The sequence below is a fragment of the Erythrolamprus reginae genome, chromosome 2, assembly GCF_031021105.1.
Source record: "Erythrolamprus reginae isolate rEryReg1 chromosome 2, rEryReg1.hap1, whole genome shotgun sequence".
Classification (NCBI taxonomy): Eukaryota; Metazoa; Chordata; class Lepidosauria; order Squamata; family Dipsadidae; genus Erythrolamprus; species Erythrolamprus reginae.
In genome coordinates, this window is record NC_091951.1 from 226,387,201 (window position 1) to 226,459,289 (window position 72,089).

Genomic DNA, 72,089 nt, shown 5'->3' on the forward strand with positions numbered 1-72,089 from the left:
TCGTCACTAATTTTATTATCCCTAGTGTTGCAACCTCTATTCTGCCTACTGCAAAATATACATTTCCCCAGCAGTACCATGGTCTCATTTATTGTCTTTCATGATACAGCATTTCAGTTGCAGTAATATCTCCTGCTTCAAAATTGTTGCATCTTTCCATTTAAATTTGGAATAGTAGAGAGCAATTTGGTCCAGTGGTTAAGGTACCAGGCCATGAGTTCAGATTCCGCTTTAGGCATGAAAGCAAGTTGGGTGACTTTGGCCCAGTCATCTCTCTCGTCAGGCACAAATAGCCAGCAACAGGAGTTGAGGTTCAAAGCATCAGAAGTTTATTATATGCTACCGTTGCATAAGAATCAGTAAGGCTCCAATCCTATAGACATATATTGGATATGAATAAGTAAGATCCATCTAACTGAATATATCTCCAGAAAAAACTTAGTATTGTACATAGGTCAATTAAAATGTTATTTTCATCTATTGGTATTCTGTTGCTTCAATATTCCTTAATTTCCCCTTTTAAAAGCTACAATTTGTACTTGTTTATTTTATTTTTCACACAGTGGGGGAAATCTCTCTTGCTGCCATTCTTTTCCAGAGCTCCCCTCCCATCAGGTTATTCTGGGGAGTTCCATTGCCTTTTGGAGAACATACTAAGTGAATAGCAGGAGCTATGGAGAGGGAAATTATCTCTCTCTCAGGTTCTATGGAACAAAACTTACTGGATTTCATTCTATAATTTAGAATGAATTATACCATAATATATAATTATAATTATATATTTTAATTGTGGTATAATATAATTATACCATAATTATAATTTAGAATGAATTATACTTTCTGATACCATTAATGTTTTTTTCTTCCGAGATCATTTTAGAGAATATGTGCAAGCAGCAGTATTTATTAGAACAGGTAGACCTTGCCTAACTACCACAATTGGAACAGGAATCTCAATCATTGAGCAAAGTGACCTCTTTGTTCAACAACCACAATTTCTGAATTCCCACTTCTCTTAGGTGGTTAAGCAGACGGGAATCCCAGGGAAGAAATGTGGGGTGGGAAAAACTCTCGTAGGCCCAGCAGCACGAGTCTCTCTCTCCAACTCCGGGCTGAGAATCCTCCTTGCTGAAATCCAAACCAGAGTTTTAATCCCTGAGTAGACACACACACACACCCTTCATAAGCACCCAGATTGTAATCCTATGGCTGAAAGGAAGGGCAATAGCGATAACTTTAGGTACAGGCTCCAAGTTCCTTTGTTTGTTACCTTCATAATGCTGAAAGGCTGTTATGATTGCGAAGAACTCAACAAGCTACCACTCCAAGGCATGTGTGTTAATTAAATAATTTATAACAGAACAGGTCATATAAAATCGTAAAATCTTTAAAAAAAATAAGGATTACCTGTCTCAATTAATTTAATAAAAGTAAAACATTGCTCCCTCAAAACCAGAAAAATAACGAAGAAATGTTGACTCAAGCAAGTTCAAAATACTGCAGTATCCTCTTGTTAATTATCATCCACCCAGCATAGGTTTTGCCACACAACCCCTTTCTCCCCAATAAATTAAGTGTAACCCTAAGTGCCAAAAAGTTATTTAACAGACATCCTGTTCTACATCAAATGCATTGCAATCTGATGTATTGCAGGGATCCATTGCCCATTTAAATGTGTTTTCTTAATGGACAATTGTGATTGATTTGGCCAATCTGCAACTACTCTGATTTTCTTCCATTTTGGTATATACATCTTTGTATATATGAATGAATATGGTTGTATGTATGTTTTTTCTTGTCTAATATATATAGTGATACCTCGTCTTACATAGAAACATAGAAGACTGACGGCAGAAAAAGACCTTATGGCCCATCTAGTGTGCCCTTATACTATTTTCTGTATTTTATCTTAGGATGGATATATGTTTATCCCAGGCATGTTTAAATTCAGTTACTGTGGATTTATCTACCACGTCTACTGGAACTTAATTGGTTCCGGGACGAGGTTTGTAAGGTGAAAAGTTTGTAAGACGAAACAATGTTTCCCATAGGAAACCATGGAAAAGCGAATAATGCGTACAAGCCCAAAACTCACCCCTTTTGCCAGCCAAAGTACAGTACCTGTTTTTGCACTACTGAGATTCCCCTGAGGCTCCTCTCCATGGAAAACCCCATCTCTGGACTTGTGTGTTTTTGTGATGCTGCAGGGGAATCCCAGGTCCCCTCGCTGGGAAACTCCACCTCCGGACTTCCGTTGCCAGCAAAGCACCCGTTTTTGCACTGCTAGGATTCCCCTGCAGCATCGCAAAAACACGGAAGTCTGGAGGTGGTGTTTCCTATGGAGGGGAGCCTCAGGGGAATCCCAGCAGTGCAAAAATGGGCGCTTTGCTGGCAACAGAAGTCCAGAGGCGGGGCGTCCCATTGGTGGCGGCTTGGGTTTCTAGGTGAAAATAATTTGGAAGAAGAGGCAAAAAAATCCTAAACCCTGGGTTTGTATCTTGAAAAGTTTGTATGACAAGGGGTTTGTAAGATGAGGTATCATTATATATCCACCCTTATCATTCACTAAGCCAATGAAGGTCTTCATACCATAAATTCATATATAATAGGCATTTGTAACACATGAATGAATAAAAGACCAATTATCACGATGCATATTCTTTAACAAAGTTTATTGCCTTATAACTATGCTTGGGGAAATACACTCAAGAGTTAATATGCAATTTAGTTTAACACTTTATAACTTGAACAAAGACAAATACATAGTTTAAGTAAAAAAAATTTAAAAACCAGGACATGTGATCTGTTCTGATTTTACATCTATTACAAATGTATAAAAGCACTTCATGCATTACAGTAGATAGCAAGCACGAACAAATTACCTTTGGTTTAAATTGAGAGAATAATACAAGTATTGCACTGTTAAAAGCATCAAACACGGTGCAACCAAACATAAAACATTTCACTGCCAGCTTATAAAAGTGTTATTTAGCTAGTGTGATTTGAAATTTAGAGATGGAAAATTGTATATTCATTGAAACAATTCCTGAGCCTATTTGGATATCAGTACTGTACCTCAGCATGTTAGCTACATAGTGAAAGTTCAATACATTTAAATGAACCCGTTTGCAACTCATCAGCAAAACATATTATACACTGAAATTATTAATGCTGTGCATAAACTGACCTGTCAGTTTGCCTATAACAAGTTTGTTACACCACTGAAATTCAGCTTAGAATGGCCAATTTTCAGTAGTGCAATTTTTAAAATTTGTTTCCCCCCCCAAAAATAATTAGAATAACAATAAAAACAGAAGGCCTTAGCAAACAAATTATTCATTTTTAAAAGGGAGGAGGGTTCCAAAACTATCTCAAATAACAAAAACAGCCATAATATGGCAGAAATTTTTAAACCACTAAGGAAAATAAGGAGCAGCAAAGGGGGCCGACGGTTTGGGCTGGTTAGCATCGGCCACTGATTTCAGTGCCGCCGGGCCTCTCCGCTGTCTGGCGGCCCAACATGTGGGCCGCCAGACAGCCGGGGGCAGTGAAATCGGTGGCAGCAAAATTGGCGGTGGCATCACAAAAGCGGAGGAGCAGCTCCCAACGCTGACCAGCCCAAACCGTCGGTCCCCTTTGCTGCTCCAGGCGGGTAGCCACCCATCCATCGGGCTGTCTTCTGCCTCCGAATCTGGAGGCTCGCCCATGGCCACCGAGGGCTCCTCCCCAAGCGGCGCCGACGCCTAAAGAAGATGGGTCCGGCAAGGAGGCTGAGCCTTGACCGCCACTGCCCAGACTGCACCTCCAACCGCCACGGCGGCCAACTGAAGACACATGCCCGCCAAACAGCTGAGGGACCTGCGGCGGCGAAATCGGCGGCAAGAAAAGGGGCGGCATACAAATCTAAGTAATAAATAAATAAATAAATAAATAAATAAATAAATAAATAAATAAATAAATAAACATATAGGATATACTCAAACAATTGTTTTTATCCATGAAGTTCTTGTGTTCATCTATTGCAATGGCACAAAATTGCTTAACAGTAAAATAATTATATACTGTGGCAAGGCAAGTGTGCATAAATGGCACTCAAGAAGGAGTTCTAGATTAGGTCATGAGAAATATAACACGTTGAAGTAAACTCTGAATGATATTTTACTTTCTCCAATTATTAGGCGAAAGAGAGGAATAGAATATGCCCAAGACTTTTTCATGTTAAACCTTGCAATTTGTTAAATGGACAGGCACAGACTTGGAACTTAATCAACTGGTTCCATCTACAATTCAAGCTCTATGGAAATAAACAGACCTCTGCAAGAATGTGACAGTGGTTTTGCATACTTCTAAGCATTTTCAGCTCATTCCTAAAGAGCTTGTACAGGAGCAACTCCCATGAATATTGCCCTGGGCTGTCCATTCCTAAACCTATGAAGCTGTACATATATATTTATTGCAAGTCAACAGAAACATGCAAGTGATTCAAGGACACTATCTCAATGACTTTTGTCAGCTTTGTAAGCCACAACATTTCATATCCCATTTGCCTTCTCTAATCAAAGAGAAACAAGTAGTTAATTAAGGACAGGGGAAATAACCAACCAACAACTTAATAGTAAAAGCAAACTGAGCTTAAGCAAAAATTCTACAAGAACTGTACCTAAGCTCTGGAAGATTTTACAAAAAAGGAATAAATTGTCATTAAACTGTGTTTGGTTAATCTTGCTCCATTGTTTCTTGCTCAAGATAGAATACATTTACCAAATGTCGATTCAGATGATTAACGTATTCCTCCTTTTCTTTAAAAGACCGGTCACAAAATATACACACATAGTTCTGCATTGTAGGCTTAGCCTCTGGTACTGCTTGGGATGATTTCTGACCTGGTTTTTCTTGGGGCATCCGAGCACCATTTAATCCAGAATCATAACTAACTTCTGATATTTCATCACTTATATCGCTGCCATCATGACTATGGACACCTTCGTCCTCTTCCACGTCTTGATTTTCATTCACTGCTGTGCCACTTGGTGATGATGAAGCCAAATCTGCTCCAGTATTGTGTGCCTGTTTTTCTGGGGTTTGGCAAGGTTGAGCTCCTGCTGGGTCTTCAGCCTGTAATTGTTGTGTAGAACAGACATCTTCTTGATGTGCGTTACTCATTATCTCTTTGTCGCATGTTTGCACTGATGGTATTTCTTGTACTAAATCTGGATCAGTCACACTTCCCATCTCACAGATTTCTGTCATCTCAATATTTTGGCATAAATCTGATGAAATATCCATTTCTTCTGTTTCCACGTTTGCATCTGAATCCTCAGAGCTGGTCCCAGGGATAACTGCCAGTCCTGTTTCAGTGTTATTCTCTGAAACATCTTTTGCAATCTCCTCTTGCCCTGTCAATATTTCTTGGGTTTCCATCTCTTCTGGGATATTTGTGTCCACCTGCTGTTCCTGTAGCTCTTGATATATGTTATTTTCAGGTGCAAATTGATTCTCTCCCTCAATGGGAAGCACAGGTTCCTGCTCACTGGAAGAAGTATCATATGTCTTCCTTTGTTTTTTACGGGCAGGAAAACATTCTTCAGGATCAGAAGCTTCATCTGCAATCTTTCTGCTATTAGAAGTGTTATTGTTCTTAGCAGTTTTATTCTTCAAATATTCCCTTTTATTTTTCCTAGAGCAAGAATTTGACTTTTTGGTCACCTCCAATTTGCTTTCATCCTGACTCTTAGGTGATTCGGTTTTCTTTTTCTTTCCCACTACTTCATCAATATCAGTAGATGAATTGTTTGTCTGTGAGATGGAGCTATCCTCTGCTTTTCTTTTTGCCACCTTAACTTTATTAGTTTTTTCCATTTTCATACTTTCTTCCTTTCTTTCATCAATTATTTTGCGGCTTCTTGTTGTGATCTGGCCTACAGTCGCACTCTCTTTTTTCTCTTCTTTTACAGCTCTCTCATTTTTCTTTTCAGTCAACTCTTTTTTTGTTTGTTCCTCTTCTAGTTTACTCTCTGTGTTAATGTTCTCAGAGGTGTTAACTTCATTCTTCTTAGTTCTTAATCTTACTTTTGAGACATCCATTGTGATATCACAGCAGTCAGGGTGCCTGGATTTGATATGATACTGCAAGTTACATTTCTTGGATGCAGCATATTCACAAACTGGGCAAAGGAACTGACGAGGGCTGACATGGAGTTCAATGTGCTTCTTGAAATTGCTTCTGTCAGCTGTTTTATAATCACAGTGGGGGCAAGCCAATGGTTTGGGCCCATCATGAACCTGCCTTGCATGTCGAGTCACTTCATGCTGGTTTGATGCCACATAGCTGCACTGTTCACATTTGAATGGCTTCTCACCTAAAGCAAGGAAGAAGCAATTAATAACCATTACATTACAAATCACAAATTATGTACAGCTACAGATTTATACAGTTCATCATGCTATTGAACTTCTTGCATTTAAGAATAATTTGATTTTCCACTTAACATGTTCACAAAAAGCAACAAAATACAAGAAAGAAAACAACCATGCAAGAAATCATTAGACATTCCATCTATGTTATATACATACCAGAAGGTCACTCTATAGTATTATTAGCATTTGGAATCCAAACCAAACTGGTCCATTGAAAGCAATGTAGAAAAATGGAAATTATAGGTGAATAATTATCTTACACAATTATTGTACATACCCCAAAAGAAAATATACTCTCAATGAAGGAATAACCGTTTCCCCACCCCACTCCCGGCAACATAATATTTTAATACTTAGACTGTATATCCAACCATTTGGAAATAAGGAATACTTTAATATTCTGAGCAAAAATGATGAATAAATTGCTGTAATTTAACTTCCATATTGTTTCAAAATGTTTGCAAAATTACGTAGCTGAGCAAACTGAATAGGGGTAAATAGTTTGTGGGTTTGTTTGTTTTTTGTAATTATGCAAATGCAGTTTCCTTCAACTGTGCTGATATCACTCTTCTGGTGTCATTCTCCCAAATAGACAATAACACTCACATTTGAACAGAGCAAATTGAAGGAACAATGGGGAATGTTTACAGTAAAAGTAGAAGTCCATACAGATAGTCTTCAACCTACGACCACAACTGGACTGGAAGTGAAATGGTCATAAAATGAGATGTCACATGCCATCATTAAAATAGAATCACTGGTTGTTTAGAGGGAGCCCCAGGTAGATGGGGGTATGGTGGGGGGCTTCAGGGACTAGGGGAGGCCCAAAATAGACCATATGCAACTATGGAAGGGTGTTTAGTGCAGTGCGAGTACAAGGAGGCCAAAGCCACCCCGGAAGTCTCAGTCACTCCAGCCTGGCCCAGCAGTGTGATGCAAATGCGCTACATCCTGGGAAGTGCCAAATGCCCAAGAAATGTCCACAACGGAATGAAAGAAGATGGTATTCAGGATGCACTAAACACCCAGAAAACATCCAATGCCCAGAAATCTCCAACAGGGCAGAGCAAAGCAGCTGTTGTTCCCCCATCTCTAAGAAGACATTTGCTGCCCTGTATTCCACCATGCCAACTGATCTTCACGGTCTTCTTTGCCCTATTAATGACAAGGCATGTCCAGCGTGGCCTTTGGCTGCTAGCCTTGGTAGGCCTTCTTCCAAAGCCACTTGCACTATTCTCCAAACAGCATGTAGCCTTGCCAGCTCATGTATGGCCTTCTCACAAGGCTTTGGAAGGGTTCAAAACCTCACAAGGCTGTACATGATTTGGAGAAGGCCATACATGGTCTCTAGAAGGCCCCAGCAGCTGCCTCACAAAGGCCACCCTGGGTGTGCTTGGTCAGCAGCAGAAGCAAAAAAATGGCAAAGTTTAGCTGGGCAGCGGGAGCCACAGAATGTAGGGGGCTGTAAAACAGCAGAGATGGGGAAAGTTAAAGCACCTGCAGTCATAAGTATGGGCAGGGTGCCAAGCTCCCAAATTTTCATCACATGGCTGTAGAAGTGACAAAATAGCCCTAACTTTGGGCATAGATTTCAACTGCCACTATCTGTTGTATGTTTAGTTAAGTGGCACAGATAACCCAAAAGAAAACATACAAGTACAAAAAAACATCCTGTAGATTAGGCAATAAGAGTTTTAAAATGTTTCTCACAGGCTTCAAATTAAAACAACCTTACTGCACTGCTACTACAGGTGTCACTGATAGCATGCTATATATACTAGTGATGATGAACCCTTTTTCTCTCAGGTGCCGAAAGTGTGTGCACGCGCACTGTCACACATGTGCAAATGCCCCTTCCCGCATGACCCTCCCCCTGCACATGTGCACATGCACAATGGCCACCTCACGTTTTGCCCCCCATCCCAAAACAGTGGTGGGAGGGGGAAGAGCCTCTTTCCCCAAACAGAGCTGGGGGAGGGGAAGCCTCCCATCCCCAAATGGAGCTGGAGGAGGAAGCCTTGCATGCCCAAACAACACTGGGGTGGAATCTCCAGAGATATGGGAAGACATGGACTGCAGAAAGTGAGGAGAAAGCATGAGTTTGTCTGACCCAAAAATCAACTGGCCAACGGCAAGGCACTTGCACATGCGCAGTGGAGCTGAGCTGGTCAATCAAGTGGAGCTTGTGTGCCTGTGGAGAGGGCTGTGTGCCACTAATGGCACACATGCCATAGGTTCACCATCACAGATATATACCACTCACTCAATTCTAAGCTTAGAGATGATGGTTACAGCATCTCTATCTCCCCATAATGAATTGTGCTCCTACTCTAAAAAGCAAATTGCAGCTGCTACAGAGCCAGTAACACCAAAAACAAAGGCTCTGTGGGTCAGCAAAGAATCCAAGGGCCAGGCTACAGAAACTGCTGCTGCTACATCAGCAACTGTTACTTTTATACTGTCTATAATAGTGGTTTTTTTCCTCAGAACTTTTCAATAAGGCATTATTTTGCAGTGTAACCAATTCATATATAATATGGATAATTAATACTGCAATATGTAATTTAAGATCAGGTCAGCAACATGGTATACCCTCAAATGTCAGACCTTCCCACAATCCATATGATAACCAAATATATCTATCACCTTCCCATTTTAGAAAGCACTTTATGTGTTCTGATGCATAAAATATATAAAACTGTTCCCAAAATAGTGAATATTTTCTATAGGATTTGAGAAAATAATGCAGACTGAATTTTACATCTAATCAAGAATTAACATTTATCTTCCTAAAAGGCTTAAAGTCTGAACATCAACAAACATATGTGATACTTAACAGAAATTAGCACCATAAAATAATTGCTTTCTGTTTTTTCTTTTTCTTGGCTGATATAGCCCTGCATTGCTAGCTTTAATATGGAAAACTCTGAAATGCTGCCTGCAACCTTGCATGTATTAAAATACCATCTTAATCCTTTGGAACTGCCTTTTTACCAACCTGAATGAGTACGCATATGTCTCGTTAAATGAGTCTTCTGAGAACTTGAATAAGGACACATAGAACATCGGTAGGGACGCTCGCCTGTGAAAACAGAGCATTAAAATTAAGTATAAAATCTGTTGTCATAATTATTTTCCCAGAATTCAACATAGCTGGCAAATACTGCAAACATTAATAATCCTATCACATTCACAAGCTGCCATATTTCACCTAAAAAGTAATTCTCTTGCTTTGTAAACCTAGCTGTTATCCAGGAATACAAAATAAATATTTTTCTGCAGCAGGAAAACTGGGCTAAGCATGCGTGCTTGAGCACTGTTAGAAAATGCTGTCCCTCAGAAGCTTCCAAACTGCCCTTCCTCCCACCTACACATTATAGTTTTCACAGTCATCACATGATTGACTAGCAATCATCACCCCTCCTTTCCTAACTTTAGAATGACAGAGACAGTGAAAATCACTGCACAATTGGTAGACTGCTCTGCTCTGTTACTTTAAAACTGGGGAAAACAGGGATTGTACTCTAGGATCGTAAGTTCCTGTATCAAACAAAACTCTTACTTCCTAATAAAAAAGAATAGAAGACTCTCCCAGTTTCTTATTTCTTCTAAACTCTCATTGCAAATGGGAGGACTTGGAAGAAACTGGGAATGGATGGCTCATAAGATTTGAGTTATAGAGTGACTCATAAGAAATAATATTTTCATGACTGCATACTGAACGTATCCTATTTACCTCAAATTATAAAAGCAACCATTTTTCTTCAATGAACAAATACAATCATAAAATCAGTGAAGAATGAAAAGAAAAGCTTTATATAAATTGTGTTAAAGATGATAGGTTGTATCAGTTAGTTAAAGGTAAAATCAAGCTAAATGTAGTTTATATCTAATTTACCTTAACAAACCTAAACTTAAATCCAAACCAATTATTATTTGCTAGATCAACTCAAAGCTTAATTCAATATCATTCTTTTTCCATCTTAGTACTTCTGGAAGTTTATAACATTGGCACCCATAGGGGTAGTCCAAAATGTCAAGATGACAGTAGCAACAATGCAACCAAAGTTCCACCTATTTATACAAGGATGTGAAAACACATATACAAAACGGAGCAAATTTCAATCTCACTGCCATGACTACCACTTTGATTTTTCAGAACATCCTATTTAGTTAACAGCTATTGCAAATGTTTTTCTTAAATTGGTCCAATCCTAAACATCCTCTAATTTAGAAACCGTAACAACATTTTACATCAAGAATGTACTAGAAAGTATATATCAACAATAAATATTAAATAAATTGACTGCTCTGGAATAGTTATGGTGCATTAAATTGAAAGGCTGTTCCAGTCCCGAAATGTATTATACGGCTTTCAGTAGGAACACAGTATGCCTGGTAGGTGGACAATTTTATTTTCCCTACATTAGGTATTGAAATCACTTCCATTCACAATGGGAGATATCCCTTTTTCCATCGATCAACTTCAAATCTACTCCAAAAGGCTCTAGCTATAAAGCAGACCCAGAGGACTGTTAGTTTGATGGAATGAATGTTGCAAATATAATCTATACAATTGCTCATTAACAGATTTCAAAAAGCTGCAACACATACCTGTATGAGTTCGAATATGCTGCACGTAGTTATTCTTCCGATCCGAAAAGTAGGAGCACTGTGAGCATGTATATACTTTTCGTGGAAAATGGTTTCTTAGGTGCTTCTTCCAATGATATTCACTGACTGTTGTATATGTACATTTATAGACTCTTTCATTTTCTCCTGCTTTGTTGTGGTGCTTCAAGTGAGCCAAATAATGATCATATCTGTTAGTGTTATAACCACAGCGATCACATCTTATAGGCCCCTTAGAAAAATCAATTTCCTCTGTAGTGCTAGTGTCATTTTCTTCAACCTGGCCATGCTTCTCAGCTTTTTCTTCTACAATGAATTTCTTGGCACTGTGTACCCGAATATGATGGACAAACTCTTCCTCAGACTCTGCCTCATACTGGCATGGCTTGCAACGAAATGGTTTGTTCTTCAAACCCTTACTTTTGTCATCTATGCTCCCCTGAGCATCTTGTGCTTCCAATGAAAAGACTTTTTCTTGATCAGAAGAGTGAGGAACAGTAGACTCTGATAGTCCAGTTGCTTCCGCATCATGGACCTCAGGAGTAATAAGGTCTATGTCCATATCTTCTATTTCTTCAGAGTCATTCTCTGCTCTTTGTGAATCATCCATTCCTTCTCCATCACTGTCTGAAAAATTGGTGTTACCCACGGTTGTCAGTTCAGCCATTTGCCTCTCCTCACCAACCATATAATCACAACAGTTGCCATTAACTTCGCCCGTGAGGGCCACATTTGCCCGCATAATAAGTTGAGGTGCTGCCACTTCAGCTTTGGAAAGTTCAGAAAAGTCATACATGTCGTTTGACAGTGCCATGTTAAGGTTAGTATTGCTATAAAATAGGCTGCTGCCACCAGATTGACCCAACACTTGCATTGTCATAACAATAATTCTGTTATAAAAAGAAACAATTGGTAAATTAACAAACCATACTTTTAAGATGAATTTTGTAAGTAAACCATACTATACTCACTGGTCTCTTTTGTACATAACAAAAAAACACAACATGGCTGTCAATAAAATCTAAATAAAATTAAAACTATTTCCATTAAGTACGGTAAAAACCTAGAACACCTGAGTTAACTTCAATTACATAAAACTTCTACAGGGAAAGAAAGAATAAATAATCTAAAACCATGGTTAATAAAGGTCATAGAGATGAGCTAATTAAAGATAATGCTCAAATGTCCATTTCTTAACTGTGATTTTTCACTTATCTTGAATCATGCCTATACATAAATTAACTTCTATGAGGCAAAGTTGACTGCCCTGTATTTTACTGGCAGTACTTAATAGCGTAATACAATTATCAGTTGCCTGGTGTAAAAATGTATTTATTATGTACTATATATTGCTGCTGAAATTAGATTTCAAGCAATATAACTGTAAATAAGGTCCTATGCAACTTTTATTTAAAACACTGACTGGGATCACATATGTTCAACCAGAACTTTTAACTATAGTTGTTGCACAAACCATAATGGCCTTGTCTGCATATCATGCTAGGCTAAACCAAAACCAAAACAAAACCTCATAGCCACTTACTATGTTTGCAGAGCATTTTATGGAATTAATCTAATTTTCTGTGGTTGGACAACTCACTGAACCATTAACGAATAACTCAGGCAGAGTTCACCCAAAATACTAGGTTTAAAATGTGTCACATTAGTTTGTTGTGCACTATGTTACATGAACACAGCCATTATGAAATGACTGAAAATTAACGTTTCCAGACTACTATAGTATGTAGGAATCCACGTCAGTAAGAATATTTGATAATCACATTTGATCAATTTATTTTCAAACATTTAAACCAGTATGCATTTGGTAAGATTCTAATTAAATCCATGAACCCTTGTTACCCTGCTGGGTGGGCTATTCAGTCTTGAAATTAAACTAACAGCATGGGGTGATTTTAATTTACATATGCTCGCTTGCTCTGGTCTAAACCTAAAAAGATCCGTAATTCTCAGATCTATATCTGAAATTGCTTCTTATCAGAGGAAGCGAACTGTATTTCAACTTGAAAGTTTTCAAAAGCCAGAAAGAATCTTTTAAACAGAGCAGCAACCTTTGGGGCCTTCAGTCCTTGATTCTATGTAGAACTGATTTTGAAGCTCCACCAAGTTCCCACCCCGTAAATATATTTAAACGAAGCACAAGGTTAGGAGTCCAAAAGTTTGCACTCTAAAAAGCCCCTCACTCTCTGAATGTCCATTGCAGCCCAGCCAACCAGCGGCAGCGGCGGCTGTTGCATTCCAGAAATAGGCATTTTCTCAAATACCAAGTAGGAGCACAAAGCTCTCTTTTGCAAAAACTCTTTGCCTCGCAAGCAGAGCTTCCAACTCGGGCAAACTCAAGGCCTCCGCGGACGCGTCGTCTACCGCTTTTCCTTTCCTCCTTTTTTTTGGGCTTTAAACTCTCCTCCCAAAAGTTCCAGCTACTCCGTAACTTTCTTGAAAAAGTCGCCGAAGACGAAGGAGATTCGCCCATAAGTTTCTCTCGGCCGCCCTCCCCCCAAAGCGGCAGCGAAAGCGGGTGGGGACTTGTTTCCCCCCCCCCTCCCTCCTTGAAGCAGCTCCCCGATCTAAGAGAAATGGGGGAAGTGCCGACAGGAGCTCCTCAACCCACCCCTTAAAAAAAACCAGAACCACCCACTCCACCCCTAACCCTTAAGCAAGAATCTTCCTCGACTCTTCGCCCCCGATCTCCCTCCACGATCCCATAGAAGGCGGAGGGCGTGGGTCGAGGAGATCAAGGAGGCTCCCCCCCCCGACTCCGGAAGGCGAGAAAGGAGACCTCCGCATCGGTGGAGGGCGGGGGGTAAAGCGTGGAGGGGGAGAGAAGGCGATCGAGGCCCAACTCCCACCTCCGAGCCCCCCCCCCCCCCAACGCCTCTGGGCTTCTCCATCCGTGCAGGGCGCGGAGCCCAAGGTCACCCCCGCCACCCTCAACCTCACCGCTGGCGGCGAAGGGGTCCGAAAGCGGGGACGGCGAGAAATCGCTGTCCAGCTCCAAAAAGCAGGGCGGCTGCTGTTCCTCCTGCTGCTGCGGCCTCCTCCTCGGCAACTCTCCGCAGCGAGGGAGACGACGGCGGAGGCGGCTCCTCCCCGCCAAACTTCCTTCCCTTCTTCCTGCAGCAAGGAAATAACAGCCCGTGGTGAGAAGAGAAGGGAACCGGGGTGGCAAGCCTCCCCCGGCAAAGAGGGAGACTTCTCCTCTGGGGCTCCTTCCAGGGGCTTCCTTCCTGAGAGGCACCGCCGCTCGCCAAGTCCTCCCCGCCTGCTCGGCTCGGCTTTCCCCAACCGTTCACTCCACCCCCTCCACCCGCCGTCCCATGAGCAACAGCGCCGAAGCTAAGCACGAACAAGCCTCCTCCAGATCAGCCCTGGACAGCGCCACAAGCTCGCTCCCGCGTTCCTCCAAACCGCCAGCTGAATGTACTCGTCGTCCCTCTAGCGCACCCCAACTTTCCAAGCCCGGCTGTGGGCTCCTTACACCTCTCCCGCTTCTTCTCCTTCTCTGCGCTCGCCTGGGAAAGCCCTCCTCGGGAGTCAAGGGTCCGCGCGGAGCCTCATCCGTTGGGCCGTTGGGGAGAAGGCCAACGGCGAAGGTCCGCGCATTCCAGCGCTCACCACGCGCATGCAACGGCAGCCGCCGCCGTGAGGAGAGAGCCGGCCCCGCCCATCCTATCCCGATCCAATTAGTGCCCTGCCCTGACCCGCCCCCTCACGCCTGGTCAGGGTTTTGGCCCGCACGGTGTCGGGAGCCTCGAAACCTGTCTGGTGCTCACGCGCAGTCATGTTTTTTTAGTGGCCCTTTCTTGTCTGGGGTTGGTGTGGGGGCTTATTTTGCCGTCCTGGTTGGCAGCAGAAGAGGAGTATCCTAAAGGGGGGAAGGGAGGTGGGTGGGAGAAGTAGCTTGATTGAAAAGCAAAGCTGGGCCATCTTAAATTAGGTAAACTGGCTCTTGCCTCCCTCCTCCTGGAGACTCTCCTGTGAATTATGATTGCCTTTAAAAAGATGGTGCATAACGCAGATTGCATGACTTAGGCGCAGTTGCTGAATTTCAATATCCAGGGATTCATAAGTCAAAAACCTCAATTTATGTTTGCTTTACTTTGGGTGAAAGGAAAACCAGGACTGCATACTGGTATTAAATATGCTGGTCCTGTTCCCACAATGTACTTAATTAACTTTCTGGAACTGAGGCACATCATTAAAGCAATAAATTATCAATATTTCCCCAACAAGATAAAATAAATAAATACATTTGTTTGTTTGTTTATTGATTGATTGATTGATTGATTGATTTAGATTTCCATGCTGCCCTTCTCGATGTGACTCAGTTGGCTAAGCCAGTGTTTCCCAACCTTGGCAACTTGAAGATATTTGGACTTCAACTCCCAGAATTCCCCAGCCAGCGCTGGCTGGGGAATTCTGGGAGTTGAAGTCCAAATATCTTCAAGTTGCCAAGGTTGGGAAACACTGGGCTAAGCCATTGACTACATAACACATTAACCCATAGTTTCAATTATCATTCCAATTGGAGTTGGACGACGTACGGATTTCACAAATAAATAAAATCACAAATAAATAAAATCACGGTTCAAAGAATCAACTTAATGGGTTGGTTCACACAGCACACTACAAGCTGGCCAGCTGTGTTTTACCATTGTGCATAGTGTGCAAACCCAGAAATCAAAAGGTGTAAATCACATGAATTCTACAAATTCAGCCACTGAGCTGCAGGACTTGCAAATCATATTAACCAGCTGTTGTGCCCACCCCTATGCTATTTCTTGGTCTTAGTGAAGCAGGTAAAATGCAAATGATAGTGTTATTAAAGCAATGTTTGCTTTGCTGTTCCTAAACCTTAATATTGTATAGATCTAGCCCATCTTCCCCAAATTCAGAATCGCCTTTTCCACTCCCTGGCTTGTTTTTTGCCAGAAGAAGGATGCAGGAAATCAACTATGTTGAATAAAGCAACACTTGGTAATAAAAGCAAGCAAGTTGCCTTCTTATCAAATGCTTATTCCCCGAGGCAATTCCTGCCAGCAAAGGGTGTGTGTGTGCTGATAAATATATAATATTACTTAGACACAGCAGTTAAGGTGCCTCAAGAACAGACATGATTCATAGATTTTCTGTTCTAGCCACAAGAAGGAGGCGGGACAAAGTTGCTGGGTGAAAAGAACAACAGATTACTGATTGAGTTACAGAAGTTGGGTCATAGCTCAGTTTGGACTCTCAACTATGGTAATAAGGATTGGGAATAGTGGTTTATCTTGCTAGCCATCTAATAGTGAAGCAAAGAACTTTAGCTGTCTGTCAAGGTTAGAATTTAAAGCAGGTCTCCTACTGTGCTTAAACTTTATTTTTGAAAACAATTCAGAAATATAAAAATGCCAAACCCTCCATGGCTTTCTTCCAAAGAAAACAAGTCAAACAAATATATCATTTGAAATGTTTCACAGTTTGGAAAATTAGGCTGCAGATAACAATGTACTATAGTTATTAAATTCCCAAGTTAATATTCTAAGGATAAATTGAGTTTACCCTTAATAATTGTATGTAATCAGATATTGGACTGGTCATTAACTCTTAGTATATTCTACCTCAGTAGGCATATGATTAAGTGGACAAGGCCATTGGAGCTGTGAGTTCCGCCACCTGTTTACTGGATCCGTGTCCCTCATGGTTGGTTTCGGCCAGCAGGGAGGTGACACAGAGCTGGGTACAGGAGATTACCAACGCTTCCTTGGGGAGGGGAGTTTTTCCAACACTCTATAAAGATGCGCTTGTGCACCCCCTCCTCAAGAAGCCTTCCCTGGACCCAGCCGTACTTAATAACTATCGTCCAGTCTCCAACCTTCCCTTTATGGGGAAGGTTGTTGAGAAGGTGGTGGCACTCCAGCTCCAGCTGTCCTTGGAAGAAGCCGATTATCTAGGTCCCCAGCAGTCGGGTTTCAGGCCCGATTACAGCACAGAAACTGCTTTGGTCGCGTTGATGGATGATCTCTGGCGGGCCCGGGACAGGGGTTTATCCTCTGTCCTGGTGCTCCTTGACCTCTCAGCGGCTTTCGATACCATCGACCATGGTATCCTTCTGCACTGGCTGGAGGGGTTGGGGGTGGGAGGCACTGTTCTTCAGTGGTTCTCCTCCTACCTCTCTGGCCGGTCACAGTCGGTGTTAGTGGGGGGTCAGAGGTCGGCTCCGAGGTCTCTCCCTTGTGGGGTGCCTCAGGGGTCGGTCCTCTCCCCCCTGCTATTTAATATCTACATGAAACCGCTGGGTGAGATCATCCAAGGACATGGGGTGAGGTATCATCAGTACGCTGATGATACCCAGCTTTACATCTCCACCCCATGCCCAGTCAACGAAGCAGTGGAAGTGATGTGCCGGTGCCTGGAGGCTGTTGGGGCCTGGATGGGTGTCAACAGACTCAAACTCAACCCGGATAAGACGGAGTGGCTGTGGGTTTTGCCTCCCAAGGACAATTCCATCTGTCCGTCCATTACCCTGGGGGGGGAATTATTGACCCCCTCGGAGAGGGTCCGCAACTTGGGCATCCTCCTCGATCCACAGCTCACATTAGAGAACCATCTTTCAGCTGTGGCGAGGGGGGCATTTGCCCAGGTTCGCCTGGTGCACCATGAAATAACCTGAGACCAGACAGGTTTGGAAGATGGTTCCTTTATTTAGCTCTTTGTTGAAGTGACATTCAGCAGGGAACGCATCTGCTGTCAGTGAGGAAAACCGCTCTATTTATACATTTGTGGCTCGCGCCAAAAGTAACTGTCATGCGTCTTAACCAATCAGACGCGACCTTGTTTAAATTCACAATTTCTGCCCGGAGACAGCTTTTTCACATATTAACTTATTTACATGGGACTCAACACACCAGTTGCGGCCCTGTCTGGACCGGGACTCATTGCTCACAGTCACTCATGCCCTCATCACCTCAAGGTTCAACTACTGTAATGCTCTCTACATGGGGCTACCTTTGAAAAGTGTTCGGAAACTTCAGATCATGCAGAATGCAGCTGCGAGAGCAGTCATGGGCTTACCTAGGTATGCCCATGTTTCACCATCACTCCGCAGTCTGCATTGGCTGCCGATCAATTTCCGGTCACAATTCAAAGTGTTGGTTATGACCTTTAAAGCCCTTCATGGCACTGGACCAGAATATCTCCGAGACCGCCTCCTGCCGCATGAATCCCAGCGACCGATTAGGTCCCACAGAGTGGGCCTTCTCTGGGTCCCGTCAACTAAACAATGTCGGTTAGCGGGCCCCAGGGGAAGAGCCTTCTCTGTGGCGGCACCGACTCTCTGGAACCAACTCCCCCCAGAGATTAGAACTGCCCCTACTCTCCCTGCCTTCCGTAAACTCCTTAAAACCCACCTTTGTCGTAGGCATGGGGGAACTGAATCACTTCCCCCGGGCATGTTCCTTGTTTAGCTGTTTGTTTTAAGAATGCACAAGGATTACAGCTCTTGGAACAAATCCCAGCGACCAATTAAGTCCCACAAAGTTGGCCTTCTCCAGGACCCGTGAACAAAACAATGCCGTCTGGCAGGACCCAGGGAAAGAGCCTTCTCTGTGGTGGCCCGATCCTCTGGAATCAACTCCCGCCGGAGATTAGGACTGCCCCCACCCTCCTTTCCTTTCGCAAACTCCTAAAAACCCACCTTTGCCGCCAGGCATGGGGAAATTGATTCCCCTCAGCCGCTCTGTTTTATGTATGGTTTGTTTGGATTGTATGAGTGTTTCTTAATTAAGGGTTTCAACTGTTCTGCTGTTTTAATCATTGGATTTGTATTTTGTATTTTTGTTGTAAGTCGCTCCGAGTCTTCGGAGAGGGGCGGCATACAAATATCATTATCATCATCATCATCATCATCATCATCATCATCATTATCATTAAATAATAATAATAATAATAATAATAATAATAATAATAATAATAATAATAATAATAAAAAATTAATACAGCCATTGAGTTCAGTGCAACTCTTTTTCTAATGTAGAGGGTAGTGAGGATTTTTGATGGGGATCAGATAGTTCCATTGTTCCATGCTATTTTCCATCCACTCCAGATTTTCTTCCCGGATGTCTTTATCAGATAATTATGGTGTCTTCTCATTTATTTGTGTTCCATTGAATAAAATGAGAAATACATTACATCAATCATGCCTATGAAGAATACACATATGAAATTTTAGTTCAGATGTCATTGTTTTTGATGGGAATGAAAACTGGGATGAAGCCATTGGTTGTTTTTTTTACATCTCCTCAATCTGCAATGTGGTAATTAGATTTTTCACTGGTCTCTGGCAGAGCACCTAGACATGCCAACGTGCCCAAGGATGCTACCTTTTATATGTGCCACGCTGCCTATTACTTTTAAGGTGTAAAAAGTTTTAATTTAAAAAAATAGAAAACTGACATGCTGCATGAAACTGGCACAGGGTTAATCTCCAGCATCGCCTTTATTTCCACTAATGATTCCGGAGAAGCTTTTAATAGGACCATAAACTTTCTTAGAGAATTATAATTTGCAAAGTCTGTTAATCTGTTTAGACAAAAAACAACAACAATAAAGATATTGTTTAAAAAGTGAGACAAAATAAGTGGTAGTAGCATTCTGATAAAGTGATACTTCAATACTTTAAAACTGAAAATAATATTTTCTCACGTTGCTTTTGATCTTTCCCCCAACTAATCTGAGGGAAAGATCAAAAGCAACGTGAGAAAATATTATTTCACTGAAAGAGTAGTAGATCCTTGGAACAAACTTCCAGCAGACGTGGTTGGTAAATCCACAGCAACTGAATTTAAACATGCCTGGGATAAACATATATCCATTGTAAGATAAAATACAGGAAATAGTATAAGGGCAGACTAGATGGACCATGAGGTCTTTTTCTGCCGTCAGACTTCTATGTTTCTATGAAATTGTAAATTGTAAAACCATTTTTGGTTTTATGACATTCATGTCATATTCAAAATTTCAAATATCCTTACTGACATCAAAAAATCAAAGACTTCTGCTTTATTATATAGAATTTCTAATGCTATATGAGCTAAATATTTTATAGAGCGATATAGATTATACTTTAGGTGCTTAAACGTTTTGACCTTTTCAACTAAATCTTTTTAGCTGTCATTATAACCTATAGAGCAGACCAGGGCAAGGGGTGGCCCATGGGCCGCATCCGGCCTGCCCACTATCTGTGACCGGTCTGCGGAGGTCAGGGTCCACTCCAGTATGAGGATGAAAGAGCTCACCGCGTCTGCCGGAACTCCCTCGGTTCCTGCTTTCCTGGTGAATCATGGGGAAAGCAGGAAGCAGAGGAGTCTCGGCAGATGCGTTAAGCTCTTTCATCCTCGCAGTGGAGCAGACCCCGACCTCCTACCGAGAACGGCCGAGCATAGAAACCACGCAAACACTCCAGCACAGTGACTGTGGTGCACTGTGTTGCCGTAAAGCAAACAATTAGGGGTCTGTGGAGTGGGTCTGGGGGTTTAGGTCAGGCCAAGGTCTGGGTCTTTACAGTATTGGGTAGAACTGAGTTAATTATATTAGTCCGGCCCTCTAAAACCATCCCAATGTCTCATGCGGCCCCATGGCAAAATTAATTGCCCACCCCAGCTACAGAGGAACAAGAAAAGCAGAAAAGTCAAAGGAAAAAAAAGAAAGAAGATCCAGAATCTGGCAAAGTTGAAAGGCATAAACTCAAGAGAAGCTGTAAAGTTGAGGGAAAACTGGAAGCTGATTTTTGCTGTGTAGATCGTGAGACTTTGTAATGTGGACTGTAGCTGATATTTTTTGGACAGTTCTTTCCTTAGAAGGGAAGATTGTCACCATTGGGACATTTCTAAGCATTGGTTGATTTATCAGAAGGTTTGTTTTCCCTGGTTTTCAAAGCAGGACTATTGCCCTGTGTTCCATAGTGGCTGTGTTGCTCTCTATTGTTTTTGTCTAGTGAAAAAGAAATAAAGATGCTGATCATGAAAATTAAAGCCTGTCCTTTGGAACAGCATCCCTCACCCCAGATCTGTTGGCTTTCTATAAGGCCTTAAAAACACCTCTCTACCCCCTCCTCTCTCTTCTCTCTTCTCTCCCCTCTCCCTCCAACCTCTACCACCACCATCAACACCCCCCCCCACCCCCGTGTGTGTGTGTGTGTGTGTGTGTGTTTCCTTCAGCATTGGTCCAGAGTGTTGGATAAGCTAGGCCCCTAATCCTTTTGAAATTGTAATATTATTTATTAGATGATGATGATGATGATTATTATTATTATTATTATTATTATTATTATTATTAATTTAGATTTGTATGCCGCCCCTCTCCGTAGATTCGGGGCGGCATACATACGGTATGTTTTTGGCTTAGCTGCATTGTATTGTTGTACTAAATTGTTTAGAATAGAATAGAATTTTTATTGGCCAAGTGTGATTGGACACACAAGGAATTTGTCTTGGTGCATATGCTCTCAACATACATAAAATAAAATATACATTTGTCAAGAGTCATGTGGTACAACACTTAATGATTGTCATAGGGATCAAATAAGCAATGAAGAAGCAATATTAATAAAAATCTTAGGATATAAGCAACAAGTTACAGTCATACAGTCAACATGGGAGGAAATGGGTGAAAGGAATGATGAGAAAAACTAGTAGAATAGAAGTGCAGATTTAGTAGAAAGTCTGACAGTGTTGAGGGAATTATTTGTTTAGTAGAGTGATGGCGTTCGGAAAATCATCTGACCATAGGGTATTACGAAGTATGAAAAACAGTAGTGTCATTTTTTTTTCAGAATAATTGTAACTTTGAATCACCACTAAATGAACTAGTGTAAGTCAAGGACTACTTGTGCTATAAATTATTACTGTTTAATCATCACTAATTTTATTATCCCTAGTGTTGCAACCTCTATTCTGCCTGCTGCAAAATATGCATTTCCCCAGCAGTACCATGGTCTCATTTATTGTCTTTCATGATACAGCATTTCAGTTGCAGAAATATCTCCTGCTTCAAAATTGTTGCATCTTTCCACTTAAATTTGGAATAGTAGAGAGCAATTTGGTCCAGTGGTTAAGGTACCAGGCCATGAGTTCAGATTCCGCCTTAGGCATGAAAGCCAGTTGGGTGACTTTGGGCCAGTCATCTCTCTCGTCAGGCACAAATAGCCAGCAACAGGAGTTGAGGTTCAAAGCATCAGAAGTTTATTATATGCTACCGTTGCATAAGAATCAGTAAGGCTCCAATCCTATAGACATATATTGGATATGAATAAGTAAGATCCATCTAACTGAATATATCTCCAGAAAAAACTTAGTATTGTACATAGGTCAATTAAAATGTTATTTTCATCTATTGGTATTCTGTTGCTTCAATATTCCTTAATTTCCCCTTTTAAAAGCTACAATTTGTACTTGTTTATTTTATTTTTCACACAGTGGGGGAAATCTCTCTTGCTGCCATTCTTTTCCAGAGCTCCCCTCCCATCAGGTTATTCTGGGGAGTTCCATTGCCTTTTGGAGAACATACTAAGTGAATAGCAGGAGCTATGGAGAGGGAAATTATCTCTCTCTCAGGTTCTATGGAACAAAGCTTACTGGATTTCATTCTATAATTTAGAATGAATTATACCATAATATATAATTATAATTATATATTTTAATTGTGGTATAATATAATTATACCATAATTATAATTTAGAATGAATTATACTTTCTGATACCATTAATGTTTTTTTCTTCCGAGATCATTTTAGAGAATATGTGCAAGCAGCAGTATTTATTAGAACAGGTAGACCTTGCCTAACTACCACAATTGGAACAGGAATCTCAATCATTGAGCAAAGTGACCTCTTTGTTCAACAACCACAATTTCTGAATTCCCACTTCTCTTAGGTGGTTAAGCAGACGGGAATCCCAGGGAAGAAATGTGGGGTGGGAAAAACTCTCGTAGGCCCAGCAGCACGAGTCTCTCTCTCCAACTCAGGGCTGAGAATCCTCCTTGCTGAAATCCAAACCAGAGTTTTAATCCCTGAGTAGACACACACACACACCCTTCATAAGCACCCAGATTGTAATCCTATGATTGAAAGGAAGGGCAATAGCGATAACTTTAGGTACAGGCTCCAAGTTCCTTTGTTTGTTACCTTCATAATGCTGAAACGCTGTTATGATTGCGAAGAACTCAACAAGCTACCACTCCAAGGCATGTGTGTTAATTATATAATTTATAACAGAACAGGTCATATAAAATCGTAAAATCTTTAAAAAAAAATAAGGATTACCTGTCTCAATTAATTTAATAAAAGTAAAACATTGCTCCTTCAAAACCAGAAAAATAACAAAGAAATGTTGATTCAAGCAAGTTCAAAATACTGCAGTATCCTCTTGTTAATTATCATCCACCCAGCATAGGTTTTGCCACACAACCCCTTTCTCCCCAATAAATTAAGTGTAACCCTAAGTGCCAAAAAGTTATTTAACAGACATCCTGTTCTACATCAAGTGCATTGCAATCTGATGTATTGCAGGGATCCATTGCCCATTTAAATGTGTTTTCTTAATGAAAAATTGTGATTGATTTGGCCAATCTGCAACTACTCTGATTTTCTTCCATTTTGGTATATACGTCTTTGTATATATGAATGAATATGGTTGTATGTATGTTTTTTCTTGTCTAATACAGTATATATACAGTGATACCTCGTCTTACATAGAAACATAGAAGACTGACGGCAGAAAAAGACCTCATGGCCCATCTAGTGTGCCCTTATACTATTTTCTGTATTTTATCTTAGGATGGATATATGTTTATCCCAGGCATGTTTAAATTCAGTTACTGTGGATTTATCTACCACATCTGCTGGAACTTAATTGGTTCCGGGACGAGGTTTGTAAGGTGAAAAGTTTGTAAGACGAAACAATGTTTCCCATAGGAAACCATGGAAAAGCAAATAATGCATGCAAGCCCAAAACCCACCCCTTTTGCCAGCCAAAGTACCTGTTTTTGCACTGCTGGGATTCCCCTGAGGCTCCTCTCCATGGAAAACCCCATCTCTGGACTTGCGTGTTTTTGTGACGCTGCAGGGGAATCCCAGGTCCCCTCGCTGGGAAACTCCACCTCCGGACTTCCGTTGCCAGCGAAGCACCCGTTTTTGCACTGCTAGGATTCCCCTGCAGCATCGCAAAAACACGGAAGTCTGGAGGTGGTGTTTCCTATGGAGGGGAGCCTCAGGGGAATCCCAGCAGTGCAAAAATGGTCGCTTCGCTGGCAACAGAAGTCCAGAGGCGGGGCGTCCCATTGGTGGCGGCTTGGGTTTCTAGGTGAAAATAATTTGGAAGAAGAGGCAAAAAAATCCTAAACCCTGGGTTTGTATCTCAAAAAGTTTGTATGACAAGGGGTTTGTAAGACGAGGTATCATTATATATCCACCCTTATCATTCACTAAGCCAATGAAGGTCTTCATACCATAAATTCATATATAATAGGCATTTGTAACACATGAATGAATAAAAGACCAATTATCACGATGCATATTCTTTAACAAAGTTTATTGCCTTATAACTATGCTTGGGGAAATACACTCAAGAGTTAATATGCAATTTAGTTTAACACTTTATAACTTGAACAAAGACAAATACATAGTTTAAGTAAATTTTTTAAAAAACCAGGACATGTGATCTGTTCTGATTTTACATCTATTACAAATGTATAAAAGCACTTCATGCATTACAGTAGATAGCAAGCACGAACAAATTACCTTTGGTTTAAATTGAGAGAATAATACAAGTATTGCACTGTTAAAAGCATCAAACACAGTGCAACCAAACATAAAAAATTTCAGTGCCAGCTTACAAAAGTGTTATTTAGCTAGTGTGATTTGAAATTTAGAGGTGGAAAATTGTATATTCATTGAAACAATTCCTGAGCCTATTTGGATATCAGTACTGTACCTCAGCATGTTAGCTACATAGTGAAAGTTCAATACATTTAAATGAACCCGTTTGCAACTCATCAGCAAAACATATTATACACTGAAATTATTACTGCTGTACAGAAACTGACCTGTCAGTTTGCCTATAACAAGTTTGTTACACCACTGAAATTCAGCTTAAAATGGCCATTTTTCAGTAGTGTAATTTTTAAAATTTGTTTCCCCCCCAAAAAATAATTAGAATAACAATAGAAACAGAAGGCCTTAGCAAATTATTCATTTTTAAAAGGGAGGAGGGTTCCAAAACTATCTCAAATAACAAAAACAGCCATAATATGGCAGAAATTTTTAAACCACTAGGGAAAATAAGAGTGAAAATTGGAGCAATTCACCACTGTGATGCCTCCTGCTCCCATTCTCTTAGATCTCCTCCAAAAGGCTTTAAATAGGTTGAAACGTAATGTTCATTCCAGTGACCCTTATGAATCATTTGAAAGCATCCTTCTTCCTCCAGCTGGCTGTGGATATGAATTGCAGTCCTCAGACTAAACAGGGTTGACACTCTTGCCTTAGGTATGAATCAAGTTCCAGATAGCAGCAATCTTCAGTTGTATTGCAAACTCCTAATTATCCTTCAATTTACTTGTAGAATTTAGTTCAAGTATTTGTTTCTACAAATACTAACAGTGCTAACGATAGTGCCCAACATAACTTACTAATAATGTATTTGTCAAGTTGAGATGTTGCAATAAGCTCTGCTGCTAAAACAAGCCTTCTTTCAGTAAGGAGAAGCTGGAAAAATATCCAAATTCTTATAATTTTAATGTTCAATTTAAAAAATAACTACCTTAAACAAACATGTTATCTATACTTTTAATCTTAATTTATTCATCCATTAGCTACATGAAGATAGAAGTGACATTCCATTGTTTACTGGCATACTTTAAAACATGTAATTCTGTCTTTTTCTAAACAAGCAACAGGTTATGTTGGGATTTATGATAGTTATAAAGCCAATAAATCATCATAGTTTCACTGGCATATTTGTTCTTTTAACACTTCATTCCTTTGCATTCTCATGCTCCAGAATACAGGCACTGTTTTCTAATCCCTTCTACTATGAAACCTTTATCTCTAATCATTTTCTAGTACCTATTTCAAGTCATATATCATTTTTAATACATCAAGTTATCTGACGTGATTTACACTATTACTACATATCTGCCTTTTTTTCTCTCCAACCAACTTGGTTTAAAAAATGCTAGAAATGTAGACCAAGGCCGCAATGGCTCTTACAAAATGGAAGCATCTCTCTTAAAATAGGAAGACATTAAAAAAAGTCCACAGAGTAATGGAGTTTCCAGTCTCTGTCCAACGCTCAAATAAAACAATATTTTACATCCGTCAACAGAACTGTGAATAATGCTACTTTAGCTAACTGTTTAGGAAGACATTTCCACAATATTTAATGGATCAACATAAATATAGTTGCAACTTGATTCTCAGTTGACAACGATTGTCACAGCGAAGTAAGTTTTGACATAGTTTTCCACACACAGAGAACTAATATTACACAATTTGTTTTTGTCCTAAAGGGTTTTTCTCCCTCAGATCTTTGGCCTCTATTGCAAATCTGCCATCCACACCTCCACAAAAGTGTTAGGTTTCTCAATTCAGTCTAATTATGTTGAAACACCTATAAACATTTCCAAGACAAAAGAGAATGGAATACGGAAAAATTAAATATAATTCAAAGTATAGTTTGTTCAATATTTCTGAAGCAGCAAATAAAAGTCTCTTGAGAGCCATCTGGAGATGTAATCAAGAGCTTCTCATGCACACACAATAAGACATGAGTCAACACAATTCAAGAATACAGCAAAGGGGCTTTGCAGCAGATTCTGGACTTTGACAATACAAGTTTTCATATCTGCTAATTTGCTGCATTAGAAAGCACACTTACACCTATACATTTACAAAAACAAAAAATATTTCAAAATGAACAAAAACGAAAGGTTGCATGCTCAGTTTTGCTATATGTAGCTTTTCATTGTGTTTTCAGAAAGTTCAAGCAAATGTTATCTATTAATAAAGTCTTTAAAATAAAGTTGTGCTTCTCTCCCTGTGCCTGAACATTTATTCTTCAGATGTCTGACCATTTCAATTTCTCTTTATGTGAATTAGAAAAAGATCAGGATGCTTAGAACTTGGAAATGGAAATTTTTACAACTGACATTTTCAAGATTTGTTGCTTATCAGAATTTTTCTGATTTCTAAACTTTGAAATGAGCAATTTCATTCTGTCAAGATCATTTTACCTAACAGAGTATAATTAACACTCACTGAAATGGGGGCTTTGCTGCGCTCTAGGGCGCAGGTGGTGGCGGCAGAGGCTGGAGTGGAGGCCACGCATCTCAGCTGCTCGGCGGCCCGCACATATCTGCTATTGCTGCTGCTGCCGCCAATTTTACCGCTGCCTCCAGATTCGGAGGCAGCCAATTTTTCTGCCACCAATTTCAGTGCCGCCTGGCCTCTCCGCTGTCTGGCGGCCCAACATGTGGGCCACCAGACCGCCGGCGGCAGTGAAATCGGTGGCAGCAAAATTGGCGGTGGCATCACAAAAGCGGAGGAGCAGCTCCCAACACTGACCAGCCGAAACCGTCGGCCCCCTTTGTTGCTGCAGGCGGGTAGCCACCCATCCATCGGGCTGTCTTCTCCCTCCGAATCTGGAGGCTCGCCCATGGCCACCGAGGGCTCCTCCCCAAGCGGCGCCGATGCCTAAAGGAGATGGTCCGGCGAGGGGGCTGAGCCTTGACCGCCACTTCCCAGACTGCACCTCCGACCAACACGGCGGCCAACTGAAGACACATGGGCCGCCAAACAGCTGAGGGATCTGCGGTGGCAAAATCGGCGGCAAGAAAATTGGCGGCAGCGGGGGCAGTAAGGCTCTTCAAGTGGAGCGTACCAACGCTCCAAGAATCAAAGGGGAAGGATTGAGAAGCTGGGGCGGAAGCAGAGCTTTTATTTAAAGATGGCTTCTTTAAATACATTTTAAAAATAAAAAAATTACCATGGGTTTTTTTCTAATTAAGAAAGCTCTTCTAAATGGAAATGTACATATGGATTTAAGTTTAAATAACCTCCCTAATAGAAGGATGAGTTCAAAACTTTCATTAGAGAGAGCCCCATACGCAATTCTATTGAAGCTAATATGGTAGGAACACAAGACTTATTTGTGGAACCCTTAACAGTTAAATCAGAAATGTACAGAAATATTTGTCCAAAATGATATCATTAAAAGTATTAAAGCAATTGTATAGGTTATCAACCAACATAGAATCAGGAAATCAAAAGAAGCAGACAATACTGGCCATGATAAGCAACAAATCTCAAAGTGTCAACATTAAGGGAAGAAAATGATTTAACAAAACTAAACATGCATATATAAAATGTACATATACAACAAAAATACTAAATTTCTAAAGACGTAAACTGCATAGGTAAAGATAAAATAATTATGTGCAACATTTTTCTCATCTTAAAGCACAAAAGGAAATGACCTTGTTATAGAAGTATTTACCAAATTATGGATTCACCAATCAATAGATGGAAAGAACTTCAAGATTTTGGCTTGCTGATCATGATTGGGGGACCTGAAATTTATATGCAAATTAAAAATACGTTCATGAATTTTTACTGCTAGTAAACCTCATTTTCCCCCCAAAAGTGCTCTTTTTACAAAATAAGCCATTGTGTTTCTTGTACAGCTGAGTTTTTTAAGCACTCACCATACTAACACATTAAGATAAACAAGAACCAAAGCAGATTCTACTAGGAGCATCAAAGTTATATGTTTTTTTGTATTTCTAAGATTCCATTTATATAACAACTTTGTTATCAAACATGGCCTGCGTACTTGGCAAATTTTCAAGGAGTTATTAATCATGGATCAGCAGCCTCAGGATTTGTATCCAAAATTCATGCTCACCTTTTCAAGGAAGAGGTTCTGCATGGAATAAGTTATTCCAATTGGTGCCTCCCTGATCACTCAATCTATATATAGAACATCCCCACTGGGGGACTGGCAAGCACTCTGATAATCAGAAACATACGGACACACTTGAACATATAGGATATGGACACCTTCGTCCTCTTCCACGTCTTGATTTTCATTCACTGCTGTGCCACTTGGTGATGATGAAGCGAAATCTGCTCCAGTATTGTGTGCCTGTTTTTCTGGGGTTTGGTAAGGTTGAGCTCCTGCTGGGTCTTCAGCCTGTAATTGTTGTGTAGAACAGACATCTTCTTGATGTGCGTTACTCATTATCTCTTTGTCGCATGTTTGCACTGATGGTATTTCTTGTACTAAATCTGGATCAGTCACACTTTCCATCTCACAGATTTCTGTCATCTCAATATCTTGGCATAAATCTGATGAAATATCCATTTCTTCTTTTTCTACGTTGGCATCTGAATCCTTAGAGCTGGTCCCAGGCATAACTGCCAGTCCTGTTTCAGTGTTATTCTCTGAAACATCTTTTGCAATCTCCTCTTGCCCTGTCAATATTTCTTGGGTTTCGATCTCTTCTGGGATATTTGTGTCCACCTGCTGTTCCTGTAGCTCTTGATATATGTTATTTTCAGGTGCAAATTGATTCTCTCCCTCAATGGGAAGCACAGGTTCCTGCTCACTGGAAGAAGTATCATATGTCTTCCTTTGTTTTTTACGGGCAGGAAAACATTCTTCAGGATCAGAAGCTTCATCTGCAATTCTTTTCCTATCTAGTTTACTCTCTGTGTTAATGTTCTCAGAGGTGTTAACTTCATTCTTCTTAGTTCTTAATCTTACTTTTGAGACATCCATTGTGATATCACAGCAGTCAGGGTGCCTGGATTTGATATTATACTGCAAGTTACATTTCTTGGATGCAGCATATTCACAAGCTGGGCAAAGGAACTGACGAGGGCTGACATGGAGTTCAACGTGCTTCTCGAAATTGCTTCTGTCAGCTGTTTTATAATCACAGTGGGGGCAAGCCAATGGTTTGGGCCCATCATGAACCTGCCTTGCATGTCGAGTCACTTCATGCTGGTTTGATGCCACATAGCTGCACTGTTCACATTTGAATGGCTTCTCACCTAAAGCAAGGAAGAAGCAATTAATAACCATTACATTACAAATCACAAATTATGTACAGCTACAGATTTATACAGTTCATCATGCTATTGAACTTCTTGCATTTAAGAATAATTTGATTTTCCACTTAACATGTTCACAAAAAGCAACAAAATACAAGAAAGAAAACAACCATGCAAGAAATCATTAGACATTCCATCTATGTTATATACATACCAGAAGGTCACTCTATAGTATTATTAGCATTTGGAATCCAAACCAAACTGGTCCATTGAAAGCAATGTAGAAAAATGGAAATTATAGGTGAATAATTATCTTACACAATTATTGTACATACCCCAAAAGAAAATATACTCTCAATGAAGGAATAACCGTTTCCCCACCCCACTCCCGGCAACATAATATTTTAATACTTAGACTGTATATCCAACCATTTGGAAATAAGGAATACTTTAATATTCTGAGCAAAAATGATGAATAAACTGCTGTAATTTAACTTCCATATTGTTTCAAAATGTTTGCAAAATTACGTAGCTGAGCAAACTGAATAGGGGTAAATAGTTTGTGGGTTTGTTTGCTTTTTGTAATTATGCAAATGCAGTTTCCTTCAACTGTGCTGATATCACTCTTCTGGTGTTATTCTCCCAAATAGACAATAACACTCACATTTGAACAGAGCAAATTGAAGGAACAATGGGGAATGTTTACAGTAAAAGTAGAAGTCCATACAGATAGTCTTCAACCTACGACCACAACTGGACTGGAAGTGAAATGGTCATAAAATGAGATGTCACATGCCATCATTAAAATAGAATCACTGGTTGTTTAGAGGGAGCCCCAGGTAGATGGGGGTATGGTGGGGGGCTTCAGGGATTAGGGGAGGCCCAAAATAGACCATATGCAACTCTGGAAGGGTGTTTAGTGCAGTGCGAGTACAAGGAGGCCACAGCCACCACGGAAGTCTCAGTCACTCCAGCCTGGCCCAGCAGTGTGATGCAAATGCGCTACATCCTGGGAAGTGCCAAATGCCCAAGAAATGTCCACAACGGAATGAAAGAAGACGGTATTCAGGATGCACTAAACACCCAGAAAACATCCAATGCCCAGAAATCTCCAACAGGGCAGAGCAAAGCAGCTGTTGTTCCCCCATCTCTAAGAAGACATTTGCTGCCCTGTATTCCACCATGCCAACTGATCTTCACGGTCTTCTTTGCCCTATTACAGTAATGACAAGGCATGTCCAGCGTGGCCTTTGGCTGCTAGCCTTGGTAGGCCTTCTTCCAAAGCCACTTGCACTATTCTCCAAACAGCATGTAGCCTTGCCAGCTCATGTATGGCCTTCTCACAAGGCTTTGGAAGGGTTCAAAACCTCACAAGGCTGTACATGATTTGGAGAAGGCCATACATGGTCTCTAGAAGGCCCCAGCAGCTGCCTCACAAAGGCCACCCTGGGTGTGCTTGGTCAGCAGCAGAAGCAAAAAAAATGGCAAAGTTTAGCTGGGCAGCGGGAGCCACAGAATGTAGGGGGCTGTAAAACAGCAGAGATGGGGAAAGTTAAAGCACCTGCAGTCATAAGTATGGGCAGGGTGCCAAGCTCCCAAATTTTCATCACACGGCTGTAGAAGTGATACAATAGCCCTAACTTTGGGCATAGATTTCAACTACCACTATCTGTTGTATGTTTAGTTAAGTGGCACAGATAACCCAAAAGAAAACATACAAGTACAAAAAAACATCCTGTAGATTAGGCAATAAGAGTTTTAAAATGTTTCTCACAGGCTTCAAATTAAAACAACCTTACTGCACTGCTACTACAGGTGTCACTGATAGCATGCTATATATACTAGTGATGATGAACCCTTTTTCTCTCAGGTGCCGAAAGTGTGTGCATGTGCACTGTCACACATGTGCAAGTGCCCACACATATGATGCAATGCCCCTTCCCGCATGACCCTCCCCCTGCACATGCGCACATGCACAATGGCCACCTCACGTTTTGCCCCCCATCCCAAAACAGTGGTGGGAGGGGGAAGAGCCTCTTTCCCCAAACAGAGCTGGGGGAGGGGAAGCCTCCCATCCCCAAATGGAGCTGGAGGAGGAAGCCTTGCATGCCCAAACAACACTGGGGTGGAATCTCCAGAGATATGGGAAGACATGGACTGCAGAAAGTGAGGAGAAAGCATGAGTTTGTCTGACCCAAAAATCAACTGGCCAACGGCAAGGCACTTGCTCATGCGCAGTGGAGCTGAGCTGGTCAATCAAGTGGAGCTTGTGTGCCTGTGGAGAGGGCTGTGTGCCACTAATGGCACACGTGCCATAGGTTCACCATGACAGATATATACCACTCACTCAATTCTAAGCTTAGAGATGATGGTTACAGTATCTCTATCTCCCCATAATGAATTGTGCTCCTACTCTAAAAAGCAAATTGCAGCTGCTACAGAGCCAGTAACACCAAAAACAAAGGCTCTGTGGGTCAGCAAAGAATCCAAGGGCCAGGCTACAGAAACTGCTGCTGCTACATCAGCAACTGTTACTTTAATACTGTCTATAATAGTGGTTTTTTTCCTCAGAACTTTTCAATAAGGCATTATTTTGCAGTGTAACCAATTCATATATAATATGGATAATTAATACTGCAATATGTAATTTAAGATCAGGTTAGCAACATGGTATACCCTCAAATGTCAGACCTTCCCACAATCCATATGATAACCAAATATATCTATCACATTCCCATTTTAGAAAGCACTTTATGTGTTCTGATGCATAAAATATATAAAACTGTTCCCAAAGTAGTGAATATTTTCTATAGGATTTGAGAAAATAATGCAGACTGAATTTTACATCTAATCAAGAATTAACATTTATCTTCCTAAAAGGCTTAAAGTCTGAACATCAACAAACATATGTGATACTTAACAGAAATTAGCACCATAAAATAATTGCTTTCTGTTTTTTCTTTTTCTTGGCTGATGTAGCCCTGCATTGCTAGCTTTAATATGGAAAACTCTGAAATGCTGCCTGCAACCTTGCATGTATTAAAATACCATCTTAATCCTTTGGAACTGCCTTTTTACCAACCTGAATGAGTACGCATATGTCTCGTTAAATGAGTCTTCTGAGAACTTGAATAAGGACACATAGAACATTGGTAGGGACGCTCGCCTGTGAAAACAGAGCATTAAAATTAAGTATAAAATCTGTTGTCATAATTATTTTCCCAGAATTCAACATAGCTGGCAAATACAGCAAACATTAATAATCCTATCACATTCACAAGCTGCCATATTTCACCTAAAAAGTAATTCTCTTGCTTTGTAAACCTAGCTGTTATCCAGGAATACAAAATAAATATTTTTCTGCAGCAGGAAAACTCGGCTAAGATAGCGTGCTTGAGCACTGTTAGAAAATGCTCTCCCTCAGAAGCTTCCAAACTGCCCTTCCTTCCACCTACACATTATAGTTTTCACAGTCATCACATGATTGACTAGCAATCATCACCCCTCCTTTCCTAACTTTAGAATGACAGAGACAGTGAAAATCACTGCACAATTGGTAGACTGCTCTGCTCTGTTACTTTAAAACTGGGGAAAACAGGGATTGTACTCTAGGATCGTAAGTTCCTGTATCAAACAAAACTCTTACTTCCTAATAAAAAAGAATAGAAGACTCTCCCAGTTTCTTATTTCTTCTAAACTCTCATTGCAAATGGGAGGAATACCAGAGGACTTGGAAGAAACTGGGAATGGATGGCTCATAAGATTTGAGTTATAGAGTGATTCATAAGAAATAATATTTTCATGACTGCATACTGAACGTATCCTATTTACCTCAAATTATAAAAGCAACCATTTTTCTTCAATGAACAAATACAATCATAAAATCAGTGAAGAATGAAAAGAAAAGCTTTATATAAATTGTGTTAGTATCAGTTAGTTAAAGGTAAAATCAAGCTAAATGTAGTTTATATCTAATTTACCTTAACAAACCTAAACTTAAATCCAAACCAATTTTCTTAAATTGGTCCAATCCTAAACATCCTCTAATTTAGAAACCATAACAACATTTTACATCAAGAATGTACTAGAAAGTATATATCAACAATAAATATTAAATAAATTGACTGCTCTGGAATAGTTATGGTGCATTAAATTGAAAGGCTGTTCCAGTCCCGAAATGTATTATACGGCTTTCAGTAGGAACACAGTATGCCTGGTAGGTGGACAATTTTATTTTCCCTACATTAGGTATTGAAATCACTTCCATTCACAATGGGAGATATCCCTTTTTCCATCGATCAACTTCAAATCTACTCCAAAAGGCTCTAGCTATAAAGCAGACCCAGAGGACTGTTAGTTTGATGGAATGAATGTTGCAAATATAATCTATACAATTGCTCATTAACAGATTTCAAAAAGCTGCAACACATACCTGTATGAGTTCGAATATGCTGCACGTAGTTATTCTTCCGATTCGAAAAGTAGGAGCACAAGTGAGCCAAACAATGATCATATCTGTTAGTGTTATAACCACAGCGATCACATCTTATAGGCCCCTTAGAAAAATCAATTTCCTCTGTAGTGCTAGTGTCATTTTCTTCAACCTGGCCATGCTTCTCAGCTTTTTCTTCTACAATGAATTTCTTGGCACTGTGTACCCGAATATGATGGACAAACTCTTCCTCAGACTCTGCCTCATACTGGCATGGCTTGCAACGAAATGGTTTGTTCTTCAAACCCTTACTTTTGTCATCTATGCTCCCCTGAGCATCTTGTGCTTCCAATGAAAAGACTTTTTCTTGATCAGAAGAGTGAGGAACAGTAGACTCTGATAGTCCAGTTGCTTCCGCATCATGAACCTCAGGAGTAATAAGGTCTATGTCTATATCTTCTATTTCTTCAGAGTCATTCTCTGCTCTTTGTGAATTATCCATTCCTTCTCCATCACTGTCTGAAAAATTGGTGTTACCCACGGTTGTCAGTTCAGCCATTTGCCTCTCCTCACCAACCATATAATCACAACAGTTGCCATTAACTTCGCCCGTGAGGGCCACATTTGCCAGCATAATAAGTTGAGGTGCTGCCACTTCAGCTTTGGAAAGTTCAGAAAAGTCATACATGTCGTTTGACAGTGCCATGTTAAGGTTAGTATTGCTAGAAAATGGGCTGCTGCCACCAGATTGACCCAACACTTGCATTGTCATAACAATAATTCTGTTAAAAAAAGAAACAATTGGTAAATTAACAAACCATACTTTTAAGATGAATTTTGTAAGTAAACCATACTATACTCACTGGTCTCTTTTGTACATAACAAAAAAACACAACATGGCTGTCAATAAAATCTAAATAAAATTAAAACTACTTCCATTAAGTACGGTAAAAACCTAGAACACCTGAGTTAACTTCAATTACATAAAACTTCTACAGGGAAAGAAAGAACAAATAATCTAAAACCATGGTTAATAAAGGTCATAGAGATGAGCTAATTAAAGATAATGCTCAAATGTCCATTTCTTAACTGTGATTTTTCACTTATCTTGAATCATGCCTATACATAAATTAACTTCTATGAGGCAAAGTTGACTGCCCTGTATTTTACTGGCAGTACTTAATAGCGTAATACAATTATCAGTTGCCTGGTGTAAAAATGTATTTATTATGTACTATATATTGCTGCTGAAATTAGATTTCAAGCAATATAACTGTAAATAAGGTCCTATGCAACTTTTATTTAAAACACTGACTGGGATCACATATGTTCAACCAGAACTTTTAACTATAGTTGTTGCACAAACCATAATGGCCTTGTCTGCATATCATGCTAGGCTAAACCAAAACCAAAACAAAACCTCATAGCCACTTACTATGTTTGCAGAGCATTTTATGGAATTAATCTAATTTTCTACGGTTGGACAACTCACTGAACCATTAACGAATAACTCAGGCAGAGTTCACCCAAAATACTAGGTTTAAAATGTGTCACATTAGTTTGTTGTGCACTATGTTACATGAACACAGCCATTATGAAATTACTGAAAATTAACGTTTCCAGACTACTATATTATGTAGGAATCCACGTCAGTAAGAATATTTGATAATCACATGTGATCAATTTATTTTCAAACATTTAAACCAGTATGCATTTGGTAAGATTCTAATTAAATCCATGAACCCTTGTTACCCTGCTGGGTGGGCTATTCAGTCTTGAAATTAAACTAACAGCATGGGGTGATTTTAATTTACATATGCTCGCTTGCTCTGGTCTAAACCTAAAAAGATCCGTAATTCTCTGATCTATATCTGAAATTGCTTCTTATCAGAGGAAGCGAACTGTATTTCAACTTGAAAGTTTTCAAAAGCCAGAAAGAATCTTTTAAATAGAGCAGCAACCTTTGGGGCCTTCAGTCCTTGATTCTATGTACAACTGATTTTGAAGCTCCACCAAGTTCCCACTCCGTAAATATATTTAAACGAAGCACAAGGATAGGAGTCCAAAAGTTTGCAGTCTAAAAAGCCCCTCACTCTATGAATGTCCATTGCCAGCCCAGCCAACCAGCGGCAGCGGCGGCTGTTGCATTCCAGAAATAGGCATTTTCTCAAATACCAAGTAGGAGCACAAAGCTCTCTTTCGCAAAACTCTTTGCCTCGCAAGCAGAGATTCCAACTCGGGCAAACTCAAGGCCTCCGCGGACGCGTCCTCTACCGCTTTTCCTTTCCTCCTTTTTTTTGGGCTTTAAACTCTCCTCCCAAAAGTTCCAGCTCCTCCGTAACTTTCTTGAAAAAGTCGCCGAAGACGAAGGAGATTCGCCCATAAGTTTCTCTCGGCCGCCCTCCCCCCAAGGCGGCAGCGAAAGCGGGTGGGGACTTGGTTTTCCCCCCCCTCCCTCCTTGAAGCAGCTCCCCGATCTAAGAGAAATGGGGGAAGTGCCGACAGGAGCTCCTCAACCCACCCCTTAAAAAAAACCAGAACCACCCACTCCACCCCTAACCCTTAAGCAAGAATCTTCCTCGACTCTTCGCCCCCGATCTCCCTCCACGATGCCATAGAAGGCGGAGGGCATGGGTCGAGGAGATCAAGGAGGCTCCCCCCCCCCGACTCCGGAAGGCGAGAAAGGAGACCTTCGCATCGGTGGAGGGGGGGGGGTAAAGCGTGGAGGGGGAGAGAAGGCGATCGAGGCCCAACTCCCACCTCCGAGCCCCCCCCCCCCCCCCACCAACGCCTCTGGGCTTCTCCATCCGTGCAGGGCGCGGAGCCCAAGGTCACCGCCGCCACCCTCAACCTCACCGCTGGCGCCGAAGGGGTCCGAAAGCGGGGACGGCGAGAAATCGCTGTCCAGCTCCAAAAAGCAGGGCGGCTGCTGTTCCTCCTGCTGCTGCGGCCTCCTCCTCGGCAACTCTCCGCAGCGAGGGAGACGACGGCGGAGGCGGCTCCTCCCCGCCAAACTTCCTTCCCTTCTTCCTGCAGCAAGGAAATAACAACCCGTGGTGAGAAGAGAAGGGAACCGGGGTGGCAAGCCTCCCCCGGCAAAGAGGGAGACTTCTCCTCTGGGGCTCCTTCCAGGGGCTTCCTTCCTGAGAGGCACCTCCGCTCGCCAAGTCCTCCCCGCCTGCTCGGCTCGGCTTTCCCCAACCGCTCACTCCATCCCCTCCGACCGCTGTCCCATGAGCAACAGCGCCGAAGCTAAGCACGAACAAGCCTCCTCCAGATCAGCCCTGGACAGCGCCACAAGCTCGCTCCCGCGTTCCTCCAAACCGCCAGCTCAATGTCGTCCTCGTCCCTCTAGCGCACCCCAACTTTCCAAGCCCGGCCGTGGGCTCCTTACACCTCTCCCGCTTCTTCTCCTTCTCTGCGCTCGCCTGGGAAAGCCCTCCTCGGGAGTCAAGGGTCCGCGCAGGCCAACGGCGAAGGTCCGCGCATTCCAGCGCTCACCACGCGCCTGCAACGGCAGCCGCCGCCGCGAGGAGAGAGCCGGCCTCGCCCATCCTAACCCGATCCAATTACTGCCCTGCGCTGACCCGCCCCTCCCCCTCACGCCAGGTCAGGGTTTTGGCCCGCGCGGTGTCGGGAGCCTCGAAACCTGTCTGGTGCTCACGCGCAGTCATGTTTTTTTAGTGGCCCTTTCTTGTCTGGGGTTGGTGTGGGGGCTTATTTTGACGTCCTGGTTGGCAGCAGAAGAGGAGTATCCTAAAGGGGGGAAGGGAGGTGGGTGGGAGAAGTAGCTTGATTGAAAAGCAAAGCTGTGCCATCTTAAATTAGGTAAACTGGCTCTTGCCTCGCTCCTCCTGGAGACTCTCCTGTGAATTATGATTGCCTTTAAAAAGATGGTGCATAAAGCAGATTGCATGACTTAGGCGCAGTTGCTGAATTTCAATATCCAGGGATTCATAAGTCAAAAACCTCAATTTATGTTTGCTTTACTTTGGGTGAAAGGAAAACCAGGACTGCATACTGGTATTAAATATGCTGGTCCTGTTCCCACAATGTACTTAATTAACTTTCTGGAACTGAGGCACATCATTAAAGCAATAAATTATCAATATTTCCCCAACAAGATAAAATAAATAAATACATTTGTTTGTTTGTTTGTTTGTTTATTGATTGATTGATTGATTGATTGATTTAGATTTCCATGCTGCCCTTCTCGATGTGACTCAGTTGGCTAAGCCAGTGTTTCCCAACCTTGGCAACTTGAAGATATTTGGACTTCAACTCCCAGAATTCCCCAGCCAGCGCTGGCTGGGGAATTCTGGGATTTGAAGTCCAAATATCTTCAAGTTGCCAAGGTTGGGAAACACTGGGCTAAGCCATTGACTACATAACACATTAACCCATAGTTTCAATTATCATTCCAATTGGAGTTGGACGACGTACGGATTTCACAAATAAATAAAATCAAAAATAAATAAAATCACGGTTCAAAGAATCAACTTAATGGGTTGGTTCACACAGCACACTACAAGCTGGCCAGCTGTGTTTTACCATTGTGCATAGTGTGCAAACCCAGAATTCAAAAGGTGTAAATCACATGAATTCTACAAATTCAGCCACTGAGCTGCAGGACTTGCAAATCATATTAACCAGCTGTTGTGCCCACCCCTATGCTATTTCTTGGTCTTAGTGAAGCAGGTAAAATGCAAATGATAGTGTTATTAAAGCAATGTTTGCTTTGCTGTTCCTAAACCTTAATATTGTGTAGATCTAGCCCATCTTCCCCAAATTCAGAATCGCCTTTTCCACTCCCTGGCTTGTTTTTTGCCAGAAGAAGGATGCAGGAAATCAACTCTGTTGAGTAAAGCAACACTTGGTAATAAAAGCAAGCAAGTTGCCTTCTTATCAAATGCTTATTCTCCGAGGCAATTCTTGCCAGCAAAGGGGGTGTGTGTGCTGATAAATATATAATATTACTTAGACACAGCAGTTAAGGTGCCTCAAGAACAGACATGATTCATAGATTTTCTGCTCTAGCCAGAAGAAGGAGGCGGGACAAAGTGTTGCTGGGTGAAAAGAACAACAGATTACTGATTGAGTTACAGAAGTTGAGTCAAGCTCAGTTTGGACTCTCAACTATGGTAATAAGGATTGGGAATAGTGGTTTATCTTGCTAGCCATCTAATAGTGAAGCAAAGAACTTTAGTTGTCTGTCAAGCATAGTTCCCTCTAAGCTGAGAAGTGAGCAATCGCTCACTTAAAAATCATCATCAACTCAGTTTTCCAAACCTGCCCAGAAGCCGAGAGGGAAAGAGTGAGAGGGAAGGAGAGAGAGAGGAAGAGAGGAAGAGAGAGAAACAGAGAGAAAAAAGAGAGGAAGGAAAAGAGAAAGAGAAAGAAAAAGAATGGGAGTAAGGAAGAGAGAAAGAAAATCAAAATCTAGTTTGAAACTAGCTCAACTATTTAAGTGGCATTTTGATATTGATAGAGTTGCCCTATTATGAGCTCACTGTTATAGACACACAGTACATTATTTTATTTTGAAATTCTCTGAGGCAAAATAGGGTGGGGTTTGTTTGTTTGTTATTTATTTATTTATTTATTTATTTATTTATTTATTTATTTATTTATTATTTCTGTGCTGCCCAGTCCCGAAGGGACTGCCGCTCAGACACTATACTTTTCCGCCCACCCCGCCAAAAAATTAGAGGGAACACTGCTGTCAAGGTTAGAATTTAAAGCAGGTCTCCTACTGTGCTTAAACTTTATTTTTGAAAACAATTCAGAAATATAAAAATGCCAAACCCTCCATGGCTTTCTTCCAAAGAAAACAACTCAAACAAATATATAATTTGAAATGTTTCACAGTTTGGAAAATTAGGCTGCAGATAACAATGTACTATAGTTATTAAATTCCCAAGTTAATATCCTAAGGATAAATTGAGTTTACCCTTAATAATTGTATGTAATCAGATATTGGACTTGTCATTAACTCTTAGTATATTCTACCTCAGTAGGCATAGTGTAAAAATAAAATAAGGGGGTTGTCACACATGATGCTATGAGGGTTCCTTGTTTAGCTGTTTGTTTTAAGAATGCACAAGGATTGCAGCTCTTGGAACAAATCCCAGCGACCAATTAGGTCCCACAGAGTTGGCCTTCTCCAGGTCCCGTGGACAAAACAGTGCCGTCTGGCAGGACCCAGGGGAAGAGCCTTCTCTGTGGTGGCCCCGACCCTCTGGAATCAACTCCCCCTGGAGATTAGGACTGCCCCCCCTTTCCTTTCGCAAACTCCTAAAAACCCACCTTTGCCGCCAGGCATGGGGAAATTGATTCCCCTCGGCCGCTCTGTTTTATGTATGGTTTGGTTGGATTGTATGAGTGTTTCTTAATTAAGGGTTTCAACTGTTCTGCTGTTTTAATCATTGGATTTGTATTTTGTATTTTTGTTGTAAGCCGCTCCGAGTCTTCGGAGAGGGGCGGCATACAAATATCATTATCATTATCATTATTATCATTATTATTAAATAATAATAATAATAATAATAATAATAATAATAATAATAATAATAATAATAATAATAATAAATTAATACAGCCATTGAGTTCAGTGCAACTCTTTTTCTAATGTAGAGGGTAGTGAGGATTTTTGATGGGGATCAGATAGTTCCATTGTTCCATGCTATTTTCCATCCACTCCAGATTTTCTTCCCGGATGTCTTTATCAGGTAATTATGGTGTCTTCTCATTTATTTGTGTTCCATTGAATAAAATGAGAAATACATTACTTCAATCATGCCTATGAAGAATACACATATGAAATTTTAGTTCAGATGTCATTGTTTTTGATGGGAAAGAAAACTGGGATGAAGCCATTGGTTGTTTTTTTTACATCTCCTCAATCTGCAATGTGGTAATTAGATTTTTCACTGGTCTCTGGCAGAGCACCTAGACATGCCAACGTGCCCAAGGATGCTACCTTTTATATGTGCCACGCTGCCTGTTACTTTTAAGGTGTAAGAAGTTTTAATTAAAAAAAAATAGAAAACTGACATGCTGCATGAAACTGGAACAGGGTCAATCTCCAGCATTGCCTTTATTTCCACTAATGATTCCGGAGAAGCTTTTAATAGGACCATAAACTTTCTTAGAGAATTATAATTTGCAAAGTCTGTTAATCTGTTTAGACAAAAAACAACAACAATAAAGATATTGTTTAAAAAGTGGGACAAAAGAAGGGGTAGCAGCATTCTGATAAAGTGATGCTTCAACACTTTAAAACTGAAATTGTAAATTGTAAAACAATTTTTGGTTTTATGATATTCAGGTCATATTCGAAATTTCAAATATCCTTACTAACATCAAAAAATTAAAGACTTTATTATATAGAATTTCTGTAATGCTATATGAGCTAAATATTTTATAGAGCGATATAGATTATACTTTAGGTGCTTAAACGTTTTGACCTTTTCCGACTAAACCTTTTTAGCTGACATTATAACCTATAGAGCAGACCAGGGCAAGGGGTGGCCCGTGGGCCGCATCCGGCCTGCCCACTATCTGTGACCGGTCTGCGGAGGTCAGAGTCCACTCCAGTATGAGGATGAAAGAGCTCACCGCGTCTGCCGGAACTCCCTCGGTTCCTGCTTTCCTGGTGAATCATGGGGAAAGCAAGAACCAGAGGAGTCCCGGCAGATGCGTTAAGCTCTTTCATCCTCGCAGTGGAGCAGACCCCGACCTCCTACCGAGAACGGCCGAGCATAGAAACCACGCAAACACTCCAGCACAGTGACTGTGGTGCACTGTGTTGCCGTAAAGCAAACAATTAGGGGTCTGTGGAGTGGGTCTGGGGGTTTAGGTCAGGCCAGGGTCTGGATCTTTACAGTATTGGGTAGAACTGAGTTAATTATATTAGTCCGGCCCTCTAAAACCATCCCAATGTCTCATGCGGCCCCATGGCAAAATTAATTGCCCACCCCAGCTACAGAGGAACAAGAAAAGCAGAAAAGTCAAAGAAAAAGAAAGAAAGAAGATCCAGAATCTAACAAAGTTGAAAGGCATAAACTCAAGAGAAGATGTAAAGTTGAGGGGAAACTGGAAGCTGATTTTTGCTGTGTAGATCGTGAGACTTTGTAATGTGGACTGTAGCTGATATTTTTTGGACAGTTCTTTCCTTAGAAGGGAAGATTGTCACCATTGGGACATTTCTAAGCATTGGTTGATTTATCAGAAGGTTTGTTTTCCCTGGTTTTCAAAGCAGGATTATTGCCCTGTGTTCCATAGTGGCCGTGTTGCTCTCTATTGTTTTTGTCTAGTGAAAAAGAAATAAAGATGCTGATCATGAAAATTAAAGCCTGTCCTTTGGAACAGCATCCCTCACCCCAGATCTGTTGGCTTTCTATAAGGCCTTAAAAACACCTCTCTACCCCCAACTCTCTCTTCTCTCTTCTCTCCCCTCTCCCTCCAACCTCTACCACCACCATCAACCCCCCCGCCCCCGTGTGTGTGTGTGTGTGTGTGTGTGTTTCCTTCAGCATTGGTCCAGAGTGTTGGATAAGCTAGGCCCCTAATCCTTTTGAAATTGTAATATTATTTATTAGATGACGATGATGATGATGATTATTATTATTATTAATTTAGATTTGTATGCCGCCCCTCTCCGTAGATTCGGGGCGGCATACATATGTTTTTGGCTTAGTTGCATTGTATTGTTGTACTAAATTGTTTAGAATAGAATAGAATAGAATTTTTATTGGCCAAGTGTGATTGGACACACAAGGAATTTCTCTTGGTGCATATGCTCTCAACGTACATAAAATAAAATATACATTTGTCAAGAGTCATGTGGTACAACACTTAATGATTGTCATAGGGATCAAATAAGCAATGAAGAAGCAATACTGTATTAATAAAAATCTTAGGATATAAGCAACAAGTTACAGTCATACAGTCAACATGGGAGGAAATGGGTGAAAGGAATGATGAGAAAAACTAGTAGAATAGAAGTGCAGATTTAGTAGAAAGTCTGACAGTGTTGAGGGAATTATTTGTTTAGTAGAGTGATGGCGTTCGGAAAATCATCTGACCATAGGGTATTACGAAGTATGAAAAAAAGTAGTGTCATTTTTTTTCAGAATAATTGTAACTTTGAATGAACTAGTGTAAGTCAAGGACTACTTGTGCTAGAAATTATTACTGTTTAATCATCACTAATTTTATTATCCCTAGTGTTGCAACCTCTATTCTGCCTGCTGCAAAATATGCATTGCCCCAGCAGTACCATGGTCTCATTTATTGTATTTCATGATACAGCATTTCAGTTGCAGAAATATCTCCTGCTTCAAAACTGTTGCATATTTCCACTTAAAATTGGAATAGTAGAGAGCAATTTGGTCCAATGGTTAAGGTACCAGGCCATGAGTTCAGATTCCGCCTTAGGCATGAAAGCCAGTTGGGTGACTTTGGGCCAGTCATCTCTCTCGTCAGGCACAAATAGCCAGCAACAGGAGTTGAGGTTCAAAGCATCAGAAGTTTATTATATGCTACCGTTGCATAAGAATCAGTAAGGCTCCAATCCTATAGACATATATTGGATATGAATAAGTAAGATCCATCTAACTGAATATATCTCCAGAAAAAAACGTAGTATTGTACATAGGTCAATTAAAATGTTATTTTCATCTATTGGTATTCTGTTGCTTCAATATTCCTTAATTTCCCCTTTTAAAAGCTACAATTTGTACTTGTTTATTTTATTTTTCACACAGTGGGGGAAATCTCTCTTGCTGCCATTCTTTTCCAGAGCTCCCCTCCCATCAGGTTATTCTGGGGAGTTCCATTGCCTTTTGGAGAACATACTAAGTGAATAGCAGGAGCTATGGAGAGGGAAATTATCTCTCTCTCAGGTTCTATGGAACAAAACTTACTGGATTTCATTCTATAATTTAGAATGAATTATACCATAATATATAATTATAATTATATATTTTAATTGTGGTATAATATAATTATACCATAATTGTAATTTAGAATGAATTATACTTTCTGATATCATTAATGTTTTTTTCTTCCGAGATCATTTTAGAGAATATGTGCAAGCAGCAGTATTTATTAGAACAGGTAGACCTTGCCTAACTACCACAATTGGAACAGGAATCTCAATCATTGAGCAAAGTGACCTCTTTGTTCAACAACCACAATTTCTGAATTCCCACTTCTCTTAGGTGGTTAAGCAGACGGGAATCCCAGGGAAGAAATGTGGGGTGGGAAAAACTCTCGTAGGCCCAGCAGCACGAGTCTCTCTCTCCAACTCAGGGCTGAGAATCCTCCTTGCTGAAATCCAAACCAGAGTTTTAATCCCTGAGTAGACACACACACACACCCTTCATAAGCACCCAGATTGTAATCCTATGATTGAAAGGAAGGGCAATAGCGATAACTTTAGGTACAGGCTCCAAGTTCCTTTGTTTGTTACCTTCATAATGCTGAAAGGCTGTTATGATTGCGAAGAACTCAACAAGCTACCACTCCAAGGCATGTGTGTTAATTATATAATTTATAACAGAACAGGTCATATAAAATCGTAAAATCTTTAAAAAAAAATAAGGATTACCTGTCTCAATTAATTTAATAAAAGTAAAACATTGCTCCTTCAAAACCAGAAAAATAACAAAGAAATGTTGACTCAAGCAAGTTCAAAATACTGCAGTATCCTCTTGTTAATTATCATCCACCCAGCATAGGTTTTGCCACACAACCCCTTTCTCCCCAATAAATTAAGTGTAACTCTAAGTGCCAAAAAGTTATTTAACAGACATCCTGTTCTACATCAAGTGCATTGCAATCTGATGTATTGCAGGGATCCATTGCCCATTTAAATGTGTTTTCTTAATGAAAAATTGTGATTGATTTGGCCAATCTGCAACTACTCTGATTTTCTTCCATTTTAGTATATACGTCTTTGTATATATGAATGAATATGGTTGTATGTATGTTTTTTCTTGTCTAATACAGTATATATACAGTGATACCTCGTCTTACATAGAAACATAGAAGACTGACGGCAGAAAAAGACCTCATGGCCCATCTAGTGTGCCCTTATACTATTTTCTGTATTTTATCTTAGGATGGATATATGTTTATCCCAGGCATGTTTAAATTCAGTTACTGTGGATTTATCTACCACATCTGCTGGAACTTAATTGGTTCCGGGACGAGGTTTGTAAGGTGAAAAGTTTGTAAGACGAAACAATGTTTCCCATAGGAAACCATGGAAAAGCAAATAATGCATGCAAGCCCAAGACCCACCCCTTTTGCCAGCCAAAGTACCTGTTTTTGCACTGCTGGGATTCCCCTGAGGCTCCTCTCCATGGAAAACCCCATCTCTGGACTTGCGTGTTTTTGTGACGCTGCAGGGGAATCCCAGGTCCCCTCGCTGGGAAACTCCACCTCCGGACTTCCGTTGCCAGCGAAGCACCCGTTTTTGCACTGCTAGGATTCCCCTGCAGCATCGCAAAAACACGGAAGTCTGGAGGTGGTGTTTCCTATGGAGGGGAGCCTCAGGGGAATCCCAGCAGTGCAAAAATGGTCGCTTCGCTGGCAACAGAAGTCCAGAGGCGGGGCGTCCCATTGGTGGCGGCTTGGGTTTCTAGGTGAAAATAATTTGGAAGAAGAGGCAAAAAAATCTTAAACCCTGGGTTTGTATCTCAAAAAGTTTGTATGACAAGGGGTTTGTAAGACGAGGTATCATTATATATCCACCCTTATCATTCACTAAGCCAATGAAGGTCTTCATACCATAAATTCATATATAATAGGCATTTGTAACACATGAATGAATAAAAGACCAATTATCACGATGCATATTCTTTAACAAAGTTTATTGCCTTATAACTATGCTTGGGGAAATACACTCAAGAGTTAATATGCAATTTAGTTTAACACTTTATAACTTGAACAAAGACAAATACATAGTTTAAGTAAATTTTTTAAAAAACCAGGACATGTGATCTGTTCTGATTTTACATCTATTACAAATGTATAAAAGCACTTCATGCATTACAGTAGATAGCAAGCACGAACAAATTACCTTTGGTTTAAATTGAGAGAATAATACAAGTATTGCACTGTTAAAAGCATCAAACACAGTGCAACCAAACATAAAAAATTTCAGTGCCAGCTTACAAAAGTGTTATTTAGCTAGTGTGATTTGAAATTTAGAGGTGGAAAATTGTATATTCATTGAAACAATTCCTGAGCCTATTTGGATATCAGTACTGTACCTCAGCATGTTAGCTACATAGTGAAAGTTCAATACATTTAAATGAACCCGTTTGCAACTCATCAGCAAAACATATTATACACTGAAATTATTACTGCTGTACAGAAACTGACCTGTCAGTTTGCCTATAACAAGTTTGTTACACCACTGAAATTCAGCTTAAAATGGCCATTTTTCAGTAGTGTAATTTTTAAAATTTGTTTCCCCCCCAAAAAATAATTAGAATAACAATAGAAACAGAAGGCCTTAGCAAATTATTCATTTTTAAAAGGGAGGAGGGTTCCAAAACTATCTCAAATAACAAAAACAGCCATAATATGGCAGAAATTTTTAAACCACTAGGGAAAATAAGAGTGAAAATTGGAGCAATTCACCACTGTGATGCCTCCTGCTCCCATTCTCTTAGATCTCCTCCAAAAGGCTTTAAATAGGTTGAAACGTAATGTTCATTCCAGTGACCCTTATGAATCATTTGAAAGCATCCTTCTTCCTCCAGCTGGCTGTGGATATGAATTGCAGTCCTCAGACTAAACAGGGTTGACACTCTTGCCTTAGGTATGAATCAAGTTCCAGATAGCAGCAATCTTCAGTTGTATTGCAAACTCCTAATTATCCTTCAATTTACTTGTAGAATTTAGTTCAAGTATTTGTTTCTACAAATACTAACAGTGCTAACGATAGTGCCCAACATAACTTACTAATAATGTATTTGTCAAGTTGAGATGTTGCAATAAGCTCTGCTGCTAAAACAAGCCTTCTTTCAGTAAGGAGAAGCTGGAAAAATATCCAAATTCTTATAATTTTAATGTTCAATTTAAAAAATAACTACCTTAAACAAACATGTTATCTATACTTTTAATCTTAATTTATTCATCCATTAGCTACATGAAGATAGAAGTGACATTCCATTGTTTACTGGCATACTTTAAAACATGTAATTCTGTCTTTTTCTAAACAAGCAACAGGTTATGTTGGGATTTATGATAGTTATAAAGCCAATAAATCATCATAGTTTCACTGGCATATTTGTTCTTTTAACACTTCATTCCTTTGCATTCTCATGCTCCAGAATACAGGCACTGTTTTCTAATCCCTTCTACTATGAAACCTTTATCTCTAATCATTTTCTAGTACCTATTTCAAGTCATATATCATTTTTAATACATCAAGTTATCTGACGTGATTTACACTATTACTACATATCTGCCTTTTTTTCTCTCCAACCAACTTGGTTTAAAAAATGCTAGAAATGTAGACCAAGGCCGCAATGGCTCTTACAAAATGGAAGCATCTCTCTTAAAATAGGAAGACATTAAAAAAAGTCCACAGAGTAATGGAGTTTCCAGTCTCTGTCCAACGCTCAAATAAAACAATATTTTACATCCGTCAACAGAACTGTGAATAATGCTACTTTAGCTAACTGTTTAGGAAGACATTTCCACAATATTTAATGGATCAACATAAATATAGTTGCAACTTGATTCTCAGTTGACAACGATTGTCACAGCGAAGTAAGTTTTGACATAGTTTTCCACACACAGAGAACTAATATTACACAATTTGTTTTTGTCCTAAAGGGTTTTTCTCCCTCAGATCTTTGGCCTCTATTGCAAATCTGCCATCCACACCTCCACAAAAGTGTTAGGTTTCTCAATTCAGTCTAATTATGTTGAAACACCTATAAACATTTCCAAGACAAAAGAGAATGGAATACGGAAAAATTAAATATAATTCAAAGTATAGTTTGTTCAATATTTCTGAAGCAGCAAATAAAAGTCTCTTGAGAGCCATCTGGAGATGTAATCAAGAGCTTCTCATGCACACACAATAAGACATGAGTCAACACAATTCAAGAATACAGCAAAGGGGCTTTGCAGCAGATTCTGGACTTTGACAATACAAGTTTTCATATCTGCTAATTTGCTGCATTAGAAAGCACACTTACACCTATACATTTACAAAAACAAAAAATATTTCAAAATGAACAAAAACGAAAGGTTGCATGCTCAGTTTTGCTATATGTAGCTTTTCATTGTGTTTTCAGAAAGTTCAAGCAAATGTTATCTATTAATAAAGTCTTTAAAATAAAGTTGTGCTTCTCTCCCTGTGCCTGAACATTTATTCTTCAGATGTCTGACCATTTCAATTTCTCTTTATGTGAATTAGAAAAAGATCAGGATGCTTAGAACTTGGAAATGGAAATTTTTACAACTGACATTTTCAAGATTTGTTGCTTATCAGAATTTTTCTGATTTCTAAACTTTGAAATGAGCAATTTCATTCTGTCAAGATCATTTTACCTAACAGAGTATAATTAACACTCACTGAAATGGGGGCTTTGCTGCGCTCTAGGGCGCAGGTGGTGGCGGCAGAGGCTGGAGTGGAGGCCACGCATCTCAGCTGCTCGGCGGCCCGCACATATCTGCTATTGCTGCTGCTGCCGCCAATTTTACCGCTGCCTCCAGATTCGGAGGCAGCCAATTTTTCTGCCACCAATTTCAGTGCCGCCTGGCCTCTCCGCTGTCTGGCGGCCCAACATGTGGGCCACCAGACCGCCGGCGGCAGTGAAATCGGTGGCAGCAAAATTGGCGGTGGCATCACAAAAGCGGAGGAGCAGCTCCCAACACTGACCAGCCGAAACCGTCGGCCCCCTTTGTTGCTGCAGGCGGGTAGCCACCCATCCATCGGGCTGTCTTCTCCCTCCGAATCTGGAGGCTCGCCCATGGCCACCGAGGGCTCCTCCCCAAGCGGCGCCGATGCCTAAAGGAGATGGTCCGGCGAGGGGGCTGAGCCTTGACCGCCACTTCCCAGACTGCACCTCCGACCAACACGGCGGCCAACTGAAGACACATGGGCCGCCAAACAGCTGAGGGATCTGCGGTGGCAAAATCGGCGGCAAGAAAATTGGCGGCAGCGGGGGCAGTAAGGCTCTTCAAGTGGAGCGTACCAACGCTCCAAGAATCAAAGGGGAAGGATTGAGAAGCTGGGGCGGAAGCAGAGCTTTTATTTAAAGATGGCTTCTTTAAATACATTTTAAAAATAAAAAAATTACCATGGGTTTTTTTCTAATTAAGAAAGCTCTTCTAAATGGAAATGTACATATGGATTTAAGTTTAAATAACCTCCCTAATAGAAGGATGAGTTCAAAACTTTCATTAGAGAGAGCCCCATACGCAATTCTATTGAAGCTAATATGGTAGGAACACAAGACTTATTTGTGGAACCCTTAACAGTTAAATCAGAAATGTACAGAAATATTTGTCCAAAATGATATCATTAAAAGTATTAAAGCAATTGTATAGGTTATCAACCAACATAGAATCAGGAAATCAAAAGAAGCAGACAATACTGGCCATGATAAGCAACAAATCTCAAAGTGTCAACATTAAGGGAAGAAAATGATTTAACAAAACTAAACATGCATATATAAAATGTACATATACAACAAAAATACTAAATTTCTAAAGACGTAAACTGCATAGGTAAAGATAAAATAATTATGTGCAACATTTTTCTCATCTTAAAGCACAAAAGGAAATGACCTTGTTATAGAAGTATTTACCAAATTATGGATTCACCAATCAATAGATGGAAAGAACTTCAAGATTTTGGCTTGCTGATCATGATTGGGGGACCTGAAATTTATATGCAAATTAAAAATACGTTCATGAATTTTTACTGCTAGTAAACCTCATTTTCCCCCCAAAAGTGCTCTTTTTACAAAATAAGCCATTGTGTTTCTTGTACAGCTGAGTTTTTTAAGCACTCACCATACTAACACATTAAGATAAACAAGAACCAAAGCAGATTCTACTAGGAGCATCAAAGTTATATGTTTTTTTGTATTTCTAAGATTCCATTTATATAACAACTTTGTTATCAAACATGGCCTGCGTACTTGGCAAATTTTCAAGGAGTTATTAATCATGGATCAGCAGCCTCAGGATTTGTATCCAAAATTCATGCTCACCTTTTCAAGGAAGAGGTTCTGCATGGAATAAGTTATTCCAATTGGTGCCTCCCTGATCACTCAATCTATATATAGAACATCCCCACTGGGGGACTGGCAAGCACTCTGATAATCAGAAACATACGGACACACTTGAACATATAGGATATGGACACCTTCGTCCTCTTCCACGTCTTGATTTTCATTCACTGCTGTGCCACTTGGTGATGATGAAGCGAAATCTGCTCCAGTATTGTGTGCCTGTTTTTCTGGGGTTTGGTAAGGTTGAGCTCCTGCTGGGTCTTCAGCCTGTAATTGTTGTGTAGAACAGACATCTTCTTGATGTGCGTTACTCATTATCTCTTTGTCGCATGTTTGCACTGATGGTATTTCTTGTACTAAATCTGGATCAGTCACACTTTCCATCTCACAGATTTCTGTCATCTCAATATCTTGGCATAAATCTGATGAAATATCCATTTCTTCTTTTTCTACGTTGGCATCTGAATCCTCAGAGCTGGTCCCAGGCATAACTGCCAGTCCTGTTTCAGTGTTATTCTCTGAAACATCTTTTGCAATCTCCTCTTGCCCTGTCAATATTTCTTGGGTTTCGATCTCTTCTGGGATATTTGTGTCCACCTGCTGTTCCTGTAGCTCTTGATATATGTTATTTTCAGGTGCAAATTGATTCTCTCCCTCAATGGGAAGCACAGGTTCCTGCTCACTGGAAGAAGTATCATATGTCTTCCTTTGTTTTTTACGGGCAGGAAAACATTCTTCAGGATCAGAAGCTTCATCTGCAATTCTTTTCCTATCTAGTTTACTCTCTGTGTTAATGTTCTCAGAGGTGTTAACTTCATTCTTCTTAGTTCTTAATCTTACTTTTGAGACATCCATTGTGATATCACAGCAGTCAGGGTGCCTGGATTTGATATTATACTGCAAGTTACATTTCTTGGATGCAGCATATTCACAAGCTGGGCAAAGGAACTGACGAGGGCTGACATGGAGTTCAACGTGCTTCTCGAAATTGCTTCTGTCAGCTGTTTTATAATCACAGTGGGGGCAAGCCAATGGTTTGGGCCCATCATGAACCTGCCTTGCATGTCGAGTCACTTCATGCTGGTTTGATGCCACATAGCTGCACTGTTCACATTTGAATGGCTTCTCACCTAAAGCAAGGAAGAAGCAATTAATAACCATTACATTACAAATCACAAATTATGTACAGCTACAGATTTATACAGTTCATCATGCTATTGAACTTCTTGCATTTAAGAATAATTTGATTTTCCACTTAACATGTTCACAAAAAGCAACAAAATACAAGAAAGAAAACAACCATGCAAGAAATCATTAGACATTCCATCTATGTTATATACATACCAGAAGGTCACTCTATAGTATTATTAGCATTTGGAATCCAAACCAAACTGGTCCATTGAAAGCAATGTAGAAAAATGGAAATTATAGGTGAATAATTATCTTACACAATTATTGTACATACCCCAAAAGAAAATATACTCTCAATGAAGGAATAACCGTTTCCCCACCCCACTCCCGGCAACATAATATTTTAATACTTAGACTGTATATCCAACCATTTGGAAATAAGGAATACTTTAATATTCTGAGCAAAAATGATGAATAAACTGCTGTAATTTAACTTCCATATTGTTTCAAAATGTTTGCAAAATTACGTAGCTGAGCAAACTGAATAGGGGTAAATAGTTTGTGGGTTTGTTTGCTTTTTGTAATTATGCAAATGCAGTTTCCTTCAACTGTGCTGATATCACTCTTCTGGTGTTATTCTCCCAAATAGACAATAACACTCACATTTGAACAGAGCAAATTGAAGGAACAATGGGGAATGTTTACAGTAAAAGTAGAAGTCCATACAGATAGTCTTCAACCTACGACCACAACTGGACTGGAAGTGAAATGGTCATAAAATGAGATGTCACATGCCATCATTAAAATAGAATCACTGGTTGTTTAGAGGGAGCCCCAGGTAGATGGGGGTATGGTGGGGGGCTTCAGGGATTAGGGGAGGCCCAAAATAGACCATATGCAACTCTGGAAGGGTGTTTAGTGCAGTGCGAGTACAAGGAGGCCACAGCCACCACGGAAGTCTCAGTCACTCCAGCCTGGCCCAGCAGTGTGATGCAAATGCGCTACATCCTGGGAAGTGCCAAATGCCCAAGAAATGTCCACAACGGAATGAAAGAAGACGGTATTCAGGATGCACTAAACACCCAGAAAACATCCAATGCCCAGAAATCTCCAACAGGGCAGAGCAAAGCAGCTGTTGTTCCCCCATCTCTAAGAAGACATTTGCTGCCCTGTATTCCACCATGCCAACTGATCTTCACGGTCTTCTTTGCCCTATTACAGTAATGACAAGGCATGTCCAGCGTGGCCTTTGGCTGCTAGCCTTGGTAGGCCTTCTTCCAAAGCCACTTGCACTATTCTCCAAACAGCATGTAGCCTTGCCAGCTCATGTATGGCCTTCTCACAAGGCTTTGGAAGGGTTCAAAACCTCACAAGGCTGTACATGATTTGGAGAAGGCCATACATGGTCTCTAGAAGGCCCCAGCAGCTGCCTCACAAAGGCCACCCTGGGTGTGCTTGGTCAGCAGCAGAAGCAAAAAAAATGGCAAAGTTTAGCTGGGCAGCGGGAGCCACAGAATGTAGGGGGCTGTAAAACAGCAGAGATGGGGAAAGTTAAAGCACCTGCAGTCATAAGTATGGGCAGGGTGCCAAGCTCCCAAATTTTCATCACACGGCTGTAGAAGTGATACAATAGCCCTAACTTTGGGCATAGATTTCAACTACCACTATCTGTTGTATGTTTAGTTAAGTGGCACAGATAACCCAAAAGAAAACATACAAGTACAAAAAAACATCCTGTAGATTAGGCAATAAGAGTTTTAAAATGTTTCTCACAGGCTTCAAATTAAAACAACCTTACTGCACTGCTACTACAGGTGTCACTGATAGCATGCTATATATACTAGTGATGATGAACCCTTTTTCTCTCAGGTGCCGAAAGTGTGTGCATGTGCACTGTCACACATGTGCAAGTGCCCACACATATGATGCAATGCCCCTTCCCGCATGACCCTCCCCCTGCACATGCGCACATGCACAATGGCCACCTCACGTTTTGCCCCCCATCCCAAAACAGTGGTGGGAGGGGGAAGAGCCTCTTTCCCCAAACAGAGCTGGGGGAGGGGAAGCCTCCCATCCCCAAATGGAGCTGGAGGAGGAAGCCTTGCATGCCCAAACAACACTGGGGTGGAATCTCCAGAGATATGGGAAGACATGGACTGCAGAAAGTGAGGAGAAAGCATGAGTTTGTCTGACCCAAAAATCAACTGGCCAACGGCAAGGCACTTGCTCATGCGCAGTGGAGCTGAGCTGGTCAATCAAGTGGAGCTTGTGTGCCTGTGGAGAGGGCTGTGTGCCACTAATGGCACACGTGCCATAGGTTCACCATGACAGATATATACCACTCACTCAATTCTAAGCTTAGAGATGATGGTTACAGTATCTCTATCTCCCCATAATGAATTGTGCTCCTACTCTAAAAAGCAAATTGCAGCTGCTACAGAGCCAGTAACACCAAAAACAAAGGCTCTGTGGGTCAGCAAAGAATCCAAGGGCCAGGCTACAGAAACTGCTGCTGCTACATCAGCAACTGTTACTTTAATACTGTCTATAATAGTGGTTTTTTTCCTCAGAACTTTTCAATAAGGCATTATTTTGCAGTGTAACCAATTCATATATAATATGGATAATTAATACTGCAATATGTAATTTAAGATCAGGTTAGCAACATGGTATACCCTCAAATGTCAGACCTTCCCACAATCCATATGATAACCAAATATATCTATCACATTCCCATTTTAGAAAGCACTTTATGTGTTCTGATGCATAAAATATATAAAACTGTTCCCAAAGTAATGAATATTTTCTATAGGATTTGAGAAAATAATGCAGACTGAATTTTACATCTAATCAAGAATTAACATTTATCTTCCTAAAAGGCTTAAAGTCTGAACATCAACAAACATATGTGATACTTAACAGAAATTAGCACCATAAAATAATTGCTTTCTGTTTTTTCTTTTTCTTGGCTGATGTAGCCCTGCATTGCTAGCTTTAATATGGAAAACTCTGAAATGCTGCCTGCAACCTTGCATGTATTAAAATACCATCTTAATCCTTTGGAACTGCCTTTTTACCAACCTGAATGAGTACGCATATGTCTCGTTAAATGAGTCTTCTGAGAACTTGAATAAGGACACATAGAACATTGGTAGGGACGCTCGCCTGTGAAAACAGAGCATTAAAATTAAGTATAAAATCTGTTGTCATAATTATTTTCCCAGAATTCAACATAGCTGGCAAATACAGCAAACATTAATAATCCTATCACATTCACAAGCTGCCATATTTCACCTAAAAAGTAATTCTCTTGCTTTGTAAACCTAGCTGTTATCCAGGAATACAAAATAAATATTTTTCTGCAGCAGGAAAACTCGGCTAAGATAGCGTGCTTGAGCACTGTTAGAAAATGCTCTCCCTCAGAAGCTTCCAAACTGCCCTTCCTTCCACCTACACATTATAGTTTTCACAGTCATCACATGATTGACTAGCAATCATCACCCCTCCTTTCCTAACTTTAGAATGACAGAGACAGTGAAAATCACTGCACAATTGGTAGACTGCTCTGCTCTGTTACTTTAAAACTGGGGAAAACAGGGATTGTACTCTAGGATCGTAAGTTCCTGTATCAAACAAAACTCTTACTTCCTAATAAAAAAGAATAGAAGACTCTCCCAGTTTCTTATTTCTTCTAAACTCTCATTGCAAATGGGAGGAATACCAGAGGACTTGGAAGAAACTGGGAATGGATGGCTCATAAGATTTGAGTTATAGAGTGACTCATAAGAAATAATATTTTCATGACTGCATACTGAACGTATCCTATTTACCTCAAATTATAAAAGCAACCATTTTTCTTCAATGAACAAATACAATCATAAAATCAGTGAAGAATGAAAAGAAAAGCTTTATATAAATTGTGTTAGTATCAGTTAGTTAAAGGTAAAATCAAGCTAAATGTAGTTTATATCTAATTTACCTTAACAAACCTAAACTTAAATCCAAACCAATTTTCTTAAATTGGTCCAATCCTAAACATCCTCTAATTTAGAAACCATAACAACATTTTACATCAAGAATGTACTAGAAAGTATATATCAACAATAAATATTAAATAAATTGACTGCTCTGGAATAGTTATGGTGCATTAAATTGAAAGGCTGTTCCAGTCCCGAAATGTATTATACGGCTTTCAGTAGGAACACAGTATGCCTGGTAGGTGGACAATTTTATTTTCCCTACATTAGGTATTGAAATCACTTCCATTCACAATGGGAGATATCCCTTTTTCCATCGATCAACTTCAAATCTACTCCAAAAGGCTCTAGCTATAAAGCAGACCCAGAGGACTGTTAGTTTGATGGAATGAATGTTGCAAATATAATCTATACAATTGCTCATTAACAGATTTCAAAAAGCTGCAACACATACCTGTATGAGTTCGAATATGCTGCACGTAGTTATTCTTCCGATTCGAAAAGTAGGAGCACAAGTGAGCCAAACAATGATCATATCTGTTAGTGTTATAACCACAGCGATCACATCTTATAGGCCCCTTAGAAAAATCAATTTCCTCTGTAGTGCTAGTGTCATTTTCTTCAACCTGGCCATGCTTCTCAGCTTTTTCTTCTACAATGAATTTCTTGGCACTGTGTACCCGAATATGATGGACAAACTCTTCCTCAGACTCTGCCTCATACTGGCATGGCTTGCAACGAAATGGTTTGTTCTTCAAACCCTTACTTTTGTCATCTATGCTCCCCTGAGCATCTTGTGCTTCCAATGAAAAGACTTTTTCTTGATCAGAAGAGTGAGGAACAGTAGACTCTGATAGTCCAGTTGCTTCCGCATCATGAACCTCAGGAGTAATAAGGTCTATGTCTATATCTTCTATTTCTTCAGAGTCATTCTCTGCTCTTTGTGAATTATCCATTCCTTCTCCATCACTGTCTGAAAAATTGGTGTTACCCACGGTTGTCAGTTCAGCCATTTGCCTCTCCTCACCAACCATATAATCACAACAGTTGCCATTAACTTCGCCCGTGAGGGCCACATTTGCCAGCATAATAAGTTGAGGTGCTGCCACTTCAGCTTTGGAAAGTTCAGAAAAGTCATACATGTCGTTTGACAGTGCCATGTTAAGGTTAGTATTGCTATAAAATAGGCTGCTGCCACCAGATTGACCCAACACTTGCATTGTCATAACAATAATTCTGTTAAAAAAAGAAACAATTGGTAAATTAACAAACCATACTTTTAAGATGAATTTTGTAAGTAAACCATACTATACTCACTGGTCTCTTTTGTACATAACAAAAAAACACAACATGGCTGTCAATAAAATCTAAATAAAATTAAAACTACTTCCATTAAGTACGGTAAAAACCTAGAACACCTGAGTTAACTTCAATTACATAAAACTTCTACAGGGAAAGAAAGAATAAATAATCTAAAACCATGGTTAATAAAGGTCATAGAGATGAGCTAATTAAAGATAATGCTCAAATGTCCATTTCTTAACTGTGATTTTTCACTTATCTTGAATCATGCCTATACATAAATTAACTTCTATGAGGCAAAGTTGACTGCCCTGTATTTTACTGGCAGTACTTAATAGCGTAATACAATTATCAGTTGCCTGGTGTAAAAATGTATTTATTATGTACTATATATTGCTGCTGAAATTAGATTTCAAGCAATATAACTGTAAATAAGGTCCTATGCAACTTTTATTTAAAACACTGGCTGGGATCACATATGTTCAACCAGAACTTTTAACTATAGTTGTTGCACAAACCATAATGGCCTTGTCTGCATATCATGCTAGGCTAAACCAAAACAAAAACAAAACCTCATAGCCACTTACTATGTTTGCAGAGCATTTTATGGAATTAATCTAATTTTCTGTGGTTGGACAACTCACTGAACCATTAACGAATAACTCAGGCAGAGTTCACCCAAAATACTAGGTTTAAAATGTGTCACATTAGTTTGTTGTGCACTATGTTACATGAACACAGCCATTATGAAATTACTGAAAATTAACGTTTCCAGACTACTATATTATGTAGGAATCCACGTCAGTAAGAATATTTGATAATCACATGTGATCAATTTATTTTCAAACATTTAAACCAGTATGCATTTGGTAAGATTCTAATTAAATCCATGAACCCTTGTTACCCTGCTGGGTGGGCTATTCAGTCTTGAAATTAAACTAACAGCATGGGGTGATTTTAATTTACATATGCTCGCTTGCTCTGGTCTAAACCTAAAAAGATCCGTAATTCTCTGATCTATATCTGAAATTGCTTCTTATCAGAGGAAGCGAACTGTATTTCAACTTGAAAGTTTTCAAAAGCCAGAAAGAATCTTTTAAATAGAGCAGCAACCTTTGGGGCCTTCAGTCCTTGATTCTATGTACAACTGATTTTGAAGCTCCACCAAGTTCCCACTCCGTAAATATATTTAAACGAAGCACAAGGATAGGAGTCCAAAAGTTTGCAGTCTAAAAAGCCCCTCACTCTATGAATGTCCATTGCCAGCCCAGCCAACCAGCGGCAGCGGCGGCTGTTGCATTCCAGAAATAGGCATTTTCTCAAATACCAAGTAGGAGCACAAAGCTCTCTTTCGCAAAACTCTTTGCCTCGCAAGCAGAGATTCCAACTCGGGCAAACTCAAGGCCTCCGCGGACGCGTCCTCTACCGCTTTTCCTTTCCTCCTTTTTTTTGGGCTTTAAACTCTCCTCCCAAAAGTTCCAGCTCCTCCGTAACTTTCTTGAAAAAGTCGCCGAAGACGAAGGAGATTCGCCCATAAGTTTCTCTCGGCCGCCCTCCCCCCCAAGGCGGCAGCGAAAGCGGGTGGGGACTTGTTTCCCCCCCCCCTCCCTCCTTGAAGCAGCTCCCCGATCTAAGAGAAATGGGGGAATTGCCGACAGGAGCTCCTCAACCCACCCCTTAAAAAAAACCAGAACCACCCACTCCACCCCTAACCCTTAAGCAAGAATCTTCCTCGACGAGCATTGCTCCGCATCGGTGGAGGGGGGGGGGTAAAGCGTGGAGGGGGAGAGAAGGCGATCGAGGCCCAACTCCCACCTCCGAGCCCCCCCCCCCAACGCCTCTGGGCTTCTCCATCCGTGCAGGGCGCGGAGCCCAAGGTCACCCCCGCCACCCTCAACCTCACCGCTGGCGGCGAAGGGGTCCGAAAGCGGGGACGGCGAGAAATCGCTGTCCAGCTCCAAAAAGCAGGGCGGCTGCTGTTCCTCCTGCTGCTGCGGCCTCCTCCTCGGCAACTCTCCGCAGCGAGGGAGACGACGGCGGAGGCGGCTCCTCCCCGCCAAACTTCCTTCCCTTCTTCCTGCAGCAAGGAAATTACAGCCCGTGGTGAGAAGAGAAGGGAACCGGGGTGGCAAGCCTCCCCCGGCAAAGAGGGAGACTTCTCCTCTGGGGCTCCTTCCAGGGGCTTCCTTCCTGAGAGGCACCGCCGCTCGCCAAGTCCTCCCCGCCTGCTCGGCTCGGCTTTCCCCAACCGCTCACTCCACCCCCTCCAACCGCCGTCCCACGCGCAGCAGCGCCGAAGCTAAGCACGAACAAGCCTCCTCCAGATCAGCCCTGGACAGCGCCACAAGCTCGCTCCCGCGTTCCTCCAAACCGCCAGCTGAATGTACTCGTCGTCCCTCTAGCGCACCCCAACTTTCCAAGCCCGGCCGTGGGCTCCTTACACCTCTCCCGCTTCTTCTCCTTCTCTGCGCTCGCCTGGGAAAGCCCTCCTCGGGAGTCAAGGGTCCGCGCAGGCCAACGGCGAAGGTCCGCGCATTCCAGCGCTCACCACGCGCCTGCAACGGCAGCCGCCGCCGCGAGGAGAGAGCCGGCCTCGCCCATCCTAACCCGATCCAATTACTGCCCTGCGCTGACCCGCCCCTCCCCCTCACGCCAGGTCAGGGTTTTGGCCCGCGCGGTGTCGGGAGCCTCGAAACCTGTCTGGTACTCACGCGCAGTCATGTTTTTTTAGTGGCCCTTTCTTGTCTGGGGTTGGTGTGGGGGCTTATTTTGACGTCCTGGTTGGCAGCAGAAGAGGAGTATCCTAAAGGGGGGAAGGGAGGTGGGTGGGAGAAGTAGCTTGATTGAAAAGCAAAGCTGTGCCATCTTAAATTAGGTAAACTGGCTCTTGCCTCGCTCCTCCTGGAGACTCTCCTGTGAATTATGATTGCCTTTAAAAAGATGGTGCATAAAGCAGATTGCATGACTTAGGCGCAGTTGCTGAATTTCAATATCCAGGGATTCATAAGTCAAAAACCTCAATTTATGTTTGCTTTACTTTGGGTGAAAGGAAAACCAGGACTGCATACTGGTATTAAATATGCTGGTCCTGTTCCCACAATGTACTTAATTAACTTTCTGGAACTGAGGCACATCATTAAAGCAATAAATTATCAATATTTCCCCAACAAGATAAAATAAATAAATACATTTGTTTGTTTGTTTGTTTATTGATTGATTGATTGATTGATTGATTTAGATTTCCATGCTGCCCTTCTCGATGTGACTCAGTTGGCTAAGCCAGTGTTTCCCAACCTTGGCAACTTGAAGATATTTGGACTTCAACTCCCAGAATTCCCCAGCCAGCGCTGGCTGGGGAATTCTGGGATTTGAAGTCCAAATATCTTCAAGTTGCCAAGGTTGGGAAACACTGGGCTAAGCCATTGACTACATAACACATTAACCCATAGTTTCAATTATCATTCCAATTGGAGTTGGACGACGTACGGATTTCACAAATAAATAAAATCAAAAATAAATAAAATCACGGTTCAAAGAATCAACTTAATGGGTTGGTTCACACAGCACACTACAAGCTGGCCAGCTGTGTTTTACCATTGTGCATAGTGTGCAAACCCAGAATTCAAAAGGTGTAAATCACATGAATTCTACAAATTCAGCCACTGAGCTGCAGGACTTGCAAATCATATTAACCAGCTGTTGTGCCCACCCCTATGCTATTTCTTGGTCTTAGTGAAGCAGGTAAAATGCAAATGATAGTGTTATTAAAGCAATGTTTGCTTTGCTGTTCCTAAACCTTAATATTGTGTAGATCTAGCCCATCTTCCCCAAATTCAGAATCGCCTTTTCCACTCCCTGGCTTGTTTTTTGCCAGAAGAAGGATGCAGGAAATCAACTCTGTTGAGTAAAGCAACACTTGGTAATAAAAGCAAGCAAGTTGCCTTCTTATCAAATGCTTATTCTCCGAGGCAATTCTTGCCAGCAAAGGGGGTGTGTGTGCTGATAAATATATAATATTACTTAGACACAGCAGTTAAGGTGCCTCAAGAACAGACATGATTCATAGATTTTCTGCTCTAGCCAGAAGAAGGAGGCGGGACAAAGTGTTGCTGGGTGAAAAGAACAACAGATTACTGATTGAGTTACAGAAGTTGAGTCAAGCTCAGTTTGGACTCTCAACTATGGTAATAAGGATTGGGAATAGTGGTTTATCTTGCTAGCCATCTAATAGTGAAGCAAAGAACTTTAGTTGTCTGTCAAGCATAGTTCCCTCTAAGCTGAGAAGTGAGCAATCGCTCACTTAAAAATCATCATCAACTCAGTTTTCCAAACCTGCCCAGAAGCCGAGAGGGAAAGAGTGAGAGGGAAGGAGAGAGAGAGGAAGAGAGGAAGAGAGAGAAACAGAGAGAAAAAAGAGAGGAAGGAAAAGAGAAAGAGAAAGAAAAAGAATGGGAGTAAGGAAGAGAGAAAGAAAATCAAAATCTAGTTTGAAACTAGCTCAACTATTTAAGTGGCATTTTGATATTGATAGAGTTGCCCTATTATGAGCTCACTGTTATAGACACACAGTACATTATTTTATTTTGAAATTCTCTGAGGCAAAATAGGGTGGGGTTTGTTTGTTATTTATTTATTTATTTATTTATTTATTTATTTATTTATTATTTCTGTGCTGCCCAGTCCCGAAGGGACTGCCGCTCAGACACTATACTTTTCCGCCCACCCCGCCAAAAAATTAGAGGGAACACTGCTGTCAAGGTTAGAATTTAAAGCAGGTCTCCTACTGTGCTTAAACTTTATTTTTGAAAACAATTCAGAAATATAAAAATGCCAAACCCTCCATGGCTTTCTTCCAAAGAAAACAACTCAAACAAATATATAATTTGAAATGTTTCACAGTTTGGAAAATTAGGCTGCAGATAACAATGTACTATAGTTATTAAATTCCCAAGTTAATATCCTAAGGATAAATTGAGTTTACCCTTAATAATTGTATGTAATCAGATATTGGACTGGTCATTAACTCTTAGTATATTCTACCTCAGTAGGCATAGTGTAAAAATAAAATAAGGGGGTTGTCACACATGATGCTATGAGGGTTCCTTGTTTAGCTGTTTGTTTTAAGAATGCACAAGGATTGCAGCTCTTGGAACAAATCCCAGCGACCAATTAGGTCCCACAGAGTTGGCCTTCTCCAGGTCCCGTGGACAAAACAGTGCCGTCTGGCAGGACCCAGGGGAAGAGCCTTCTCTGTGGTGGCCCCGATCCTCTGGAATCAACTCCCCCTGGAGATTAGGACTGCCCCCCCTTTCCTTTCGCAAACTCCTAAAAACCCACCTTTGCCGCCAGGCATGGGGAAATTGATTCCCCTCGGCCGCTCTGTTTTATGTATGGTTTGGTTGGATTGTATGAGTGTTTCTTAATTAAGGGTTTCAACTGTTCTGCTGTTTTAATCATTGGATTTGTATTTTGTATTTTTGTTGTAAGCTGCTCCGAGTCTTCGGAGAGGGGCGGCATACAAATATCATTATCATTATCATTATTATCATTATTATTAAATAATAATAATAATAATAATAATAATAATAATAATAATAATAATAAATTAATACAGCCATTGAGTTCAGTGCAACTCTTTTTCTAATGTAGAGGGTAGTGGGGATTTTTGATGGGGATCATAGTTCCATTGTTCCATGCTATTTTCCATCCACTCCAGATTTTCTTCCCGGATGTCTTTATCAGATAATTATGGTGTCTTCTCATTTATTTGTGTTCCATTGAATAAAATGAGAAATACATTACTTCAATCATGCCTATGAAGAATACACATATGAAATTTTAGTTCAGATGTCATTGTTTTTGATGGGAAAGAAAACTGGGATGAAGCCATTGGTTGTTTTTTTTACATCTCCTCAATCTGCAATGTGGTAATTAGATTTTTCACTGGTCTCTGGCAGAGCACCTAGACATGCCAACGTGCCCAAGGATGCTACCTTTTATATGTGCCACGCTGCCTGTTACTTTTAAGGTGTAAGAAGTTTTAATTAAAAAAAAATAGAAAACTGACATGCTGCATGAAACTGGAACAGGGTCAATCTCCAGCATTGCCTTTATTTCCACTAATGATTCCGGAGAAGCTTTTAATAGGACCATAAACTTTCTTAGAGAATTATAATTTGCAAAGTCTGTTAATCTGTTTAGACAAAAAACAACAACAATAAAGATATTGTTTAAAAAGTGGGACAAAAGAAGGGGTAGCAGCATTCTGATAAAGTGATGCTTCAACACTTTAAAACTGAAATTGTAAATTGTAAAACAATTTTTGGTTTTATGATATTCAGGTCATATTCGAAATTTCAAATATCCTTACTAACATCAAAAAATTAAAGACTTTATTATATAGAATTTCTGTAATGCTATATGAGCTAAATATTTTATAGAGCGATATAGATTATACTTTAGGTGCTTAAACGTTTTGACCTTTTCCGACTAAACCTTTTTAGCTGACATTATAACCTATAGAGCAGACCAGGGCAAGGGGTGGCCCGTGGGCCGCATCCGGCCTGCCCACTATCTGTGACCGGTCTGCGGAGGTCAGAGTCCACTCCAGTATGAGGATGAAAGAGCTCACCGCGTCTGCCGGAACTCCCCCGGTTCCTGCTTTCCTGGTGAATCATGGGGAAAGCAAGAACCAGAGGAGTCCCGGCAGATGCGTTAAGCTCTTTCATCCTCGCAGTGGAGCAGACCCCGACCTCCTACCGAGAACGGCCGAGCATAGAAACCACGCAAACACTCCAGCACAGTGACTGTGGTGCACTGTGTTGCCGTAAAGCAAACAATTAGGGGTCTGTGGAGTGGGTCTGGGGGTTTAGGTCAGGCCAGGGTCTGGATCTTTACAGTATTGGGTAGAACTGAGTTAATTATATTAGTCCGGCCCTCTAAAACCATCCCAATTTCTCATGCGGCCCCATGGCAAAATTAATTGCCCACCCCAGCTACAGAGGAACAAGAAAAGCAGAAAAGTCAAAGAAAAAGAAAGAAAGAAGATCCAGAATCTAACAAAGTTGAAAGGCATAAACTCAAGAGAAGATGTAAAGTTGAGGGGAAACTGGAAGCTGATTTTTGCTGTGTAGATCGTGAGACTTTGTAATGTGGACTGTAGCTGATATTTTTTGGACAGTTCTTTCCTTAGAAGGGAAGATTGTCACCATTGGGACATTTCTAAGCATTGGTTGATTTATCAGAAGGTTTGTTTTCCCTGGTTTTCAAAGCAGGATTATTGCCCTGTGTTCCATAGTGGCCGTGTTGCTCTCTATTGTTTTTGTCTAGTGAAAAAGAAATAAAGATGCTGATCATGAAAATTAAAGCCTGTCCTTTGGAACAGCATCCCTCACCCCAGATCTGTTGGCTTTCTATAAGGCCTTAAAAACACCTCTCTACCCCCAACTCTCTCTTCTCTCTTCTCTCCCCTCTCCCTCCAACCTCTACCACCACCATCAACCCCCCCCCCCGCCCCCGTGTGTGTGTGTGTGTGTGTGTGTGTTTCCTTCAGCATTGGTCCAGAGTGTTGGATAAGCTAGGCCCCTAATCCTTTTGAAATTGTAATATTATTTATTAGATGACGATGATGATGATGATTATTATTATTATTAATTTAGATTTGTATGCCGCCCCTCTCCGTAGATTCGGGGCGGCATACATATGTTTTTGGCTTAGTTGCATTGTATTGTTGTACTAAATTGTTTAGAATAGAATAGAATAGAATTTTTATTGGCCAAGTGTGATTGGACACACAAGGAATTTCTCTTGGTGCATATGCTCTCAACGTACATAAAATAAAATATACATTTGTCAAGAGTCATGTGGTACAACACTTAATGATTGTCATAGGGATCAAATAAGCAATGAAGAAGCAATACTGTATTAATAAAAATCTTAGGATATAAGCAACAAGTTACAGTCATACAGTCAACATGGGAGGAAATGGGTGAAAGGAATGATGAGAAAAACTAGTAGAATAGAAGTGCAGATTTAGTAGAAAGTCTGACAGTGTTGAGGGAATTATTTGTTTAGTAGAGTGATGGCGTTCGGAAAATCATCTGACCATAGGGTATTACGAAGTATGAAAAAAAGTAGTGTCATTTTTTTTCAGAATAATTGTAACTTTGAATGAACTAGTGTAAGTCAAGGACTACTTGTGCTAGAAATTATTACTGTTTAATCATCACTAATTTTATTATCCCTAGTGTTGCAACCTCTATTCTGCCTGCTGCAAAATATGCATTGCCCCAGCAGTACCATGGTCTCATTTATTGTATTTCATGATACAGCATTTCAGTTGCAGAAATATCTCCTGCTTCAAAACTGTTGCATATTTCCACTTAAAATTGGAATAGTAGAGAGCAATTTGGTCCAATGGTTAAGGTACCAGGCCATGAGTTCAGATTCCGCCTTAGGCATGAAAGCCAGTTGGGTGACTTTGGGCCAGTCATCTCTCTCGTCAGGCACAAATAGCCAGCAACAGGAGTTGAGGTTCAAAGCATCAGAAGTTTATTATATGCTACCGTTGCATAAGAATCAGTAAGGCTCCAATCCTATAGACATATATTGGATATGAATAAGTAAGATCCATCTAACTGAATATATCTCCAGAAAAAAACGTAGTATTGTACATAGGTCAATTAAAATGTTATTTTCATCTATTGGTATTCTGTTGCTTCAATATTCCTTAATTTCCCCTTTTAAAAGCTACAATTTGTACTTGTTTATTTTATTTTTCACACAGTGGGGGAAATCTCTCTTGCTGCCATTCTTTTCCAGAGCTCCCCTCCCATCAGGTTATTCTGGGGAGTTCCATTGCCTTTTGGAGAACATACTAAGTGAATAGCAGGAGCTATGGAGAGGGAAATTATCTCTCTCTCAGGTTCTATGGAACAAAACTTACTGGATTTCATTCTATAATTTAGAATGAATTATACCATAATATATAATTATAATTATATATTTTAATTGTGGTATAATATAATTATACCATAATTGTAATTTAGAATGAATTATACTTTCTGATATCATTAATGTTTTTTTCTTCCGAGATCATTTTAGAGAATATGTGCAAGCAGCAGTATTTATTAGAACAGGTAGACCTTGCCTAACTACCACAATTGGAACAAGAATCTCAATCATTGAGCAAAGTGACCTCTTTGTTCAACAACCACAATTTCTGAATTCCCACTTCTCTTAGGTGGTTAAGCAGATGGGAATCCCAGGGAAGAAATGTGGGGTGGGAAAAACTCTCGTAGGCCCAGCAGCACGAGTCTCTCTCTCCAACTCAGGGCTGAGAATCCTCCTTGCTGAAATCCAAACCAGAGTTTTAATCCCTGAGCAGACACACACACACACCCTTCATAAGCACCCAGATTGTAATCCTATGATTGAAAGGAAGGGCAATAGCGATAACTTTAGGTACAGGCTCCAAGTTCCTTTGTTTGTTACCTTCATAATGCTGAAACGCTGTTATGATTGCGAAGAACTCAACAAGCTACCACTCCAAGGCATGTGTGTTAATTATATAATTTATAACAGAACAGGTCATATAAAATTGTAAAATCTTTTTAAAAAATAAGGATTACCTGTCTCAATTAATTTAATAAAAGTAAAACATTGCTCCTTCAAAACCAGAAAAATAACGAAGAAATGTTGACTCAAGCAAGTTCAAAATACTGCAGTATCCTCTTGTTAATTATCATCCACCCAGCATAGGTTTTGCCACACAACCCCTTTCTCCCCAATAAATTAAGTGTAACCCTAAGTGCCAAAAAGTTATTTAACAGACATCCTGTTCTACATCAAGTGCATTGCAATCTGATGTATTGCAGGGATCCATTGCCCATTTAAATGTGTTTTCTTAATGAAAAATTGTGATTGATTTGGCCAATCTGCAACTACTCTGATTTTCTTCCATTTTGGTATATACATCTTTGTATATATGAATGAATATGTATGTATGTATGTTTTTTCTTGTCTAATATATATACAGTGATACCTCGTCTTACATAGAAACATAGAAGACTGACGGCAGAAAAAGACCTCATGGCCCATCTAGTGTGCCCTTATACTATTTTCTGTATTTTATCTTAGGATGGATATATGTTTATCCCAGGCATGTTTAAATTCAGTTACTGTGGATTTATCTACCACGTCTGCTGGAACTTAATTGGTTCCGGGACGAGGTTTGTAAGGTGAAAAGTTTGTAAGCCGAAACAATGTTTCCCATAGGAAACCATGGAAAAGCAAATAATGCATGCAAGCCCAAAACTCACCCCTTTTGCCAGCCAAAGTACACTACCAGTTTTTGCACTGCTGGGATTCCCCTGAGGCTCCTCTCCATGGAAAACCCCATCTCTGGACTTGCGTGTTTTTGTGACGCTGCAGGGGAATCCCAGGTCCCCTCGCTGGGAAACTCCACCTCCGGACTTCCGTTGCCAGCGAAGCACCCGTTTTTGCACTGCTAGGATTCCCCTGCAGCATCGCAAAAACACGGAAGTCTGGAGGTGGTGTTTCCTATGGAGGGGAGCCTCAGGGAAATCCCAGCAGTGCAAAAATGGTCGCTTCGCTGGCAACAGAAGTCCAGAGGCAGGGCGTCCCATTGGTGGCGGCTTGGGTTTCTAGGTGAAAATAATTTGGAAGAAGAGGCAAAAAAATCCTAAACCCTGGGTTTGTATCTCGAAAAGTTTGTATGACAAGGGGTTTGTAAGATGAGGTATCATTATATATCCACCCTTATCATTCACTAAGCCAATGAAGGTCTTCATATAATAGGCATTTGTAACACATGAATGAATAAAAGACCAATTATCACGATGCATATTCTTTAACAAAGTTTATTGCCTTATAACTATGCTTGGGGAAATACACTCAAGAGTTAATATGCAATTTAGTTTAACACTTTATAACTTGAACAAAGACAAATACATAGTTTAAGTAAATTTTTTAAAAAACCAGGACATGTGATCTGTTCTGATTTTACATCTATTACAAATGTATAAAAGCACTTCATGCATTACAGTAGATAGCAAGCACGAACAAATTACCTTTGGTTTAAATTGAGAGAATAATACAAGTATTGCACTGTTAAAAGCATCAAACACGGTGCAACCAAACATAAAACATTTCAGTGCCAGCTTACAAAAGTGTTATTTAGCTAGTGTGATTTGAAATTTAGAGGTGGAAAATTGTATATTCATTGAAACAATTCCTGAGCCTATTTGGATATCAGTACTGTACCTCAGCATGTTAGCTACATAGTGAAAGTTCAATACATTTAAATGAACCCGTTTGCAACTCATCAGCAAAACATATTATACACTGAAATTATTAATGCTGTGCATAAACTGACCTGTCAGTTTGCGTATAACAAGTTTACACCACTGAAATTCAGCTTAGAATGGCCAATTTTCAGTAGTGCAATTTTTAAAATTTGTTTTCCCCCAAAAAAATAATTAGAATAACAATAGAAACAGAAGGCCTTAGCAAACAAATTATTCATTTTTAAAAGGGAGGAGGGTTCCAAAACTATCTCAAATAACAAAAACAGCCATAATATGGCAGAAATTTTTAAACCACTAAGGAAAATAAGGAGAAGCTGGAAAAATATCCAAATTCTTATAATTTTAATGTTCAATTTAAGAAATAACTACCTTAAACAAACATTTTATCTATACTTTCAATCTTAATTTATTCATCCATTAGCTACATCTAACATGAAGATAGAAGTGACATTCCATTGTTTACTGGCATACTTTAAAACATGTAATTCTCTCTTTTTCTAAACAAACAACAGGTTATGTTGGGATTTATGATAGTTATAAAGCCAATAAATCTCAGAACATAGTTTCACTGGCATATTTGTTCTTTTAACACTTCATTCCTTTGCATTCTCATGCTCCAGAATACAGGCACTATTTTCTAATCCCTTCTACTATGAAACCTTTATCTCTAATCATTTTCTAGTACCTATTTCAAGTCATATATCATTTTTAATACATCAAGTCATCTGATGTGATTAACACTATTACTACATATCTGCCTTTTTTTCTCTCCAACCAACTTGGTTTAAAAAACGCTAGAAATGTAGACCAAGGCCGCAATGGCTCTTACAAAATGGAAGCATCTCTCTTAAAATAGGAAGACATTAAAAAAAGTCCACAGAGTAATGGAGTTTCCAGTCTCTGTCCAACGCTCAAATAAAACAATATTTTACATCCGTCAACAGAACTGTGAATAATGCTACTTTAGCTAACTGTTTAGGAAGACATTTCCACAATGTTTAATGAATCAACATAAATATAGTTGCAACTTGATTCTCAGTTGACAATGATTGTCACAGCGAAGTAAGTTTTGACATAGTTTTCCACACACAGATAACTAATATTACACAATTTGTTTTTGTCCTAAAGGGTTTTTCTCCCTCAGATCTTTGGCCTCTATTGCAAATCTGCCATCCACACCTCCACAAAAGTGTTAGGTTTCTCAATTCAGTCTAATTATGTTGAAACACCTATAAACATTTCCAAGACAAAAAAGAATGGAATACGGAAAAATTAAATATAATTCAAAGTATAATGCAAGGTCAGCTTTCTTCAAGGGGAAAAATTAAATATTATAGTTTGTTCAATATTTCTGAAGCAGCAAATAAAAGTCTCTTGAGAGCCATCTGGAGATATAATCAAGAGATTCCCATGCACACACAATAAGACATGAGTCAACACAATTCAACAATACAGCAATGGGGCTTTGCAGCAGATTCTGGGCTTTGACAATACAAGTTTTCATATCTGCTAATTTGCTGCATTAAAAAGCACACTTACACCTATACATTTACAAAAACAAAAAATATTTCAAAATGAACAAAAACGAAAGGTTGCATGCTCAGTTTTGCTATATGTAGTTTTTCATTGTGTTTTCAGAAAGTTCAAGCAAATGTTATCTATTAATAAAGTCTTTAAAATAAAGTTGTGCTTCTCTCCCTGTGCCTGAACATTTATTCTTCAGATGTCTGACCATTTCAATTTCTCTTTATGTGAATTAGAAAAAGATCAGGATGCTTAGAACTTGGAAATGGAAATTTTTACAACTGACATTTTCAAGGTTTGTTGCTTATCAGGATTTTTCTGATTTCTAAAGTTTGAAATGAGCAATTTCATTCTGTCAAGATCATTTTACCTAACAGAGTATAATTAACACTCACTGAAATGGGGGCTTTGCTGCGCTCTAGGGCGCAGGTGGTGGCGGCAGAGGCTGGAGTGGCCATGCATCTCAGCTGCTCGGCGGCCCGCACATATCTGCTATTGCTGCTGCTGCCGCCAATTTTGCCGCTGCCAGGCCCCTCAGCTGTTTGGCGGCTCACAGGATCTCTGCCGCCGCAGATATTTTTTTTATTTTTAAAATGTATTTAAAGAAGCCGTCTTTAAATAAAAGCTCCGCTTCCACCCCAGCTTCCCGATACTTCCCCTTTAATTCTTGGAGCGTTGGTACGCTCCACTCAAAGAGCCTTACTGCCCCCGCTGCCGCTAATTTTCCTGCCGCCGATTTCGCCGCTGCAGGGTCCCTCAGCTGTTTGGCGGCCAACATGTCTTCTGTTGTCCACCGCCGCGGCCGGAGGTGCAATCTGGGCAGTGGTGGCCAAGACTCAGCCCCCTCACCGGACCCATTTTCTTTAGGCGCCGGCGCCGCTTGGGGAGGAGCCCTTGTGGCCATGGGCGAGGCAGAAAACAGCCCAACGGATGGGTGGCTACCCGCCTGCAGCAGCAAAGGGGGCCGACAGTTTGGGCTGGTCAGCATCGGGAGCTGCTCCCCCACTTTCGGGATGCCACCGCCAATTTTTCTGCCACCGATTTCAGTGCCGCCTGGCCTCTCCGCTGTCCGGCAGCCCAACATGTGGGCCGCCAGACAGCCGGCGGCAGTGAAATCAGTGGCAGCAAAATTGGCGGTGGCATCACAAAAGCGGAGGAGCAGCTCCCAACGCTGACCAGCCGAAACCGTCGGCCCCCTTTGCTGCTGCAGGCGGGTAGCCACCCATCCATCGGGCTGTCTTCTGCCTCCGAATCTGGAGGCTCGCCCATAGCCACCGAGGGCTCCTCCCCAAGCGGCGCCGACGCATAAAGAAGATGGGTCCGGCGAGGGGGCTGAGCCTTGATCGCCACTGCCCAGACTGCACCTCCGACCGCCACGGCAGCCAACTGAAGACACATGGGCCGCCAAACAGCTAAGGGACCTGCAGCAGCGAAATCGGCGGCAAGAAAATTGGCGGCAGCGGGGGCAGTAAGGCTCTTCAAGTGGAGCGTACCAACGCTACAAGAATTAAAGGGGAAGGATTGAGAAGCTGGGGCGGAAGCGGAGCTTTTATTTAAAGATGGCTTCTTTAAATACATTTTAAAAATAAAAAAATTACCATGGTTTTTTTCCTAATTAAGAAAGCTCTTCTAAATAGAAATTTACATATGGATTTAAGTTTAAATAACCTCCCCAATAGAAGGATGAGTTCAAAACTTTCATTAGAGAGAGCCCCATACGCAATTCTATTGAAGCTAATATGGTAGGAACACAAGACTTATTTGTGGAACCCTTAACAGTTAAATCAGAAATGTACAGAAATATTTGTCCAAAATGATATCATTAAAAGTATTAAAGCAATTGTATAGGTTATCAACCAACATAGAATCAGGAAATCAAAAGAAGCAGACAATACTGGCCATGATAAGCAACAAATCTCAAAGTGTCAACATTAAGGGAAGAAAATGATTTAACAAAACTAAACATGCATA

General features: G+C 40.5%; 3 protein-coding genes across 4 annotated transcripts; all 3 read right to left on the bottom strand.

Annotated features, from left to right (window-relative positions):
* Window positions 1–4,004: 4,004 nt before the first annotated feature.
* Window positions 4,005–14,600, bottom strand: LOC139158839 (RE1-silencing transcription factor B-like). 2 transcript variants are annotated; one of them, XM_070736179.1, is made up of 5 exons: window positions 14,512–14,600; window positions 14,008–14,181; window positions 11,032–11,939; window positions 9,416–9,499; window positions 4,005–6,359 (listed from the first exon to the last, which is right to left on the bottom strand). In XM_070736179.1, the coding sequence occupies exons 3-5, from the start codon at window positions 11,927–11,929 to the stop codon at window positions 4,717–4,719; spliced, it is 2,625 nt and encodes an 874-aa protein (XP_070592280.1). In that variant the 5' UTR covers window positions 11,930–11,939; window positions 14,008–14,181; window positions 14,512–14,600; the 3' UTR covers window positions 4,005–4,716. The 2 variants fall into 2 exon arrangements, with proteins under 2 accessions (XP_070592280.1, XP_070592281.1); XM_070736180.1 differs by having other exon boundaries at window positions 14,546–14,584.
* A 14,463-nt stretch (window positions 14,601–29,063) lies between these two features.
* LOC139159521 (RE1-silencing transcription factor B-like) lies at window positions 29,064–35,358 on the bottom strand. The gene is made up of 3 exons (XM_070736831.1): window positions 34,587–35,358; window positions 33,237–33,320; window positions 29,064–30,154 (listed from the first exon to the last, which is right to left on the bottom strand). Exons 1-3 carry the CDS (start codon window positions 35,356–35,358, stop codon window positions 29,064–29,066), a joined length of 1,947 nt encoding a protein of 648 aa, XP_070592932.1.
* A 15,538-nt stretch (window positions 35,359–50,896) lies between these two features.
* Window positions 50,897–59,747, bottom strand: LOC139159522 (RE1-silencing transcription factor B-like). The gene is made up of 5 exons (XM_070736832.1): window positions 59,709–59,747; window positions 59,171–59,344; window positions 56,420–57,201; window positions 55,070–55,153; window positions 50,897–51,987 (listed from the first exon to the last, which is right to left on the bottom strand). The coding sequence occupies exons 3-5, from the start codon at window positions 57,189–57,191 to the stop codon at window positions 50,897–50,899; spliced, it is 1,947 nt and encodes a 648-aa protein (XP_070592933.1). The 5' UTR covers window positions 57,192–57,201; window positions 59,171–59,344; window positions 59,709–59,747.
* Between the last annotated feature and the right edge of the window lie 12,342 nt (window positions 59,748–72,089).

Coding starts and splice junctions, on each gene's coding strand:
- LOC139159522 (XM_070736832.1), bottom strand. CDS start 57,191: ATGACAATGCAAGTGTTGGGTCAATCTGGTGGCAGCAGCCTATTTTAT. Junction 55,154..56,419: donor GCATATTCGAACTCATACAG/GTATGTGTTGCA, acceptor CTGTTTTCACAG/GCGAGCGTCCCTACCAATGT. Junction 51,988..55,069: donor ACATATGCGTACTCATTCAG/GTTGGTAAAAAG, acceptor TCCTTGCTTTAG/GTGAGAAGCCATTCAAATGT.
- LOC139158839 (XM_070736179.1), bottom strand. CDS start 11,929: ATGACAATGCAAGTGTTGGGTCAATCTGGTGGCAGCAGCCTATTTTAT. Junction 9,500..11,031: donor GCATATTCGAACTCATACAG/GTATGTGTTGCA, acceptor CTGTTTTCACAG/GCGAGCGTCCCTACCGATGT. Junction 6,360..9,415: donor ACATATGCGTACTCATTCAG/GTTGGTAAAAAG, acceptor TCCTTGCTTTAG/GTGAGAAGCCATTCAAATGT.
- LOC139159521 (XM_070736831.1), bottom strand. CDS start 35,358: ATGACAATGCAAGTGTTGGGTCAATCTGGTGGCAGCAGCCCATTTTCT. Junction 33,321..34,586: donor GCATATTCGAACTCATACAG/GTATGTGTTGCA, acceptor CTGTTTTCACAG/GCGAGCGTCCCTACCAATGT. Junction 30,155..33,236: donor ACATATGCGTACTCATTCAG/GTTGGTAAAAAG, acceptor TCCTTGCTTTAG/GTGAGAAGCCATTCAAATGT.